The 71,743-nt window shown below is 47.3% G+C and overlaps 1 protein-coding gene across 4 annotated transcripts; it reads right to left on the bottom strand.

Moving 5' to 3' along the window:
• Positions 1 to 33,216: 33,216 nt before the first annotated feature.
• Positions 33,217 to 65,025, bottom strand: LOC137217480 (matrix-remodeling-associated protein 5-like). 4 transcript variants are annotated; one of them, XM_067724384.1, is made up of 7 exons: positions 64,876 to 65,025; positions 59,099 to 59,314; positions 53,665 to 53,794; positions 53,026 to 53,416; positions 44,200 to 49,191; positions 39,946 to 40,846; positions 33,217 to 36,259 (listed from the first exon to the last, which is right to left on the bottom strand). In XM_067724384.1, exons 2-7 carry the CDS (start codon positions 59,302 to 59,304, stop codon positions 34,351 to 34,353), a joined length of 8,529 nt encoding a protein of 2,842 aa, XP_067580485.1. In that variant the 5' UTR covers positions 59,305 to 59,314; positions 64,876 to 65,025; the 3' UTR covers positions 33,217 to 34,350. The 4 variants fall into 4 exon arrangements, with proteins under 4 accessions (XP_067580485.1, XP_067580482.1, XP_067580484.1 ...); XM_067724381.1 differs by lacking the exon at positions 64,876 to 65,025 and adding an exon at positions 61,750 to 61,889; XM_067724383.1 differs by lacking the exon at positions 64,876 to 65,025 and adding an exon at positions 61,542 to 61,656.
• Between the last annotated feature and the right edge of the window lie 6,718 nt (positions 65,026 to 71,743).

The raw sequence follows: 71,743 nt of genomic DNA, 5'->3' as shown, positions 1-71,743 counted from the left end.
GGTGAGATGAGGGCTTTGGGTCATTTCTCTGCTGTGGAGGCTGCAGCTGATATAGAGAAGAGACCTGACCTGGTGAGGATGTGGTCCCCTGTCCTGTTTGGTCTACGGGTCCAGGTTGAAAACTGCGCGTGCGCTACTCGAAAACATCGCCTTTGGTGGTCAGGAAACTTGCCGTTAGTTGACGCTCGGCTGGTTGCTCATGGACGTGGCCAGAAAACTCCTGTCTAGGTTTTGTTTGCACGTAAATCCCTGAAGGCTGCGCGGAGTCAGGCTCTTGCACGTGCCTCGAAAGAATGAAACATGATCGGAAGTGGACCATGGAATCCTTTCACCTCTTCCCGCCGAGTTCCGGAACCCATTAAAAAAGCAACAACTCAAGTTCTTTGCTTTGAAATATTTTGTTCCACGACCCATAACCGACGGTGAAAAGGATTCCGGCACCAAGAGCACTAGAATCTTCTATACCACGTGGCTGCCCTTGGGGGGATCCCCCTTTCACCGTTTTTCCCTTCCGTGGCATTCTACCAGCGCTCTGAGACCCTGGGCTGTGGGATTTTATCGTTTTGCTCAAGCCATGTGAGAGAGCCGGGTGGGAACCGCGGTTTCTCCCTCCCCGGAATCTCAGGGGAGAGCGAATTGCAAACTTCTCCAGAAAGGAAAGAGCAAGGCCCTGGGACACATCACAAAAATCTGGTTCCAAAGACAAACCGATGTTAATGGGGTCCTCACTGGGGAGGTTAATCCTCCACCCTCTGTCCCAGATAAAAATCAGTGAAGTTGGGCAAAAATCGTTCTTGGTCCTGTGCCTTCTTTTTTCCTATGAAATGTAGGGGAGCCAGAAACGTCTTAAATTAGCACAATATGTGTGCCTCTCTGCCTCGGTGGGGTTTCAGCAGCCTGCATTCCTACTGATGCAGTGATAAGGAACTCTCTCTCCAGGGTAAGAGCAAGCAGTGTGTTTGGTGAGGTCCCACAAACGAGGCCATACCAAGCATGCTTCAAGAACTGGAAATAAGTGTCTTTAGACATATGACTGTATTTATGTTTCTTAGTAATTTTAGGCTTTTAGCTTTTTTTTTTTTTTTTGTCCCGGGCTCCAGGCACTCCTTGACTTGTGGCCACAGAGGGATTCTAAATCTCTTCCTCCGTCTTCCCGGGGCTTCTCCTCTGTGTCTGTGTCTCTCCTCTTCTGTGTCTTACAAGGACCCTGTCACTGGATGTAGGGCCGCCTTCCTCCAGGAGGACCTCATCTCAGACCCTTCCCTTCATCACCTCTGCAGAGACTCTGGGTCCTAAAAAGGTCCCGTTCCCAGGTCCCTGGTGTCAGGGTGTTCATATGTCTCTCTGTGGCCACCATTCAACCCACTGTACTCTGGTTGCTCACTAAGGGAGGTGCATACCGGCTGCCCGGTGCTTTGACAGGTTGCGAGCTTTGGGGATACGAGGGCATCTTCCCATTCAAAGCTCCACCCGTTCTAAGGAACTTAGCTCTTACTGAACTCTCTCCTTTGATCTTCTCCCAAGGATGTGTTTAAATGACGTGAAGTCTTATTATTCCTGCTTTCTTTCCTTTTTCTCACACTGGGGCGTCTATACCATTGCTAATTCCCCGAGGAGTAGGTCACACATTGTCAGAGTCGATTATATCACCACCAGCACTGTTTTTTCACCAATGCCCTTGTACTGAAACCAAACAATAATAACAGCAGCACAAGCAACGATGACATGTCAGCTTGTCTTAAATCTAGATGACGTTCCCCACTTGCCAAAATCATCCACTTACGGTCACTGCAAGGTTAGAGTAGGAAATGGGTGTCTAAGAGTTTTTATAAAGATTTGCACCTTGGTAGCACTAGATATTTGCCCAGAGTATAAAGTAATTCAACTGAAGGACCATAGATCTAAATTTCAGAGCTGGGAAGGCCCAAATAATTGCCCAGTTCTTATAAGGAGTCCTAGCTCTTCCTAAGGTGGCGGAAGAGGGAGACGTTTTCGCCAATCTGGATGCTGTTCAGGAGAGGAATTTCCCCCAGAAAACACAGGAGCGTTACCACGTGCTCCTCCAGCAACACCTCTGCCTGTGGTGGGGCTGCGTAGGGCCGTGGCACGTTCCGCAAGCCCTTGTGTTTCTCCGTGCGTGGTCTCTGGGTGGTTGTCCAATTCTGTGCTTAGGAATGATTCTACCCTCTATAAGTTGGTGCAGCCAGTATGGAGAACAGTATGAGGTTCCTTAAAAAAATGAAAACTAGAACTACCATACGACCCAGCAATTCCACTCCTGGACATATACCCTGAGAAAACCATAATTCGAAAAGAGTCATGCACCCCTATGTTCACTGCAGCACCGTTTACAGTAGCCAGGACATGGAAGCAACCTAAGTGTCCATCGACAGATGAATGGATAAAGAAGATGTGGTGCATATATACAATGGAATATTACTCGGCCATAAAGAAGAATGAAACAATGCCATTTGTAGCAACATGGATGGACCTAGAGATGATCATACTGAGTGAAGTAAGTCAGACAGAGAAAGACAAATACCACATGCTAGCACTTGTATGTGGAATCTAAAATATGACACAAATGAACTTATCTACAAAACAGAAATAGAGCTACAGATGTAGAAAACAAACTTATTATTACCGGGGGAAGGGGTGTGGAGGGATAAATTGGGAGATTGGGACTGACACATACACACTACTATATATAAAATAGATAACTAATAAGGACCTACCATATAGCACAGGGAACTCTATTCAATGCTCTGTAATGACCTATATGGGAAAAGAATCTAAGAAAGAGTGGATCTGTGTGTATGTATAACTGACTCACTTTGCTGTACACCTGAAACTAACACAACATTGTAAGCCAATTCTACTCCAATAAAAGCTTTTAAAAAATAGTAAAAAATTAAAATAAAAAAAATGATTCTACCCTCCTCCATCCCCTGGGGGACAGAAGGTCAAGGAGTCCACGTACCTTGGATGGAGCACAGAGTTAAGACTTAGTTGATCTGGGCATGGAACTCTTTCGTGGTGTTTATCCATGTCTGTCTGAGCTGTCCAGCATGATGCTGGTGTATCTCACATACTCCAGGAGCTCCTATAAAATGAGTCAAACCAACAACGAATGAATGCACTTGGCATCACATAACCCAAACCCTTCAAGGCATTGCAGACAGTTCCAAACAGGGCGTTCAGCGTTCACACACGTCAACCCAGTGTGTAAACATGTTCCTTGCCAGAAACCAAACATGTGAAAGTGATCACCAGGCGCCCTCTCTAAATATATCGATAGTTCCCACCCCTGAGGACAAGTCCAGGTTTTACCTTATCCTTTCCAGACCCTTCTGGCTTGTCGTCTTCACTGTGTGTTAGCTGGGCTTCTACATTTATTGTCTTCGAGAAGAAGGGCGGGATTTATGCACGCCGTCTGTCTGCCACGATTCTGAAACGCCGATGGTAAGAGCTGGTCCGCATGTGTTTCTGGTACAGTTTCCACTGAATGCAGATTTCTACATTCCACCCCGTTCCTTTTCGCTCTAACTCACTGCCGTTGAATGAGTTTTTGTGGAATGAGTGCCGTTGTAACTAGATTCTGGGAACACACGAGGGTAGGAATTTGGTACGGTACTGCAATGGGATCCTCCCATGTTGCCTGCTGGAAGGGCTTGGGTTTATTTTCTTTTACTTCTCTGGGCATTTGTGTGGCTGTTCTCTCTACTCTTGGGTTGAATCATAAACGTCAACTGCACATACAAATTTCAAATCATCCTGTTGACACCAGCAACTCATACAATGTTTTATGTCAATTGTATCTCAGCTTTAAAACGAGAAATGTCATCTGCATAATGTTTTGTGTCAACGTATCTCAATTAAAAAAAACCAATACACGTTATGTGCTCCTTTCCTATAATTTTGTGTTTCTCTGCATAGGGGGTGTAGTGGGTTGAATGACGGTCCCTAAAAGGATGTTTCTCTCCTAATCCCCGGAACTGGTGAACGGGACTTTAGGACAAAACAGTCTTTGCAGGTGTAATTCAGCTAAAGCTCTTTAGACAAACAAATCATTGTGGATTGTCCAGGTGGCTCTAAATTCAATGACAAACGTCTTTATATGACAGGCACAGAGGACAAGACAGACGGGACAAGGCCATGTGGCCGTGAAGGCAGATGGTGGAGAGACACGGTCACAAGTCAAAAAACATGCCAGCAGGTCTCAGAAGCTGTAGGAGGCAAAGAAGAGTTTCTACTTCTGGGGTCCCCAGGGGCCGGTGCATTCCTACCCACAGCTTGATTGAAGACGTCTGGCCCCCAGAGCTGTGAGAGGATAAATTCCTGCTGTCTGACATCACCCTGTTTGTGGTCATTTGTTACCACAGCAGCAGGAAGCTAACACGGGAGGTGACTGCATTCTTTAGGTTGTGATGATGTCATGCATTCTTCCGTCGGAAACAGACGTTTGGTGAAAGTCAACAGGAATAACGTGACTGCTTCCCTCAAGCATCGTTTGTCATGATGTCGGTGCACAAAGGACCATTCTTTTCCTGTCATGGCTAGTTCACGTGATATTCAGCCATGATTTAGTACAGAAATTCCATGCATTTTGTTTCTCCGCATCCCGCTTCTTCAACAAATGCGACGCCTTTTGCATGCTAGTAAATGCTTCTCGTAAGACTGCATGTAGACCATTAATCTCACCGTGTCACCCAATATTTAACAAGTGCCTACAACGAGCCCAGCCTGGGCACCGGAATTGCAAGGATGTGCAGACTCCGCACGTCCCACGTTGGAGGTCACCGTTCAGGAGAAAGAAAAACTGGGATTTCAGTCAATTCTTGTTATTTGCAGTAGCTAAGTCCTAAAAAGCTACCACCGGTGTCCTTAAGGGAAATGCAAGATTAGGTTCCTACAGCCTCTGATTACATTTTCATCAATGGTCAATACCTAACTTTTTTTTTTTTTTTTTTTAATTTTGTCTGTGGTGTTGTGGGATCTCAGTTCCCCGACCAGGGACTGAACCCAGGCCACGGCAGTGAAAGTGCTGAGTCCTAACCACTGGACCGCCAGGGAACGCCCCAATAGCTAACCTTGTTTGACGTGTGTTTTTGTTTAAAGACAGCGTATTGAATAGATATTAGTGATTCATCCATGTTGCTTTCATGGTCAACAGTGCTAGATAATCACTCAAGCCCGAACCAAGCTTATGCAACGTGTGGATTTTCTCCACTGGGCACATGGCAGCCTTCTTTTTTTTGGGGGGGCTGCTCTCTGTGTGTCGGCCAAGGACAGCAAAAGCACCAGGGGTATTGATCTGGGGATTACAAATCCACTTTAACAAGTAGGTGAATTCACGAACATGGGATCTGTGAATAATAAGGATGCGTTGTGTTTAGAAAGCAACTAGAGAACAGCCATAAAGCTCAGGTCCGTCAACTTTTTTTTTTAATACACATCATTAACTGTTTGGGCCGTTAGTCAATTCTATGCCTTCGGAGTTTTGCTGTGTTGAGCTATTCTGTGAAAAGCGTGTTGTGGGAGAGCCATGGTGTTAAGCGTTTTACATGCCATTTTTTGTTTGTTTGCTTGTTTTTATTTACTCCACACAAACTCTGTGAAATAGTCGCTACTGTTTTTTTTTGGTTTTCAAAGATGACACCGGAAGGAATTAGGAAACTTGGCTAACCTTGAAAGCGGTTGCTCTGGGACTCGATCCCAGGTCAGACAAACACCCAGAAGTTACTATTAGGGATGAAAGGGTCCCCGACCTCCGTCTGTTTTTCTAGGTTTCCTGTTGGTTTTCCCCCAGTCTCACTTCTGCAAGCCCTCCTGGGGTCCATTTGCTTTGCCCATTCCCTGCCCCTTCTCTCGGACCACACCCTCTTCTCTCGAGGACCGACTCCTACAATTGGAAGTCCCAGCTTCCAAAAATCATTTTGGCCCTGAAACCTTACCAAGTTCCTCCACCCCAGATAAACTTGTCCTCTTTCCTTCTTCCACACGCTTCACTCACACGTTACACGGTCCTCCCCAGTCTCCCTTGTGTCAGTTACCTGTGTGCAGGTGACTCCATTGCAGAGGCAACGATTGTGTTGTGCATGCTTGGATAAGCTCTTCACATATCACAATATACGTGCAGTCCCGCATACTTGTTGCACCGATTGAAACCTAACATCGTAAAGACAGAAACACACAACATGGGCTTAAAACACTTAATTCCAGGTTTCACATATGTGAAGTCACCTAATCTACGAGCAAGAAGGGTATGATTATGCATCCTGGGAAAACGCCACCAAGGGACTGTTTTTCCACCTGGAGACGTGAAGGCCAGGATGTTGCTGGAGTTGTTACAGACCCCGGGATGGAACACGAGCTCCTTGCGTTGGAATTCTGACAGCACATTTTCTGACTGGGTGACTCGGGGCTACTTGGAACAGTCTCAGAACCAAAAAAGAGAGGTAGCGAGAACCCCTACCTCACCGTTGACCGTAAGACTTAAAGAGAACAGGTAAGCATCACACGCCTACACTGCCTTTTGTATTACGAGCACTCTGCCCATGTTGGCTGACGCAGCCGTGAGTATCATATTAACAGTGATCGTTTGCCTGGGGGGCACGTATTTTAAAGCTGTCTTATCTTATCGGAAAGGAGGTTCTGATTTCAACTGCTAGGCTAAAAGAAATGAATGTGGTTTTCAAAATTGGCTTTTCATTGGAGTCTCTCAAATGGAACATCTATGTGCTCAGGTAAGTGAGATCCAGGTGTCTCTGCTGGTTCTGACCCGTGACACACACCTGCGTTGATCACCGTCTCCTTGGCTCTGACAGAAGCACGGGATTGTTTTCTCTGTCTCTCACTGAACGAGAAAAGGGGGATTTAAAGCATTTGGTGGGCAACCTTCCAAGGGGCGTTGACAGCAAAATGCACACAGCAACATATATCTGCTATTATCTTGTGTGTGGGGGGGAGCCAGAGGGAGGACATTTTTAGTTTAGTTTAGTTTTGTTACAATGTGTCATGTTTTTTCAGGGTTGCCCATTTTTTAAATTGTGGTAAAACACACACAACGTACAAGGTACCCTCTGAACCATTTTTATATGTGCTGTTCAGTATTGTACTGTTAACGCCCAATCCATACATGTGTCCTCTTGCAAACATGAAACTCTATACCCACACATGCCATTTGCTTTCATTTTCACATTTTTTTTTCATTTTAATTTTTTTATTGAAGTATAGTTGATTTACAATGTTGTGTTAGTTTCAGCCTTACAGCAAAGTGAGTCAGATGTATACATCTGTATCTATATGTAGATATATTCTTTTTCAGATTCTTTTCAATTCTACGTTATTGCAAGATATTGAATGTAGTTGCCTGTGCTCTACAGTAGGTCCTTGTTGCTTATTTATTTTACATATAGTAGTGTGTATATGTTAATCTCAAGCTCCTAATCTATCCCTCCTCCCCCTTTGCAATTTACTTCTAAATGTATGCTTGCTCCTTAAAAAGTGAAAAGAATTATTTTTAATAACTTTTCAGAAAGAAGCGTTTGCTCCTTAGACACGCGGTATATACCGCTCAGAGTATAAATGTGGGCATTGCCGGTAGGGGCTGCGTACTCTAAAATGCCACACACGTCCACCAAATGCTGTGTTAAAATACTGGTCTACCTCACGTGTGACATTCCACAAAGATTCAAAAGCAGAAGATGGCATAGTTACCCCTGTCAAGGAGATGTGGGTGTGTATCTGTAGGCTACAAGGAAGACAAAGTTGCTTATTAAACTCTAATTCAAGAACGGGGTGATAGCTAGGACAAGGCAGGGAAGAGGAAGGGCGAAAAAGGGTTGGACCAAGGGATGAATCATATTCTCTGAGTCAGTCTAATTCTGTACACGCCAACGTGAAAACATTTATGGACATTCTCCTGACCTTCTAGCTGGAAACCTTGTATAACCTTTACCCTTAACCTAGCAGAAGTTACAAAAGCCAGCTTACCCACCAAAATTACCTCAAATAGACACCCCCTAAGCTCTGATGGAGAGAAAAATATTCAAATGCTTGTTCAAGCTCTCATCCCCCTTGGCATATAGCGAGGTCTCAGAGAAGTGGAAGATAGGACCAATATTCTTGATAATCTATAAAAAAATGCTGAGGTTTCCAAAATATCTAAGCATACAATAGATCAAGAGGGTTTTTAAAAAAATAGTACATAATTGTATAAAATAAGACTGCAGAAACACACCATATAAGTAAAGCACATTTCCAGAGTTCCAGAAAAACATTCTCAGATCACTCCAACATTTGATTATTGGGTCTGATTACAAAAAGAGTGTAAAAGTTTGTGTAAATTGTTGAAGATTGTGAAGGGCATGAAAACACACAGATATACATGTGTGCACACGTACATAACGTTGTTCATAACACATTGTTCGTAACACATAACACACATTCATAACAATGTTCATCCTTTAGAGGCCTATTAGGGGAAGGAAAACACTTACCCTACCTTCTTAGGTTCTATGTCTGGGACCCTGTAAATGAAACTGACAAAAGGAAGATTAGCAGGAGAAAAGGCATACCCATTTCATTTGATATTAATATTCTTAGGTGGCATGGAGACCTCTCTAGAAAGAAGTGAGAACCCCAGAGAAGCAGTTAGGCTTGAGAGATAATATACCATTTTGACAAAGAACCATACATTTGTAGAGAAGTCACAAGGCAACAGGAAAGAAGTTTAGAGTTTTAGGGACAGCAAGATGTGGGAAGGTAAGTATACGGGGGACATGAATAGGAGATAAGGGTTATCTTAGTAAGGTTTGTTATACAGATTCCTTTCGGTGCTGTCTCTGGGGGTGATGAAAGTCTATAATCTTCTCATTCTGCTCTAACACAAAGGGAAATTAATGCCTTCCTTTTTGGCATACAAGGGGAAGGCAGACAGTTGTTTTATTGGTTTTTTTTTGGTTTGGTTTGTTTTTGTTTGTCTGTCTTGCATCTGCTGTTTCTCAATTGTTTTCAGCTCAAAATAATCCTTAAACTAAACTGGCCTGTTTTGGGGTGGTGTATTCTGGTGGCTTAGCGGTTGGCCTAGGATATAAGATCCAAACACACGAAACGTCTTGTAATGTGAAAAATGGTCAACACGGATTACGAAGGCCGTGTGATTCACAAGGGAAGCAAAGTTACTGGAATTTGGGCCGCATCCGAAGATATTTCAAATACAGTTTCCTTAACATACCCACTGTCTTAGGTCCCAGATGGTGTACATTCGACGTGATGTGATACATTTGGTGACACAGTACTTTTTCCTGGTCTTACCTTACACTCCTACGTATAGCATTTTATATTTTCCCCAAAGACCTTGTCTTTGATTTTAGTAAAACAGGTGATGTGGTCCCATAATAGGACCATTGCTGGTACCACATTCTGGGGACTCTCTTGGGTCTTAGACCCTTGAAAGCAACCTTTGCGATGTGTGCTTCATAGCCGGTCCAAGAAGAGACGACAATAAATGTACCTAGAATGAGTGTGGCCATAAAATACCTAGAGGGAACTCTGCTAAGTGCTGGGAACACAACAGTGGGAGAACAGCAGGAACCCTTGACTCGTTCCACAGGTAAGAGGGACATCGTCAAGGGGAAACCGAGCAGGGTGGGTGTGATGCGAGCTTACGGAAGAGGCCCTGCTGCTACCAGACCTCAGAGGATGAACTGGAGCTTACGAGATGGAGCCATTGGGCGAGAAGGTCCGGGACAGAGGAACGGGTGAGATTTGCAGCTGGGAGTGACCCTGAGTTGTTCAGAACACAGGGCGAGCTGCAGTGTGCTTGGGGCAGTGGGCAGGCACGAGGCAGCTGGGAGGACGAGAAGAGATGAGCTGGGGGCCAGGGCATGCCAGCCCCAGGGGTGAGCGCTGGGAACTTATCCTTAGTCAGCAGGGGGCCACCCAAGATGTGACGGTTGTGTTATTGTTACAAAATCGGGAGACATGTCAGCGGGGAATGGCTGTGAAGATCACGATCACGGCGGGGCTTCAGAGCCGTTCATCTGTGTATGAAATGGTGTGTGCATATACATACATGTAAGAATATACATGAGCCTATATCATCAGCATATATATATGAGAATATGTATAAGAATATATGAGGAAATATATATGAGAATATATGCAAGAATATATGAGAAAATACATATGAGAATATGTATAAGAATATATGAGGAAATATATACGAGAATATGTATGAGAATATATGACAATATATACAAGAATATATGAGAAAATACATATGAGAATATGTATAAGAATATATGAGGAAATATATATGAGAATATGTATGAGAATATATGACAATATATACAAGAATATATGATAAAATACATATGAGAATATATAACAATATATTAGAAAAGCATATGAGCATATGTATAGGAATATGGATAAAATATATATGAGAGTATATACACGAGCATATATTTGACAAATATATATATAAGAATATGGGAGAAATGTATATGAGAATATGTATATGACAATATATATAACAATATATATAAAATATATATGAGAATATATAAAATATGTATGAGAATATATACATGAATACATATATGAGAAAGATATAAAAGAATATGTGAGAAAATATATGAGAACATGTATGACAACATATAATTTAAAACACATATATGAGAATATATATTACAACATATATGTGAGCATATATATGAGAATATAAATGAGAGAATATGTATATTTTTTCTCATTATTCACAGTAGTTATGTTCAGTGAGATCACTGCAAACTCTGAATTAGTGCATTCTAAACCATGGCTTCTGGGGAAATACAGAGTTAGGGTCTTGTGAGTCTCCAGTTACAATATTTTCATCAGCCGATCCGTAACACACCCTGGTTTTATGTGTTTTTCTTTTTAAAGACACTGTGTAGAGTACATATTTTCATTCATTCATATTGAACTCACAGCCAACAGCGCTGAAACGTATGCCTGAAGGAAGCTTTTCTAACACAAGCATTTTTTTCCCGAAGACACATCACGACCTTCTCATGCTTCATGACCACGGGGCAGGTATTTAGTGCTATGCTTGGGGCCCACTTTAAACAGCAAAACTCACCAAAAAAAGCACCAAAACATGGGAAAAACAATGCACTCCATAGGCTGCAACAGGGACACTTGTTTTCGGTAAGAGAGATGACACAAGAAGACAGTGTCACCATTTAACCTCAGCTTTGGCCACACAAGCTTTTCACTACGCAGCATGTGGCCACAAACAGCTGTGCAATCAATAGTATTGATCTGGGCATTACAAACGGATTTTAGAGAATAAGTGAACGCACAAATATTGATTTCTTTTTTACTGTAGAGCACAGAGAACAATATTCAATAGCTTGTAATAACCTATAATGGAAAATAATCTGAAAAAAATATATATATCCGAATCACTTTACTATACACTGGAAACTAACACAACCTTGTAAATCAACTATACTTCAATGAAAACAAAAGAAGGATAGCTAGGTCTAAATAGTCAATCAGGGAAATAACTGTATATTCTTTTAAATATAAACTTCTATATTTCTCTTCTTAAAATTTGCAAATGTTCCTGTGAACCTCTGTGGGAATAAATAAGGTAAGTATGTTTATTTCTTAAAAAAAAAAAAAGAGTCTACCCCAGGAATTCCCTGGCAGTCCAGTGGTTAGGATTCTGCACTCTCACTGCGGTAGACCTGGGTTCAGTCCCTGGTTGGGGAAGTAAGATCCCACAAGCTGCGTGGTGTGACCAAAAAAAAATAAGTCTCCCCCCTACAAAAAAAAAACAAATATGGAATCCATGAATAATGAGGATGGACTGTGTGTGTGTGTGTGTGCGTGTATGTGTGTGAGTTTTGGAGAGAACTAATAGTGAGTTTCAACTTGGACTCTCCCTCCCAAGGACTGTCTTGCCTAGTTTGGGAGTTTCCAGAAGATGATGCAGAAGAGACAGGTAAAAGTGAGGGAAGAAGGCTTGAGAACCTACTTGAATTACCTACTGATCTGTCAAGACCAAATTTAAATAGTCCTCCCAGTGTCCTGTGTTTCCCAAGAAGACTCACGTATAGACTGTTCTCTACACAGTGAAAAGAATCTTGACGTTGGCAGGTGTATTCATGGGATTGGTGAAGGGATTTCTGTGTCTGAGTACAGCCCCAGAGTCCTGCAAAGGGCAGGTAGACCAGTTCTACGGGAACAAAGACCTGTCTTCACTCAAAATATCAGATTAAAAGTTAAGCTTCAGACGAGGTTGGGAGGGTTTGGACTCATAGCTCCCCCTTTTCTGTTTGTCCAAGAGGGTGGGGTTCGGGCGTCTTCTGGGGAATAGTGGTCTTTGCAGCAGAGCACTTTTCAGGATGGAAATTCCTCCTTGGAGCTCATAGCCTCCTTCATCCAGGTGACCGAACCTATAGAAGAAGCATTGTCAGGATACCATATAATATAGTTAGGCTTAGGGTTGGGGTATCGTATGGTATCCCCACTCACTAAACTGAGTCTTTTGCCCGAAAGTGAATGGATTGATTGAATAATCAATTAAGGTGCCTTATTTCTAGGATACTAAACATCTGGATAAGGTAAAAACTTAAAATTTTGTTGTTATAATGTTACCGAAAGTCGGGTCTGGCTGGTTGCCACTCCAAAGCCAATAAAAGGCCAGGTTGGGGGAAAGGAAAGCTTGCTTTATTTTGGAGGCCGGCGATCGGGGCGGGGGGGCAGCGTGGACGCCAGTCCAGAGGCCGATTCCCCCTCTCCTCCCCGACAATCAGGGGGCAAGGGCTTTTATAGGCGGACGGACGGGGCCCCAGGCAGAAACAGCGCAGTCAGCTCTGACCGTCGTCTTGAAATTGGCCCTGCGGTGGTCTGCTCTGCGTCATCTTGACTGTTTTAAGCACAGTTAATCTTCAGTTCCAGGGTTGGTTTGTTTCCACTTCTTCGAGGCCAGTTCTCGGAATTGTGGCAGGTTATATCATGGCTACAGCCTGGTCATCATGCAGTTCACTCCTTCCACGTGGTGGGTGTTTCGGTGTCTACAAGACAGCTCACAGGACGTGGCTCAGAAGATGATCTATAGCCCTTGAGGAGGAACTAAAGGTCCTTGACTGACTAAACTGTTACTATTTTGTCCTGTTGGACTGTTTTCCTTTGTCCCTGCATTTTCTCGCTTCTCTGATTAAACCTTTTCTTTGGCTAAAATTTTTTCCACAGACAGAAGGCAGGCCAAGGACATGGGGGGCAAGGACCACAGGGTCCTGCTCTGTTTCAATAAGTATGACAGTTGCACCATCTTATTAGTAAGAAAGTACACATAAGCTGTCCCTTTCCAAACCGATCTCGGTCTGTGCAGTGTCAATACCATACAGCTGCAACTACCTCATTCTTTTTTATGTGCTTAACATATTTTATTGGTCTTCGCCTTCTTTTTTAACATCTTTATTGGAGTATAACTGCTTTACAATGGTGTGTTAGTTTCTTTTTTTTTTTTTAACATCTTTATTGGAGTATAATTGCTTTACAGTGGTGTGTTAGTTTCTTTTTTTTTTTTAACATCTTTATTGGAGTATAATTGCTTTACAATGGTGTGTTAGTTTCTTTTTTTTTAACATCTTTATTGGAGTATAATTGCTTTACAATGGTGTGTTAGTATCAGCTATACATATACATATATCCCCATATTCCCTCCTTCTTGCGCCTCCCTCCCTCCCACCCTCCCTATCCCACCCCTCCAGGTGGTCACAGAGCACCAAGCTGATCTCCCTGTGCTATTGGCTTTTGTTTTTGTTTTGATACACGCCCTGTCTGTTGTCTGTCTCCCCAAGTGGGTGTTGTTGTTCCCAGTTGAGTTTGAATGGGGTGACACCCTACCTTCTTGTATCAGGTCTCCTACTGAAAACAAGTGTCCTATTTGCAGCCTTTTTTGTGCCATGTTTTTCCCAGCGTGCGAACCCAGTGTCATCCTGTTTGTAATTAGAACTTTCCTGTTGAAACTAGACCGTTCGTAAGTTGGACGCTGTCACTTAGAACGTGCTCGAGTAACACAGTCAAACCCCGAGATGAATTATAGGTCCAGTCACAAGCCTGGTGTTCGTGCCCTGCCCTAGTGGGTGAAGATGGGAAGCTGACATTGTCAGCATCTTCCTACAGGCATCCCTGGACAGGTTTGCTTCTTTTTTTAATTAGTTTTTTTTATTGGCGTATCGTTGATTTACAATGTTGTGTTAGTTTCTGCTGTACAACAAAGTGAATCAGTTATATATACACATATATCTATTCTTTTTTTAGTTTCCGTTCCCATATAGGTCATTACAGAGTATTGAGTAGAGCTGCCTGTGCTATTCAGCAGGTCCTTCTTAGTGATCTATTTCATATATAGTAGTGTGTATATGTCAGTCCCCATCTCCCAGTTTATCCCTCCCCCACCCCCTTTCCCCTTTGGTAACGGTAAGTTTGTTTTCTCCACCTGCGACTCTATTTCTGTCTTGCAAATACGTTCATTTGTACCCTTTTTTTAGATTCCACGTAGAAGTGATATCCTATGATATTTGCCTTTGTCTGTCAGACTTACTTCACTCAGTGTGACCATCTCTAGGTCCATCCTTGTTGCTGCAAATGGCATTATTCCATTCTTTTTTATGGCTGAGTAATACTCCATTGTGTACATGTACCACGTCTTTCTCCATTCCTCTGTCGATGGATGCTGACGTTGCTTCCATGTCCTGGTTATTGTGAGTAGTGTTGCTGTGAACACCGGGGTGCACGCATCCTTTTGAATTATGGTTTTCTCCAGATACATGCTTCTTCTTGAGGCTTTCCCCAACATCTCTGGCAATGTCTTTAATTCACTGTCCCTTTGGTTTGCTAGAGAAGCCCCGACTTCTGCCCGTTAGCTGGTGTTAGAGCCATGCAAGAAGGATGCTTAACTGAATGTTGACACAGCCCTTCCCAGTGTGCCCTCATCCAGATAATCCCTGAAGGAACGTTCATTCTAAGGTGACCTTCTGTCTTCCCGTGTGTCTCTTCAGCGGCCCTGAATCACCGCACAATCAAACGTCCCCGCGGTAAAATCAGCCCCTGAACTGACAGCGCCCTGCATGTTGAAGCTTGTCATCCCTGCCATCTGGCTGAAGGGGTTTATATTTCGAGCAGAAGAAGAGGTTACGTGGGATGCAGCAAATAAAGACCACAGAGCAGCTGTGCCTGTGGGGATTTGTGTAGTCGGGGATTCATGGGAGCTCTCCTGGCTACTCAGTGAAAAGGCAACCCCGGGGAAGGTGAGCTGAAGCTGGACAGTTTATAAGAAATGCCTGTGTGGTTCTCTGGACAGCCGGTACATAGGTCAGTTCTACGTACATTTTCCATAGTGAATGACTGTATGTGCAGGCAAGAAGTGGAGCTGCAGTGAGAAGTTGGAATAATATTGTAGGACTGTAAATCCTTCCTAAAAATATACAGAGGGAGAGAAGGAGGGAGAGAGAGGGAAAGAGAGAGAGGGAATTAAGGAAAATTGCAGAATGTGGCCATTCTATTTCATCGGCAAGGGTTAGAAGCCTTCTCTATGCTTTAAGTCTTGGGAAACCCGGTAGGCATTGATGGTAGATGGCACTAAAATGCAGAGGTACGTACAGACCTTAACTCTCCCGTTTCCATTTCAGACCCTCTGCAGGGACATCACGGTACAGTGGACAGAGCAGAGTGTCTGCACTTGGTGTGACCTCATTTCTGATTCAAGATCTGCAGCTCACGGCTGTGCACGTTGCTCGACAATGGACCATGTCGCCGACGTGGGGAGTGGCAGAGCTTAGGTGTCCCAGCTCTGACTCCAGAGGTCCAGGTTTGACCGTTATGAGTATCACCTGGCCTCCGAAAGCCCCAGTCCCCACCTGGCAAACAGGGAAATAATATCTCTTGTACCAGGCGTTCCTGAGAATCTAGAGAAAGGGTGAGCCTGGGGTTGAGCCAGCCTTGGCCCCTCCGGACACCTGAGTTACCTTCCACTGTCTTAATCTGACGACCCTGTTTTCCTGTGAAGTATTGTAGTCGGTTTTTTTTTTTTTTTGCGGTACTAATTTTTTTTTTTTTTTGTAGTTGTTTTTTTAATGACCTCTGACCAAAAGCACTACATGGTGCGGCACGATCTTTTGTTGTCAATGCCCCTTATAAATTATACAATTTACAAATGAAGAAAAGCTTCACCCCTTTGTTGTCCAAAGAATATATTGATGATTTGTGGTAAAACGTTACAGCATTCACCTAGGTTTCAAACATTTTGTTAATGTCAGCCATGTCCACGGTCATTCAAGCCTCTCATTAGTCAGCTATGTACACGGCAATCTTAGCTTCATGAAGGTAACGATTTGCAGTATTTACAGGTATGATTCTGATGCAAGTTTTTGTCTGAATAATGCCGGTCTCTCCCCTAATCACAGCGTTCCCTTCTGTCGTTCGGAACGCACGTCTCCTTTCTCCTGGGTTACTGACGTCTCCCCGTGCTCTGTTGCACGACTTCTGTTTACATGTTTCTGTATCCCTGGTGTCTGTGGCTTCTGAAATTATGCATCGTTTTACTCTCGTAGTAAGATAAGAAAATTATAATGGAGGGTTTTCCAAAACGTATGGCAGTATTCGTTGTTCCGCCTGACCCTTCCTTTGTGATCCCATGGGGACAGTCCCCGAAAAATAAAATAAAAATCTGCCAGGCCCGCCACGGCCCACGCATGTAAGTCATCCTGTTTCCTGGTCTGCTGGCGCGTTTACTGCAGGTTTGGCTTCAGCCTGATTCATCCTATAGGCATGTGGACCGAGCTTTAATGAGCTCTTGGTAGAAGCCCAAGCTTTCCTAGGTACCACCCTTAGGACGAAAGCCATTCACCAAACCTGGACGGGCCCAGCCTGCTTTATTTATCCTGGCAAATTGGTTGGCAGTTGGCTATTTAGTTGGCACGGAGACCATATCAGGTCACTTCGGCGTTTAGCCTAATGAGAATTCCATTCATTGACCATGGATGGAATTCATGGTCCTTTGTGATTCTTAAACCTGTACCTACTGGGTCTTCTCGTTTTTGCTCGTGTCCCTGGCTGGGCAAAGGAAACTTGTGATCCGCCCCCCTCCCCGCGTGTTTTCTCGTGCTGGCTTCTGTGGCTGGGGGCAGTGGCGGCAGCAGTCAGCACATGGCTGCCATGTGCTGAGAGGGAAGTCCGAGCTCCAGAGCTGTCTTTGTGCGTCTGCGATTCCTTCTTGCTGACAGGAAAAGAAAGAATGGGGAGGGGGTCTGCGTCTGGGCCTCCTGGTGGAGAGCCGGTCCCACCCACCAGCCCCATATGCAACCAATCACCCTGGGTCCTCTACGTCCAGGCACACAGCCCTGCAGGCCAGCTGGGACTGTGCTCTGAGTGGATTTTACTGGGCTTTGCAGCAACTTTGCGTAGGTTTTCTGGGTTGGGTCTTTATTGCCCCCACTTGGGCCAAGTAACAAAGGCTTTATAGGAGGCTAAGAAACCTTTCACCAATCTCCGACCGGCACGCACTTGGGGGTATGACGATGCAGCTTTAAATCAAAATGAAAATCTCCAGTTTACCCCCTTGTATGCCTCGGGCCGACGCTCCGCATTCCTACCGTGCCAGCTAGGGTTGGATTTTTGCCCCAATACCTCTATGTTCCTTCTTTTGGTATAAATATATTTTTAATTGAATTATACTTGATTTACAATGCTATGTTAATTACCACTGTACAGCAAAGTGACTCACTTTTGCATATATATATATATATACACATACACACACACACACACACACACACATTCTTTTTTTTTATATTATTTTCCATTATGGTTTATCATAGGATACTGAATATAGTTCTCTGTGCTGTGCAGTAGGTCCTGTTGTTTATCCATTCTTCTTTTGGTATCTTTAGCTCAGATCCTATCAATGAGCGTCTAACAGTCAAAAACGTTAAACTTCGAAATAATGGGATACATTTTTAAAAATGTAATTATTTCTGAATCTGGTGATATTGAATAGAGTCTAGTTAATTTCTAATTATTGGCCAGATAACTTCAATTCACCATCTGGAAAAAGGCAGCTTCACCTTTGGACTTAGCCCTTCTTGCTGAAGGAGATACATTCCTGTTAGGCACTCATCCAACTATTTTTAGGTGAGGATATTTCCTCTTTGACATGCAAGCAATCACCACCTCTTAGAGAATCTTCCTGTCGTATTTCACAACCACCTTTTCTCCTTTCTCTTTTTGGTCGACCCCCTTCAATCAAGCCTTCATTAATTCTTGTCTGGATGGTGACAATCTCCTCCCAACGAATCTTACCAGGAGCCCCATTAATTTTTCCCAATGGGAATCATGCCAATTTACCATGTCCCCATTAACTTTCTTGAAGTTTCTCAGAAGTCAAAGAATCTATGGTATGTCGTCAAAAAACAAACAAAACCCCTAGAACTGTTCCATATCGACTGTGCCATTCATCTCATCACGGACAATTCATCACAACACAGCACAACGGGCATACTCAGCTTCCTCTTATACCCCACACTCCGTGAACCGCAGCCCTAAGCTAAACCGAGCCATTCACTGTTTCTCAGAGACCCAGGAATCCACATCCTTGTGTCTTCCTTAAGATCATTTTCTTCCAAGGATGTTTGTCGGCCATCTGTGCTTGATCAAATCATAACCCTCCTTGACTGACGCTTCTTCTAAGACCCTTTTCTCATCCAATTGTATACCCTCTTTAAAACTCTTTCAACAACCCCTGTTAATGAGCATTTAGTTGGTGGTCCATTCTGTCCTTGGGGTCATTGGGTTATCTCACTCGTTTTTCTCCACCGAATTGTGAATCGATGATCAATAGTAGGTCTTCCCTAAATATGAGAAGACGTAAAGCAATGTCACGGATACATACGTAAGGACATGGAATTATCATCTCTCTCTCAGAAGTCCATGTGAATCTGACTGCCCGTGGACCTCTACAGCTAAGAATAAAGGTTGGATCTCAAAAGGAAACTCAATTCGTAAACAAGTTGGCACACCGTTTTATCGGCTATTTTAATAGCAAACACAATACAAATGGCACTTCTGTCACATAAAGCTAACGTAAACAACACTCGATAGGGCGAAACCTATTGCCACCTTGTACTGCTTATAAACCCAAGACACAGAGTCAGGGGGGAAAGAAACGTTTCCAAGTTCCTAAACACAGACACATGCAGAATTTGGGCAGTAAGTGAGAGAATATGAAGTATTCCAAGTTATGCTTTTATTATTTTGCTTCTTTTCAAACCATGTGGAACTCATTAGATTTCTTTTCCATGCAGCACTCTGCTACACAGAGACAATAATGTAACTGGGAACCAAAAGGACCAAAATTGGTGGTAGGTTGATGTGTGAGAATTAGACCTGGGAAGCTTTGACCTGGAGAATCTTTCAGGAAACATGGTGGGTTCTGAGGAGCTCCTGTAGAGTCCACTATAAATGCTCTGTCCCGTCCTTTGATCTCAGATCTCTCCCATATGAGTGAGTCTTTATTATTCAATTCTGAGGCTTGGATTGCATACTGAGGCGGGTTCTGTTTATTGTGGTGAGCTGTTTTTTAAGAAAGTTGTCTCTCTGCGTTTGATGTAGGGAATTCCAGTCAGAAAAGAACTGTTTATATATTTATAAGGTCCAGAGTCCTGGTGAGTAACTCGGTCAAAGCCGAGGCGTCATGTCCTCGGGGAACACTTGGGAGCTCAGTTTTGGCGAGATACCTGCTTTCCAAACTCTGATCGCGTCCTGTTCTTCTTTATGAGATGTATCACGACTGTGTTTATCCATGGATTACTGTGTAGTTATTCATTAAATTTTCGCCTCCATTTTTGACGTTTTTATTATGCTCTTTTCACCTTGTTTGGCACATAGGATATGCTCAAAAATATGTATTTAATGAATGCATGAAGGAGATAAGCTATATAATAAGTGGTGTGTGACGTGGACTGTCTTTCAAACACATGCACTCAGATTTGTAGAGCTTGACAATTTCCATGGTGTAAATACTCCACTAGAGTTGAGGCCAAGCTATCCATGGTTGACCAGATGGCTCTCAGAATTCCTGGCTGTTTGATTTGGCTTCTTAGAGCCAAGGTGAGCCACTGCATAGGCAGTTCATCCACCGTGTGTGAGAAAGGTCTTTGGTGCATGGAAATACCCCTTCTCAACAAAAGAACATGGTTAGTAACTTAGGATCAGAAGGATTCTTCTCGATTTAATTTTTTTACTGAAGTATAGTAGATTTACAATGTTGTGTTAATTTCTGCTGTAGAGCAAGGTGATTCAGGTATACATATATAAGCATTCTTTTTAAAAATATTCTTTTCCATTATGGTTTATCACAGGATATTGAATATAGTTCCCTGTGCTCCACAGTAGGACCTTGCTGTTTATCCATCCTATAGATACTTTGCATCTGCTAACCCCAAACTCCCAATCCATCCCTCCCTTCCCCCTCCCCCTTGGCAACCACAAGTCTGTTCTCTATGTCTTTGAGTCTGTTTCTCTTTCGTAGATCAGTTCCTTTGTGTCATATTTTAGATTCCACGTACAAGTTATATCATATAATATTTATCTTTCTCTTTCTGACTTACTTCACTCAATACGATAATCTCTAGTTGCATCATGTTGCTGCAAATGACATGATTTCATTCATTTTTATGACTGAGTAATATTCCATTATATATATATATATCTCACATGTTCTTTATCCATTTATCTGTGGATGGACATTTAGGTGGCTTCCATGTCTTGGCTATTGTAAATAATGCTGCTATGAAAATAGGGGTGCATTTATCTTTTTGAATTAGTGTTTTGTCTGGATATATGCCCAGGAGTGGGAGTGCTGGATTATATGGTAGTTATATTTTTAGTTTTTTGAGGACCCTTTATACTGTTCTCCACCAGCTTACATTCCCACCAACAGTGCAGGAGGTTCCATTTTATCCACACCCTCTCCGGCATTTGTTATCTGTAGACTTTTTAAGGATGGCCATTCTGACCGGTGTGAGGTGACACCTCATTGTGGTTTTGACTTGCATTCCTCTAATAATTAGTGATGCTGAGCATCTTTTCATGTGCCTATTGGCCATTTGTATCTCTAGAAAGATTCTTCTTAAATAAATATTTGCTTTGTGTTGCCTGATGCAGATTTTCTCAGGTAGAAAAGCCCTTGTTTCTTTTTTAGGGCATCTGTCAGAACCAGAGTTTTGAGCTCTACCTAAGAAATGCTGCTCCAGACACACTGTCCTTCTGTTAACAATCAGAAATGTTGTCAACCGGTGGCTTTAGGACGTAGAGTCAATAGAACAGCACAAGAAACATAAATACGAGATCTAACAATTGGGGAAGAGAATAAGCTATATTTTTCACAGACAATGAGATCAATTAAGTAGCTCTGCTGAAAATGATGTATGTAAAAAAGACCTCCATGAGAAGATTTAGCAAAAGTATTCAAGGCTTCCACGAAAAAAGGATCACAGCGTTTCTGGCAGATATAAAATCAGCTTATTAATAGGAACAATTCATGTCCTTGTGTGGGAAGACTCAATCTCATAAAATACAAATATTGCAAAACTACTTCATATTTTCTAAACATTCCAACTGAAATATTGATGACTTTTTGTTATGAAATCTTGGAAAATAAAATTTATCTCAAGGCAAAATTGAGCCAGAATGCAGATGGCAATAAGGGAAATACTGGGCTTCCCTGGTGGCGCAGTGGTTGAGAGTCCGCCTGCCGATGCAGGGGACCCGGGTTCGTGCCCCGGTCCGGGAAGATCCCACAGGCCGCGGAGCGGCTGGGCCCGTGAGCCATGGCCGCTGAGCCTGCGCGTCCGGAGCCTGTGCTCCGCAACGGGAGAGGCCACAACAGTGAGAGGCCCACGTACCGGAAAAAAAAAAAAATATGGGAAATACTAAGAAACTTGCCCTGTCATGTTAAAATATGATATAAAATACCCTCCAATAAGCGAGAGAACCAAAACCCGCAGGGGTATTTAATGTGAGGGAAACTTCTTATTACTGGGAAAATAACACATCAATACGTGGCGTTAGAAAAACTGGCTTAATGAGTCAAAAAAGTTAGTTTTTTTCATCTCATACCGTAGAGCCAAGTGAGTTACAAATGTTTTGAGTTTTGATATTTAAAAATGAGAAATATTTTTAAAGTATGTAGGAGAATTGCCTAATCTCAGAATGAAGGACGACTTTCTAAACATACAAAAGGATTAAAAAAATAGAGGGAAAAAGAGAGACACAGCTACAAACAATTTCAAAAGGCCTGTACTTCCAATGACTGCAGTTCTCCAAACAACTGAAAAAAAAATGATGAGTGGAAAAAAAACGTGCTATATTTAGAACAAGTATTGATGCCTTGTGTATTTGCTGCACTTAGGGTGCGTTAAGGCCTTGTTAGGTAAATTATTCCATTGCTCAAGCAAGAAGGCATAAACAGCTCAAAAACTAATAACTAATTCCTCCATGAAATGGCCAACTTATGTATTTTGACCATTAATTCAAAAGTATGAAAGAAGGAAAACACAGAGCCACCTTTGAGTATAAAATTAGGAATTTTTTTTTTTTTTTTTAAACATCTTTATTGGAGCATAATTGCTTTACAATGGTATGTTAGTTTCAGCTTCACAACAAAATGAATCAGTTATATATATACATATGTTCCCATATCTCTTCCCGCTTGCGTCACCCTCCCTCCCACCCTCCCTATCCCACCCCTCCAGGCGGTCACACAGCACCGAGCTGATCTCCCTGTGCTATGCGGCTGCTTCCCACTAGCTATCTACCTTACGTTTGGTAGTGTATACATGTCCATGCCTCTTTATTGCTTTGTCACCGTTTACCCTTCCCCCTCCCCATAGCCTCAAGTCCATTCTCTAGTAAGTCTGTGTCTTTATTCCTGTTTCACCCCTAGGTTTTTCATGACATTTTTTTTTTTCTTAAATTCCATATATATGTGTTAGCATACGGGTCTCTTGTAGACAGCAAATATATGGGTCTTGTTTTTGTATCCATTCAGCCAATCTGTGTCTTTTGGTGGGAGCATTTAGTCCATTTACATTTAAGGTAATTATCGATATGTGTGTTCCCATTCCCATTTTCTTAATTGTTTTGGGTTTGTTATTGTAGGTCTTTTCCTTCTTTTGTGTTTCTTGCCTAGAGAAGTTCCTTTAGCAGTTGTTGTAGAGCTGGTTTGGTGGTGCTGAACTCTCTCAGCTTTTGCTTGTCTCTAAAGGTTTTAATTTCTCCATCAAATCTGAATGAGATCCTTGCTGGGTAGAGTAATCTTGGTTGCAGGTTTTTCTCCTTCAACACTTTCAATATGTCCTGCCACTCCCTTCTGGCTTGCAGAGTTTCTGCTGAAAGATCAGCTGTTAACCTTATGGGGATTCCCTTGTGTGTTATTTGTTGTTTTTCCCTTGCTGCTTTTAATATGTTTTCTTTGTATTTAATTTTTGACAGTTTGATTAATATGTGTCTTGGCGTATTTCTCCTTGGATTTATCCTGTATGGGACTCTCTGTGCTTCCTGGACTTGATTAACTATTTCCTTTCCCATATTAGGGAAGTTTTCAACTATAATCTCTTCAAATATTTTCTCAGTCCCTTTCTTTTTCTCTTCTTCTTCTGGAACCCCTATAATTCGAATGTTGGTACGTTTAATGTTGTCCCAGAGGTCTCTGAGACTGTCCTCAGTTCTTTTCATTCTTTTTTCTTTATTCTGCTCTGCAGTAGTTATTTCCACTATTTTATCTTCCAGGTCACTTATCCGTTCTTCTGCCTCAGTTATTCTGCTATTGATCCCATCTAGAGTACTTTTAATTTCATTTATTGTGTTGTTCATCGTTGCTTGTTTCATCTTTAGTTCTTCTAGGTCCTTGTTAACTGATTCTTGCATTTTGTCCATTCTATTGTCCATTCTATCTCCAAGATTTCGGATCAACCTTACTATCATTATTTTGAATTCTTTTTCAGGTAGACTGCCTATTTCCTCTTCATTTGTGAGGTCTGATGGGTTTTTATCTTGCTCCTTCATCTGCGGTGTGTTTTTCTGTCTTTTCATTTTGCTTATCTTAGTGTGTTTGGGGTCTCCTTTTTTGCAGGCTGAAGGTTCGTAGTTCCTGTTGTTTGTTGTGTCTGTCCCCAGTGGCTAAGGTTGGTTCAGTGGGTTGTGTAGGCTTCCTGGTGGAGGGTACTAGTGCCTGTGTTCTGGTGGATGAGGCTAGATCTTGTCTTTCTGGTGGGCAGGTCCACGTCTGGTGGTGTGTTTTGGGGTGTCTGTAGACTTATTATGATTTTGGGCCGCCTCTCTGCTAATGGGTGGGGTTGTGTTCCTGTCTTGCTAGTTGTTTGGCATAGGATGTCCAGCACTGTAGCTTGCTGGTCGTTGAGTGAAGCTGGGTGCTGGCGTTGAGATGGAGATCTCTCGGAAATTTTTGCTGTTTGATATTATGTGCAGCTGGGAGGTCTCTTGTGGATCAGTGTCCTGAAGTTGGCTCTCCCACCTCAGAGGCACAGCACTGACTCCTGGCTGCAGCACCAAGAGCCTTTCATCCACAGGGCTCCTTAATTTGGGATGATTGGTTGTCTTTTCAGGTATTCCACAGATGCAGGTATATCAAGTTGATTGTGGAGCTTTAATCCGCTGCTTCTGAGGCTGCTGGGAGAGATTTCCCTTTCTCTTCTTTGTTCTCACAGCTCCCAGGGGCTCAGCTTTGGATTTAGCCTCGCCTGTGCGTGTAGGTCGCCGGAGGGCGTCTGTTCTTTGCTCAGACAGGACGGGGTTAAAGGAGCCGCTGATTCGGAGGCTCTGGCTCACTCAGGCCCGGGGGTAGGGAGGGGCACGGAGTGTGGGGCGGGCCTGCGGCGGCAGAGGCCGGCGAGAAGTTGCAGCCTGAGGCGCGCCTGTGCGTTCTCCCGGGGGAGTTGTCCCTGGATCCCGGGACCCTGGCAGTGGCGGGCTGCACAGGCTCCCCGGAAGGGCGTGTGGCTAGTGACCTGTGTTCGCACACAGGCCTCCCGGTGGCGGCAGCAGCGGCCCTAGCGTCTCATGTCTGTCTCTGGGCTCCGCACTTTTAGCCGCGGCTCGCGCCCGTCCCTGGAGCTCTCTCAAGCAGCGTTCTTAATCCCCTCTCCTCGTGCACCAGGAAACAAAGAGGGACGTAAAAGTCTCTTGCCTCTTCGGCAGTTCCAGACTTCTCCCCGGACTCTCTCCCGGCCAGCCGCGGTGCACTAACGCCCTGCAGGCTGTGTTCACGCCGCCAACCTCAGTCCTCTCCCGGCGCTCCGACAAAAGCCGGATCCTCAGCTCCCAGTCCCGCCCGCCCCGGCGGGTGAGCAGACAAGCCTCTCGGCTGGCAAGTTCCGGTCGGCCCGATCCTCTGCGCTGGAATCTCTCCGCTTTGCCCTCCGCACCCCTGTTGCCGCGCTCTCCTCCGCGGCCCTGAAGCTCCCCCACTCCGCCACCCGCAGTCTCCACCCGCGAAGGGGCTTCCTAGTGTGTGGACACTTTTCCTCCTTCACAGCTCTCTCCCGCTGGTGCAGGACCCTTCCCTATCCTTTTGTCTCTGTTTAGTTTTTTCTTTTGCCCTACCCAGGTACGTGGGGGGTTTCTTGCCTTTTGGGAGGTCTGAGGTCTTCTGCCAGCGTTCAGTAGATGCTCTGTAGGAGTTGTTCCATGCATAGATGTATTTCTGGTGTATCTGTGGGGAGGAACGTGATCTCCGCGTCTTACTCTTCCGCCATCTTCCCGGAAGTCTAAAATTAGGAATTGTTAAAGCGAGAGCAGTTCTGAGGCATAAAGGGTGGAAAGGTAGCATCCTTACGTGCCAGTTCGGTGGCCGTGGGAAGGGGAAAGCCTTTTAAGGTTTTCGACAGCACTTCCAAAACGGTTTGCAAGGGCCTTAAAAATGTTCACACCCTTCACTGTTGCAATGATATGTCTCAGAATTCAGAGATTTATGGGACAGTCTTTGCAGAGACAGCCCAAAATGGAAAACAATGTAGATCTCCACCAAGATAGGATGAGATACTTAACGGCACATCCGCTGAATGGGGTATTAGCCTGACTAATGACATGGGGAGATGCAAATCATATTGTTACGTGGAAAATAAATGGACTTAAAACCATATAGTTAAGCTTATAAATAGAATATATATATGTATATATTTTCACAAAATCTGAACATGTTCAGAGAGTTTATCCTTGGGTAATGGGATTGTGAATTTTTGTGTATGAATCATTTCCATTTGTTCCTATATTTCTGTATTACTTTTAGTTATTTATAAAATGTATACTGTAAAATAAGGGTTTAAATCTCAGTAGAGTACAAGCTTGCTATGTGACAACATTAGAAACTTGGTCTTTTCCTCCCCAAAGGCCCCCAACTCCCAGATCCACCTTCCTTCCGGCCAATTCCTTCTGTCCCTTGAGCAACCTGGCCTCATGGTGGGTGGTCTTGTGTGCACTTTTCTGGTTTCTGCTGGAAAGATGTCAAGAAAGATGATTTTCCTCCATTTTGAAATGTACTCAATGTGGTATTTTCTGCAGGAAAAATCTCAGTGGTTATTTTTTTTTAATTATTAGCTTAAATCCCAGCTTTGACAAAATGTCTCACTTTCCAGAATCAACAATAAGAAAATGAAAAGGCAGTGGATACTAATCCAGTTCTCTGAAAACTGTGTTTTTAGTCTCTTCCTTTAACTATTGATTTAAAATAGACCTCCAGCTCCTGCCATCGTTCAGAAAGAAAATAGAAAGAGAGCTTTTATTCAGAATCTATTTTTATAATTACTCAGAGCCAAGGAAGTCCATAAACTCCAATTCTTCACCCAGACCCAGAAAATGTATCACTGAATTGTTTTGACATATTTCATAGATGCTATACAACACAAAATAGTAAAAAGAGACTGCAGGAACCTCCATGGTACACATGAGTTCTCTTAGATGTGCTTGTTGGTGTTTTTTTTTGTCATTGTTTTTCAGTGCACGTCGCCAGACATTAATGGAAAATAGTCTTGTTTTTTCCTTCCAAAAGCAGCACGTCCACACTTTTTTTTTAATAACAAAACGCTGAATTGGGTTTTTCACTAACAATGCATCATGACTCCCAATCTTTCTAGGACTTTGTAAGAATTAAAATATACTTTACTCATTCTGTCTCTTAAATGATAAAGGGGTCCTCAGAGTCCAGATGTCTTCACTGCAACATTGTACAAAATTTTAACGTATGCCACGTTTAATAATACAACTGAAATGTTGAGCTGGACTTCAGACAGTCTTTCTCTGCCGCTCGCAGACGGCAAGAATTGGGGCTGGCCACGGAATCCCATGAACTAGAATAAAGACATAATAGTGGAAGTTCCGTTGCTAAAGTCACAGTGTATATGAAAGATTTTGAAAATTGCCACTCTTGTGCCAATTTGAGTTCCACTATCAATCCATCAAGATGATAATAACAATAATACTAATGACTTTTTAAAAAACAATTTCCATGGCACGCTCTTGAGAAATGTCATCTTATTTAAACATCACAGCGTTTTTATGGCTTAACGTGTCACGTGGGACAATGCTATAGGTAAGATAAATAAATGGCTTAATGTTTCACGTGGGACGATGGTACGGCTGAGATAAACCCCAGGCTTGCAGACGCGTAACACAATAAGCACGGTTTTCCACTTTCAAGAGCAAGGATGGTCCTCGAGAGCCATGGTGGCCATAAGAGGAAAGGTGATGGAGACCAGAGCCCAACAGAACCCACAGGGCAGCCCATGCCAGGTGTTTGTGCCCATGGTGATTCAGGAACTCAGGTCCTTCCTATCTTGTGGCTCCTCCATTCCATGGTCCCTTGTAACCCCTTTACTCAGTTGGGGCATGGGAAAAGAGCCAGAAGGGCATCTCTGCATCTTCACCTTCTCAGCCTGGAAGGGACACACGTCATTGGTGAGAATTAGTCACGTGACCCCACCTCCAAGCAAGGGATCCTGGGAAATATAGACTCTGCCTGGGATGCTGTACTCCCACCAACATTCTGCCATCCGGCAGCTGGTGCTTGAGGCTTGGGGGACGGGTAACCAAGCACCTCTGCCTCAGGGAGCTTGCATTGCTCTTAACATTTTAGCAGTGAAGGAATTGAGATAATTAGGAGCCAGATTTAGACCCAGGCTACAATGTGGTAGGATTGCTTCTGAAAAATATGTCTTCTGGGCACTAAAATGTGAGTGGCATACCAAAAAAATTGGACCAAGATTTTTAAAATTCATTTTTTGGGGTTGAAAATGTCCCCTAAGTTATGTGTTCCCTCCTCTGTGTGACTTTTTGGGTTATCCGACTCTACAGCTGGAATCCCATCTGTTTACTTCTCCATGTGTCACTACAGACACTCCAAAGACAAAGAGAAAAGACATTTAAAATAAGAAATAACTTTTAAGGTGATGTTAGGACGTGAGAAAGGACCTGGATACCATGAAGGATTGTGACATTCTCTTCTATGGATGGAAGAGTTTTTGTAAACAGATGAGAAGCTGTAACTGGGACAAATGGATCCTGTATGATATTTTTATGGTGTGTGGACCAGGCCCAGGCGGGCAGTGGTGAGCAGAGTGTGAGATTTATGTAAATATTTTGTGTAGTAAACAATTCGGCCAGTCATTTAAAATTGATTGTATAGCATGCTTACATGTGAGTCCTTGAACTCCAATACATATTCACATATACAATTTTATATTAATTTGTATACATTTATATATTATATACTATACCTGTCTATCTATATCTATCTGTCACCTATCTATCAATGTATCTATCTGTGTCTATGTATGTACGTACGTATCTGTGTAACTCTCTCTATCTATGTATCTATCGTCTATTATCTATCCATCAATGTAACTATCATCTATCTATTTATCGTCTATCTCTCTCTATCTATTCTGATTTCCCGTTTGTGTCCTCACTACTTTGCCCTCTATCTCAACTTCCTTCTGACAGTTCAGCCATGGGAAACTTTTTACATAATCTAAAAGTGTCCTAGCGAGTTTTCTAAAACAAAAACATATCTTTCCGATGATTTATGCTACCCTACTTGGGGGGGGCACAACTGTTGGATTTTTAAAAATATGACTTTTGACCTTTGTTCCACCATCCATATGTTATCTCAGTGGTTTTCCCAGTAATCCTATAAAGTGAGTGGTATCAGTGCCATCGGACACATACAGAAACGGAAGTTGATGTAGATGACACCAAGGTTCCCACGGCTGTTAAGGGGCAGAACCTAAATTCCAGCCCACTTCTCAGCTACTCAAGCCTTCGTTGGTTCTGCCATAAACTTCTAATCAGCCTCATGGTTGAGCGGAGCCCAGCACAGTACGCAGGTTGGTTCTGATTCTGATTCTGGTTCTGCAACATGGCTTTGGATGGACAAGTCACAGCCAATGTCGCATGGTGTAGGATCGAACCATATCATCTCTATGCGCCCTTCCCCAGAAATCACCTCTTCCAAGAGCAGTGGGGAAGCTGCAGTGGAATACAGTGTGTGAACGTGTTCTGGAAACCATAGTTATATATTTTAAACCCTGGAGAAAAGTAGCAAGGATCATGGAAATAGCACCAGGAACTCACCAGGCTGCCCATCCTTAGTCTGGTCTTACACGATTAGAAGTGCCGCAAAGTCTCCTGCAGGGCTCGGCATCTTGCAGCGTGAATTCAGTAGCAGGTCACCCCTCACGAGGACTGAAGTCCTGTCCAGATTCTTCAGAATGAGAGCTGCGTCTGCAATTACACACCAAATCTTAAAGAGTGGGTTTGAAAGCCTGGTTTGGGTTTCGTTTTTCCGTGAGGACCTGGGAGCAGTCGAAGAGTGACCGTTGACTGCTAAGCGAGGATGTGTGCTTGGGCACACAGATTCACAAGCACATATACCAGATGTGAGACGTTTGGGAGGAAAAAAAACCTCCTATCTTTTAGTTAGTATATTATTTACAAATCACAACAGAACCGTATGTGATTGCAATGAATGATCTCAAACCACATACACCCCCATTCTGAGCAAACTATTTTAAAAGACTCAGGATGACGAAATCTCAAAGTACTCGAGTACCTGTCATTGTGACTGAATCCACCAGAAAATTTTTAAGATTTGTGTTTGTTTTCCACGGATGCTATAACCAATTATATCAAACGGGTTGTCTTAAAACAAAAGGGATTCATTCTCTCTCAGTCCTGGAGACCAAAAGTCTAAGATCAAGGAGTCATCAGGGTCGGTTCCTTCCGGAGGCTCCAGGGGAGGGTCCTTCCTGCCCCTTCCAGCTTCTGGGGGCTCCGGGCGTCTCTGGGCTTGTGGCCTCATCCCTCCCGTCTCTGCCTCTGTCTTCACAGGGCTTCTCCTCTGTGTATCTCTCCTCTTCTGTGTCTTATAAGGACCCTGTCACTGGATGTAGGGCCACCCTCATCCAGGAGGACCTCAGATCAGATCCTTCACTTCATCAGGTCTGCAGAGACCCTATTTCCATGTATGGTCCCTTTCTGACATTTCAGGTGGACATGGATTTTTGGAGAACATTATTCAACCAACTATGATATCATAGCATTTTCAACCAAAAAGTAAACACTTATTTAAACTCTAGCCCAAATATACCTATTACTTTTTATCTGTTGCTTGACCCGAGGTCACCTTGCTGGAGGCTAGAACTTTCTTAGAAATGTTTTTGCTGCAGGGAGAGCAGTGCTTCCCTCCTATGCATGTTATCCTGCCCAGACAGCCCTCTTTCTTAGCCCAGTAAAAATGGCTTCTCCACAAATAACTAGCCCTTAGACTTCCATATGACGTGGCCTTTGAGTCCCCTGGGACAGGAACACCCCCTAGAACCACCATTAATGCTTCTGAGTGTCTCAGCCTTGTAGCAACCTGACTTGTAGTCTTATGTCTTTTGAGAAGATGGAGCGTGTAGACCACCATATACCACCATATACCTCTTCATGTCATGCTACCTCACCTACATCAGGACAAGGCAAGCCCTTAAGAATGTATGTTGAAGGAAACCCCTGGCGGTCCAGTGGTTAGGACTTCGTGCTTCCACCGCAGGGGGCACAGGTTCCATCCCTGGTTGGGGAACTAAGATCTCGCCAGCCACACAGCGTGGCCAAAAAAAAAAAAAAAAAAAAAAGAATGTATGTTGAGTTCACCCACAGAAGTTTACCACCAGTTCTTAACCTTACATGAACCCAGAATGATGGGACAGTGAGACGCTTTACCATGTTTTTCTAGGTGACGTGTATGTAGCAGCCTATGTCTTGGTTTCTGTACCATCCTGGGTCTCCTTTTCTGAGGCAGTCAGTCCAAATGAGTCTGTTCCTAAAATGCCTTGCTGCATTTATTTCTCTAGCACAGTGGTTTCCAACCAGGAGTGATTCTGCAACTCAGAGGGCATCTGGCAACGTCTGGAGACATTTCTGGTTGTCCAGCTGGGGGAGAGGAGGGTGCAATGTGATATTGGCACGTAGTGGGTGGAAGCCACGTCCCACAGTGAAGGACGGTCCCCACCATGGAGGGTGACTCAGTCCCAGAAAGAGTGACGAGACTGCCTTCGCATGAGAGACTCAGTCTGTTGGTCTCTCTGTCTCTCTCTACGCGCCTGTCCATTCATCCATTTGTCATCTACCTTCCCTATCTATGTATCTATCATCTGTCTAATCTATCATCACCACCATCATCATCTAGCTATTATCTATCTACTATCTACTGATGTATCTATCAGTCACCTATCATCCATCTATGTATCATGTATGTCATGTATCTGTCTACAATCTATCTTCATCATCTAGCTAGCTATTATTATCTACTATATATTTACATATCAATCATCTCTATCCATCCATCCATCCACATATATATCATCTACTTATCTCTATCATCTATCTCATGTATCTTATCATCTATTGTCTACCTATCAATCATATCATCTATATTTATGTACATAGCTATCAATCATCTATCCATCCATCCACACACCTATTTATCTATCTATCATTCATCTGTCTTATCTATCATATCATCTACCTATTTTCTTACCTATCTATTTTCTTACCTATCTATCATATCATCTACCTATTTTCTTCCTATCTATTTTCTTACCTATCTATCATATCATCTACCTATTTTCTTCCTATCTATTTTCTTACCTATCTATCATATGATCTACCTATTTTCTTCCTATCTATTTTCTTACCTATCTATCATATCATCTACCTATTTTCTTCCTATCTATCTATCTATCAAATTGTATCTACATCTATGGTGGTGGTTCTCAACTAAGGGTGATGAGGGGACATTGAAAATATCCGGAGCCATTCTTTGATTGTCAGCCCTGGAGGGGAGGATGCTAGTGGCATCTCGTGGATACAGCCTACAGATGCCACTAAAAACGCTACCGTGCACAGGACAGCCCTCACCCCAGAAAATGATCCAGCCCCAAATGTCTGTAGTCCTACTGTTGAGAAACCCTGTCCTGGATGAAGGGTTTGTCTATGGAGGATGAACTCTTCAAGCAGGATGTGTTTCCTACACATGAGGGTACCCTGATGCCCATCCCGCTACCTGGCACACCCCAAGGGGCTGTGTAGTCACCCTTAAGCAAATAAACGGATTCATGAGTGAGACAGTGTCCGTGCTTCCCACAGTCTTGAAAACCCAAGCTCTCTTTCCCTTCAGTGACTGCCACTCTTTCCAGATTGGCAGCACGGACAAAAGTCACATGCTTGCCCAATATTTATCTTGCATTTGCTTTCTTCCTTCCTCTCGCGGGAAGCCAAAGAGTGCATATTTGAGGAATACTGCTATAGGCACCCGAGATGTCTCCTCCCTAAAGAAAACTGGCTGCAGGACTGCTGTGGCGCTCTTTCTTCAGCCTCCAGTAATCCTGATTCACACTGGAGCTGGTCCCACCTTACCTTCCTGTCAGAGACTCGGCTGGAGCTGGCACCTTGGACTTAGTTTCCTTGCTGGTGAAATACTCACAGAGAAGAGAATAATTCCAACGTGGTGGATAAAAGCAGTTTTTCAACCAATCTGATCTAAGCGCAGACTCACTTGAAGTGGCTTTTGCCCTTGAAAATATCACTGTCATGACTTCCTGGTTCTTTGGAAAATATTATTTTATTATCCAATGTACATTAGTTTGACTTTAAAAATACAGCAAAGCAGTCGTGGAAGTAACAGATCTATTTTTCGAGGACACAAATTGACAGGAGGAAAGATATTTCTGGGCTCCTCTGGAAGGCTCTGGGTTTATTCCGTGCGGTCACAACTTCGCTCTGTCCTCCCTCTCCTGTCGTCTCCCCGGTCCCGCACGGCTCTCTCCGGATAAATTTTATTATCAACAGGGAAATCCAATATCTCAGCATCCCCTACCGGAGGGTGGCTGGGAAAGGTAATATAACAGTGGTTTATGAATCTGAAGGAAGTCGGGAAGGAACCTGGTTTTAATTGCATTTCCGTGCCTGCTCTAATGTATACAAGCCTTGTAAACACCAATAATTTATTATTTTTAACGAGACAGAAAGGATGTCTTTCTCTTTCTACTCTCATCGTCTGATTAGAAAGAAAAAATATATATATATAAAACACTATATAAAAAGTGAGTTCCAGGGAGAAAGCGTCCTTTCCTATAAAATGGGAGCTGTACTGTAGGACACTTGTACGTGAGACACAAACAAACAAACAAGCTCTCTGGTTCTCAGCCCTTGTCGGGCACACTGGAGTTCTGAAGTGACAGAAGGAGTAACGGAAAGACGGATACTCATTCTAGAACGTTCTATCATGTTACAACGGCAGCGGGTTAACTAGGGAATGCATCTTCCGCGGGGGTAGCAAGGCACTGTGAACCTCTACAGCTTCTTTGCAGTGAAGGCTCCTTAGATATCCTACAGACGCCCGTTCAAGCATCAAGATGGTACCAGCAACGCAGAATTTGTAATTTGCGCCCAAGTCCTGTGAAATGGAAGGCAAGAGCATACAGCATCCTGTAAACATGAAAGGAAGTCCCCCAGAGAGGCCGACACCCGCTTCCCGTGTCTGCATTGCTTCCTTTCGTCAACGAGCACAGGTCAAGGTCGACAGTGGGCCTCGAACCCAAGCCGGAGGGGGCCACCGTGCCCCGGGACAAATCCTTTTAGAGCCCTGACTCTCCGGCCCCCGCTGTGAACCCAGAGGAGGCTTTGTTCTAACTTCGGAAGCAGCGGCCGTGGAGGCCAGGGTGTGCTCCCGGGGTTTCAGTAGACGTGGACGTAGGTTGTTTTTGAGTCCCGGCCCAGGAGGTTTTTGGCGGTGCACTTGTAGAAGCCCGCGTCCCTCTGGGTGGCTTGTTGGATGATTAACGACCCCTGTGGGTGAAGAAACCTGTTCCCGTAGAGACGGGGCTGCGTCCCCGCGGTCAGGTGCGATTTGTCCGGCAGCTCCCAGCTTATCTCGGCTTTGGGAATGCCCACGGCCAAGCAGTTCATCTTCACGGTGCTCCCGGGCCGGGTGTAGATGACAGGTGTGGGTTCACTGGTGATCCGGGGAGGATAGGCAATCACGATCACCGGGACGTTCACGACGGAGGGTCCATACTCCGTGTCCGCCTTGCACACGTAGGTGCCCCTGTCGAAGACGGACGCGTCACGCACGGTGAGGGTACCGTTTTCCCAAAGGGTGAAGCGTCCTCGGACCTGGGGACCCTCCAACACCATGCCGTTGGGCAGCGTCCAGGAGGAGTGGGTCTGCCGGGCCCCCGGGAGGATGCAGGGCAGCTGCAGGGTCTCCCCGTTGATGATGCTGACCAGGTTGTGGTACTGGTTGCTCGTTTCGGGTTTCAGCCCCACCTTCAGAGACACCAGCCTCTCCGTGTAGCCCGCCGAGTTCCTGGCCACGCAGCGGTACGCCCCGGCGTCCACGGAGGAAAGGCCGCTGATGTGGAGCATCCCGTCGCCCTTGTGGTAGAACCTCTGCAGCTGGTGGCCGCTCTGCAGCTCCGTCCCGTTGGGAAGGACCCACAGCAGGGTGGGCGTCGGGGTCCCGGCTGCGGAGCAGTTGAGACTGATGGTGTGGCCGGCCATGGCGGTGATCTTCTCGCTGACCGGGTCGTGGAAGATGGGCTTCTCCACGGGCTCCAAGACTGTAAGTTGCACGATGAGTCTGGCTTCCCCGCCCTCGTTACGCCCAATGCACGCCAGCTGAACAGAGTCGCTCTTCCTCAGACTCTTGATGTCCAGGGTACCATTGCGATGGATGGTGATGCGGTTGCCATAGTAAGGGGCCGGCAGGACCACGCCCTCGGGAAAGGCCCACAGCACTCTCGGCGTGGGGATGCCTTCCGCCTTGCAGTCGATGAGTTTGCGACTCCCTCCCGGGGCAATCTCCCGCACCGTGGTGATGGCATTGGGGTGCCCGTTGATCTTGGGCGACTGGACGTTGACGTGAATCCAGACCGTCTTCCTGTCCTCCCCGGCGCTGTTCCTGACCACGCAGGTGTAGTTGCCGCTGTCCGAGCGCTGGGCTTTCTGGATAAGGAGAGTGCCGTCCTGATATATCTGGTACTTGTCGGAGGAGGTGGGGATCTGCCTGCTGGTTGGAGAAAGCCAGGTCACCCTGGGCGTGGGTTCCCCTTTGGCCTCACAAGCCACGGTGACCACGTCCCCGTAGGGGACCTGGACCACGGAGTACGTCTTATTCCGGATGACGGCGGGCTCGGTCACCACCTTGACGCGCACCCTCATCTCATCCTTGCCAACCTGATTTTCGGCAAAGCAGGTATAGTCACCTTCCTCTCGCAACCCGACCTCGTTGAAGTAGAGGGTTCCGTTGTTGAAAACGACGTAGCGCTTGGTCCGTCCACCGCTGTCGTCGGACTGCATGAAAGAGTTGACCAGGCTGCCGTCCGGGAGGCCCCAGGAGATCTCGGGGTTGGGGAGCCCGGTGGCCATGCAGTCCACTTTGAGGTCGCCCCCATAGAAGACCCTGTGGTCGTTCTCCTCTTTGTGCTGGATCTTGGCTGCTTTCATGACCACGTTGACCTTAAGCATGACGAAGTCATCGCCCACCTTATTCCGGGCGACGCACAGGTAATCCCCCGCATCTTTGTCCGTGACGGATTTCACCACCAGGGTCCCGTTGGCAAACGCCTTGATCCTGGTGTCAAAGCTGACCGAGAGAAAGAAAACAGAATGAGATGTCAGTCTCCCGAACGCTGTCTCTCCCGGCTTGAGGTCACCGGAACGAAACAAAACGCGTGGATCTCAGAACTCTGGGCGCACAGGGCTGCCGCTCAAAAACTTTGGATGGATTTTGCAGCCCGGAGGGGACGGCCATCCAAACGTAGAAGTGATTTATTTACCAGTTAAGAACTCCCCGGTGGAGCCTGACCTTTGGCTGGCCTGGCCTCTGATTCGAAGATGTGAAACGCACTCTAAGACATCAGCCCGGTTTGTGTGGGCGTGTGTGGATCAAATATTTGCCTGTTGTCAGCGTGGAGCTTGTTGTAATGATAAAAGCAGATAAAATTCTAGCGTCCTGGACAGAATGAATGTGCATTAACCTTAGGAAGAGGTGACATTTTTCCTAAAAGTTTTAGAGACGATGTTTACTCTTGACCATTTTTATGATGTTGTATCCCATCATGAGGCAAACAGGCAGCAAAGCAGCTACAGTATGGATCGCGTAGTTGTGGTTATACCCAGAGTTTCGAGGCTACGATTGGATTCTTCAGAACTTGGTGCTACTGGTGTACAAGCTTCTTCCCTAGAATCTGTAACGAAAGCGTCATGACCCTCACCAGCTCGTACCCTCCTGCTGACTTTCCGTTTCTGCACGTGGCAGACCTAAACTCACACACTGCTGAGTCAGTATTCGAGAAAGAATTTTCAGTTTAAAAAGGCAACATGGAAAGAAAGACAGAAATATCTTCACTAGGGGTGTGACCTTTTTATAAATATACATCGATATGTCCTCCAGCAACGCAGAACTAATGTTTTGAATAACGGGGCGAAGAGATTTGGGAGGTTCCTACTTTAGACGTGTCCAGATTGAAAATCTCAATTACTTATAATTCTGGCATCTGCAGGGAGAGCTTGACTATTATCCCTAAATATTTCCTGCACACTGTGTCATTCTAATAGCACGTCTGGAACCGTGTCACTGATTTAAAAAAAGAGAAGTGTCTGCCTATGATGGAATTCAAGCCTGATTATCGTTCATCAAAGCACCTACCAACAAGGACCACGTAACGTGTTTTGTTGGCCACGAGCGAGAGTCCAGTCAACCTGAATCAGCAGGTCGTTCGATAGGCGTGGAGCAGACAGAGGTATTATAATGAGTCTTGGAGTTAGAATCCAAAAATGTATACAGTAGCACATGTCTGTAAACATGTAGAAACTTCTATAGCAGCAAATCCTAACCTTGGTCATTATCTGAATCAGCAGAGCGACTCTGAAAAAGATGCATGGCTACACACTACAGGAGACGTAGCTTCGAGACAGGAAAGTCCAGTAGCCCTGTTTTACAGCAGTCCCGGTGTGTAGGCAGGGCAAACAGCCCGTTCTTTTAAAAAACTCACATGGGCTGTTTCATTACACTTTTCTGAGAATGTCATTAGCCAGAAGCTAGGAATAATGAAGCTACAGAGACTGTGGCTTCTGGTTTATAGCGAGATGCCAGTAGCATGGCCCCAATGCACACCGGAACTACATTCTTTCCCTTCAGTGTTCAGTCAGCACTGCCTCAGCCTCGCCAGTGTCGATGGAAAACAACCCTCTGCGTGGCAGGACACCGGCTCAGCTGGAAGATACTGCGGGGAAAATCGGGCATGTGGTATTCCGGATCGACGGTGCAGGGCTCACTAGGCACCACCCAGCCATCTGAAGTTAAAATACGGCGACTTGGCCCTTCTCCTGCGCTGGAAGGAGACTGGGCAGACCAGACACAGCTGCGCAGAGCCTTGGGCGCTGCTTTGGGTCACGTCCCAGGGAGGAACCCGCGCCGAGGTGGGTTCCTGTCTGAGCTGCCAGGCTGTGTGGGCTGGAGACGCACCACAAGCCAGGGGGTTTCCAACATGACGCCACGGATGTGTCTTTGCTTCCTGTTGCCAATCACTGTCTCTTTCCTCTGCATCTTGAAACACTTATTAAAGAGACAGTGGCTTTTGGGGTCTACCTCAGGGTTTCTCAGCCTCGGCACTACTGATAGCAGGGGCTGGATGACTCTCCGTGGTGAGGCGTCCTGTGCATGGTGGGGTTTCGAGCAGCCTCCTGGGTCTCCACTAATCAAAGAGGATCAACCCTTCCCCACGAGCTGTGACTACTGAAAATGTGTCCAGACATGGATGAGTGCAGGCCTGGTAGACAGAACCGTCTAGTTGAGAACAATTTCCATAGACAGACAGGCGACAGAGGGTTAGAGATAGAGAAAGATCACAGAAGAGATAAATGACAGATGATATACGGAGAATACATGATAGAGACACATGGAAAGATACTATAGAGATAAATAATACATATCACATAGGTGATGACAGATAGATAAAAATAAATGATAGACAGATAGACACAGATGATAGAGAGAGAGGTAAGATGGATGGCTAGGTAGGTAGATAGAGCTAGAGACAGATGAAGATAGATGATAAGATAAATGACAGATGATATATATAGATACATAGAATAGATGACAGGCAGATGCAAAGATACTAGATAAACGATAGATATCAGATAGGTGATGCTAGATATATAAAAACAGATGATTGGTAAATAGGTAAAGGGTTTGAGCTAGATATGGAAAGGTGAGGGATGCCAGACAGATACATAGAATAGAGGATAGATAGGCAGATGGAAAGGTACTAGATAGATAAACGATAGATATCAGATAGGTGATGACAGATAAAAATAAACGATAGATAGATAAATAGATAGATGATAGTTTTCCTTGCTAAGACAGCATTTCTCAGCGTCAGCACTACTGATATTTGGGGCTAGACGACTCTCTGACGTGGGGCTGTGCTGTGCACTGTGGGGTGTTCAGCAGCATCTCTGGTCTGTACACACCACGTGCCAGTAGCATCCCCTCCTTGCTCCCCAAGTCTCATCAACCAAAAATGTCTCCAAACATGGCTCAATGTCCCTGGGGGACAAAATCCCGCATGGTTGAGACCCACTGCTCTAGAGTCATACATCTGCGAATTGAAGACGGGGCAGGGCAAGGTGCTTTTTTTCCTAGCCAAGATGAACTCTTAGAATTGCAGATGTGCTACCTTTGTGCTGCCATTTGCCTTTAATTTCTTTGTTTTATCTCCTTTCCTTCTATTGCTAACACATTTTGAGATACGATCTGAAGCTCCTATGTGTTTTGTTGAGATTAGAATAAGACAAGAAATTGTTTTATCTAATTATTTAAATACAGTTAAAACTACGAGCATGAAAACAAAAGCTATTGCTTTATCTTTCTTTGGAGGCGGGGAGTAGAAAAGCAGGGCTAAGGGCTAGGTGTTTGCTCTGCATCTCAACTGATAAAGACAAGATTGGGACTTCCCTGGCGGTCCAGTGGTCAACACTCTGCGTTCCCAGTGCCGGGGGCAAGGGTTCGATCCCCGGGCGGGGAAGGAAGATCCCACATGCCGCCCCGGGTGGGGTGGGAAACAAAGAAAAAAGACAAGATTGCATCGTGTGAGAAAGAAATGCCCCCCACCCGGCCCACACAGGAAGCAACATCTGCGCGTCAGCACTGCCGACAAGGAGTCATTCCTTTTTCCGCCCGACCCCATGAGGAGGTTTCCCCAGCCCCCAGAGGGGAGACAGGCTCAGGAGCCCCGGGACTGCTGGCGAGGCAGGAGCACCACGTACCTGAAGAGCGCGTCTATCATCCTCTTGGACGGCAGCCTCCAGAGGATGCGCGGCCAGGGCTCTCCGGAGGCGCTGCAGTCCAGCCGGAGGGTCCCCCCGTAGCGGACGTCGGTCCTCTGCGGGGAGGTGCCCGTGATGCGCGCGTTGGCGGCGGCGCGCTGCACGGTGAGCTGCACGGTCCTGCGCGCCGAGCCCACCAGGTTGGCGGCCACGCACTCGTAGCGTCCGCTGTCCTTGGGCGCCAGGTTGCGGATGTAGAGGGTCCCGTTGGGGAAGACGAAGAGGTTGTCGTGGATGAACTGCGAAGGGCGGATCTGCGTCCCGTCCCCCAGCGCCCAGCGCACGCTGGGCAGGGGCGCGGCCTTGGCGGTGCAGTGGATGTGAATGCTGAGGCCAGGGGGCAGCGAGATGTTCTCCAGCTCCTCCTGGTGGATGACGGGTGGGAGGGCCGCCACGTGCAGGCGGATGGCGAGGCTGTCCGCGCCGGCGGCGTTGCTGGCCACGCACTTGTACACGCCCCTGTCTGAGAAGGACGCCTCCTTGATGGACAGGGTCCGGTTTTCGTGCAGCGTGATCCTGCCCTCGACGGGGGAGACGGTCTGCCACACCCTCCTGTCGGGGAAGATCCAGGAGATCTGGGGAGCCGGGGTCCCCTTGGCCAGGCACTCCATGGCGATGGTGTCGCCCAGGTAGACGGTGACATCCTTGTAGTGGGCGGCTAGGATCTGAGGCTGTTGCACCGTGACTGACAGCAGGACCAGCATCCTGTCTGCTCCGTGCAGGTTTGTGGCTGTGCACAGGTACTGGCCGCGGTCCTGCACCTGTACGTTTCGGATGACGAACGTGCCGTTCTTCAGGACTTCAAACCGCTGCACTCTGGTGTTGGGGGTCATGAGAGCCCCTGGAAACCAAACACAGGCACCGTCAGGTTCAGTGCAAACACGGTCTTGCCAAAGGGGCGAAACAAGGATTATGAGTTAATCTGATTCTCCTCTTTATGTCCAGACAGTGAAAGCAAAAAAAGACCCACCCCCCAGTGCCTCTGATATTCGTCTTGGATGTTACACTGATCCCCAGATCAGGGCATATGCCACCTTCAGGCCAAGGCAGCAGGCGTGGTTTTCAGAGAGGGTTCTGGAAGCCGCCAGAACCCGTCATGAAGCCCAGGGTCTCCCAGGGTGGCCTCTTCATTTACTTTAGGTACTGGAGAGGCAGCCCCACTTCGCTCAGCCTCTGCCTCGCCGCGTGGAGGCTGTCCTCCTGAGGTCCCAGGTCGGCTGCAGGGATGCCCCAGGTTCTCAGTCACCGCCCGCCTCTGTCCGGCCAGGGTCCTGAGCGCGACATGGGGCTGGTCGTGCTGTGCCCCGCCTGGTTGAGTTGCAGGCTGACGCAGGCTTCCTGCCGGTGCCCGACAGCCCCACCTCTACAGACAGAGGGCACACACCCGTCCTCCTCCCCACTGCCTACACTCCCTGTATTTCATAGCCCATCCCTCAGGACTCTGCCACGGTCGGGGTCTGTAATAATCAAGAGTTTCTGATGTTTTGACGTGTTGGGGCCTTGCTGACCTTCCAGGGACGGCCAATTCCTAGAGATATAGCAGAGGACCCCCCTTCCAAATGCAAACTCACCCATCCAGAGCCTGCCCCCCACTCCCTGCTCTGAGAGGCTCCCATACTCTGGCCACCATCCACCTGCCCTCATCCCCCCAGGACAGGTACCAGACAACTAGGGCAGCCCGTGCACCCAGGACCTGCTGGAATTATTCACACCAGGCCGTCCTAAACCCGCTCGCCCTGCCTCACCTGTTCCTTCCTGCGAAAATCACAGTAAAGGCTCTCGTCTGGTTTCCCCCTTTCCCTCTGCCTCCTGACCGACCCTGGTGCTTCCCCGTGTAACCCTGCTTGGTGTGCTGTGCCCCTTCCTCTTGGCAACCGTGAGCGACCAAGTGTCTCTTCAGTGGCAGTCACCTCCTGACCTGTTAGCCTCGCTATACCTGAATAATAACAAATCCTATATTGAAAGACTGGGAAAAGCCCCAGCAAACCCTGAGTTTCAATCCTCCCACCCTATCCCACGCTGCTCGGTTCCCGGGTCCATGCGCCCGTCAGTGGGCTATTCATTTTAGTTTTGACAAACTCCTCTGCTTCTTTTCCTCGTCATTTTCTCTAAGCTGGGAGTCCTGCCTTTGCATGGAACCCTGGAACCCTGGACGCTATTCCCAGCCCTAGTGCTGCGGATTCATGTCCTCGACCTCCTAAGTTACCTGAAACTTCCCACGACAAGGCTTTCCGCCGTGCACGGGGTATGGCAGGTGAGTCTTCCCAGCCCACCTGCTCATAGGGAAACAGGTGTTGGTTGACGACAGTATAACCTCCCTGCCTTCGAGGAGATGCAGGTCCTTCTGGTCTGGGTCCAAGCCCTCCTGGATGACAGGTGACTATGGGCGTGGAAGGCCTCCTGCTGCCCCTCAACCACTTCCCCATTGAGGGATTTTATGATGCAGAGACCCCAAAGCGCTTGTCTATTTCACTGGGTTTCAGGTGGGAGAGAAGGCCCACTAAAATCGCCTGCAGATCACGATGGACAGGTAGAAGGTGGCCTCCTGTTAGCACTCGATGAGATGATTTGGTTTACTGGGTAGAAAAGGTTCAATACAATAAGAGACATCGTGCAGCTCCAGAAAACAACGCTGGCTGGATGGGAGACTGTCTGGTTTGGGCATGAAATGAGGAAGAACTTTCTGAAAACTGGAGCTAGCTAACAAAGGAGAAGCCAGCAGCAGAAACAGATTCCTGGTCAGGTAGAGGAAGGTGCGTGACTGTCTAGGGAGGGGGCGTGGTCCAGGGATGCCCTAAATGGCACAGGGTATGGTAGACCCTAAGGATGAATGCAAATGGGATCTCCCAGGGGAGGAACACGCCTTCCTTCGAAGGCACAGTCCTTCTAGAATGAAAACCCCGTGGTGTTCCCCATTTGCTATTTCAAGCAGGTTCCTTATTAGATCATTACGAAAGCGTTTGCTGTCAAATGCGGAGCTGATCAAGATGCTGGTAAGTTCCCCGTGCTCAGTGCTCTCTGCTCACCACTGGGGCACAGCCAACGTGTGTGAGATAAGCAGGGAATGTACAGTTCTCTCTAGTGATAGCAGCACTTGTCACTTCCTGGATTATCTAAATGGCAACCGAAGAAAACCCAACCCTCTGAACAGGATGCGAGCCTGACGGACTCAGCCATGTTGAGAGAGAAGGGAAGAGAAAGGGGAAAAGGGAGGTCCGTTCGTGGAGGCTGTAGGCCCTCCGCTATTACTTTCTTCCGTCTCCTAGAATCTCTTTCGCCATCGGGAAAGCCGACGGTCATTTTATGAAGCACAGTGGTCTTTGGGCGTCCCAGCCTGCTAAGTAGAGACCACTGTATAGAGCCTTGTTACGGACTGAACTGCGTTCCCACCACAATTCATATGTGAACGCCCTGACCCCCCAGGACCTCAGAATGTGGCTGTATTTGGAGTTGGGGGTCTTTAAAGAGGGGATGGAGGTACAATGAAGTCATTAGGGTGGGTCCTGATCCCACAGGACTGGTGTCCTTGTAAGAAGAGGGGATTAGGACACAGACGCACACAGAGGGGCGACCCTATGAGGACACAGGGAGGAGATGGCTGTCTACACACCAAGGAGAGAGGCCTCGGGAGGGACCAGCCTTAGTGACACCTTGATCTTGGATTTCAACCTCCCCACACTGAAAGGAAATACATGTGCTGTTCCAGCCGCATCAGCTGTTCCGGCGCTTCGCGACGGCAGCCCGAGCGGACTCATATGATCCTATCTCTAGGTTCAAGTCAAAGCAATGCCTGATGAGCTCACACCAAGCTTCACTGACCTTTCAGGCCAGCGCGAGGACAAAAGGGGTTGGCACAGTTCCCCTCACGCCCCTCTGCACCCCGACATGGCTCTGTGCTGGACCTCACTGGGAGGAGGCAAGAGTGGCACGGCCCTGAGCCTCGGTTAGGAATGCCCTACCCAGAGAAGCTCGCACGTGTTTCCATGACTCCATTAAAACCCGACACCCATTTTCATTCCTCACTTCCCGTGCCCGTAAAGGAATACACCTGTCGGCGGATTCTCAGATGTCCCTTGCCATCCCATCTGCCTGTCCCTCTGCCCGGAATCTCTGGTTCTACCTGCACTCACGGACTCCAGTAAGCCCCTCCCCTACACAAGCCCTGGTTAAAATGCAGGTGTTTAAACGCCCTACCTGTGGGCGGCTTTGTCCAAGTCACGAAAGGCTTGGGTTTCCCCACAGCCTCACACGGGAACGTGACATCTGTCCCGGCAGCGACGGACACGGTCTGGGGGGATTTGGTGACAATCTGGGGCTTTTCCCCGAGCGCCCAGAATTTGGATGCAGGTGGTCCTCTGGAAGAGAAGAGCTTTGAGCTGCTCGGATGGAAGCTTCTGGAAGGCTGGGCAGAAGATGTTAGGAAAGGGATGGAGCTCCGGGTGGAGTAGACCAGAGGGATGTTTCTTAAGTTTGTTGAGGGTGGTGTCACGGTCCGGGGAAGGTGCAGTACAGGAGGTGCTGGGGGACCAAAGTCCGCATGGGTGACGCTCTGTGAATGTATCCTGTTGTAGGGACCTGGGTTGACTTTTCTCCCTCTCGTCCCTGGGGCAGGAGAGATGGGGACCTGAGGCTTCGGAGTAACTGTCAACTGTGGAAAAGAGAGGGTCCTGTTGAAAAAGAAAGGGACTCTTCCATCGGGGTAATAAGGGACTCTCGAATCTGGAAGCTTGCCAGCTGGGTCTCTTGAGTCAGGGATGCTGCTGTCTCCAAACAATGTGGGGCTGCCGTTGAATGGGTCAGTTCCCCGGTCAGTCGACTTACTAGGAATGCTAGGATTGGACCTCGGCAACGGAACCACAGGAGTTGTTGAACTTGGTAATACTGGAGCCGTAAAGTGCCTATTCTCCGGCGGATCCCTGGACGGATATGCAGTGATTTCCGGTCTGCTGGTCAGGTGGGGCTGGCGAGTGACCACGTATCTGAAGGAGCTTTCTGTGGCCGTGTGTGGCCGCCTCACGGTTCCTCTCTGGGGGACCGCTGTGGCAGCGACTCTGGCTGGTTGGTGGAAACCTTGGACCCTCCCAGCCTCGTGGTGAGTATCTGGACGCCCTGGAAGGCCGTTTTTGGTCGTACCGTCCAAGGCTTCCTTTCGCAACTCCTGCTTTGGAGCGAAGGTAAATTTGTCCTGGTGGGAAGAGGGAGTGGATAATTCGTTTGGCTTCGATCCATGCTGAGTTCCTTCGTTATTTATTGAAGGTGTTCCGGTGGCTGGGGTCCCCCCGGCATAATGGAAGAAAATGTTTTGTTTGGAAGCGTCTGACGTTGGCAGTGTTTCTGACGTAAGAGGTGTGGGCTTTGCGGTGGTTTCAGCCAGAGACACACGAGTCGTGGGTGGGAGTGGGGTTGCTGGTTCCCCCACCAGGGCACGTGTGGAGACTTCATTCCGGTGTCTGATTTCAGAGCGGAGAGTGGCTGGAGTGGTTTCACGATGACTCTGACCACTGATGGTGGTTTCCACCTGACTTGAAGATGCCTCTACTTTTAGGATGGCGAGAGTAGTTGAAGGGACCGCTTCTTCCCGTTGCGAGAGCATTGAGACGGCGGCAGAAGGTGAAAACTCAGAAGGAAAACCTAGGTCCTCCGACTCTTTTAAGAAGGGTGAGTCTGTAAGAGCTTCTGAAGAGCTGGTAACAGGTGGGTCTGTCTGTAGCCGCCCAGGCTGGGCTGCCCTTGGAGGAGTCCACCTTGCACTTCCTGGAAAGCCAGAAGGAGGGGATGCCTCCTTAAATACTCCCACACTGGAGACCTCGGCCCCAGAAGGTGAGGCCACATGAGTGACTGACTCGCCAGGGACCAGACCGTCGGTTTTAGAGTCCTTGATGTTTGTGACATCGTAATTCTTAATTTCCTTTCCGTCCGATACAGGCTCGTCTGTGACTGGAATTGTCTCTTGGAATTTATCACGAGATAAATGTGTTTCGGTGGCGGCTGTCCTGTAATCTTCCACTCTGGTTATCTCACGTGGGTCTCCAGTTGTGAGAGAAACGGTGGTGGGTGAAAGTACAACTTCCGAACTGGAGGTAACAGTGTTTGTATATTTATTTTCTGGGGAAGGGTTGGGCTTGGACTCAGACGCTATAGAGCTCAGGGTAGAGGTGAGGTATCGCTGTTTCTTTGGCCTCTTCCCATGTTTCCTGCGTGGGGTGCCCCTGGATACCGGTTCTGCATGCTTCTCCACGTCCATCAGTTTTGGGGTACCAACGGTGCTGTCAACCCAAGATGTAGGAACCAGCAAGCTTTCCGCTTGGCTTGAAGTCTTCACTTCAGGTGCCTGAGTCAGTGGTGCCAAGAACGTGGCCGCTGGGGCGAACGTCGTGGGCGGGGTTTGTTTATGCCGGTGCCGGAATCGGTGGGGGCGTAATCGCCTCCTCCCACTGGGTCTCCTTCGGGAAGGATGAGTGGTCAGCGCTGACGGGGACGTGGCCTTTGGGGTTGGCCTCATCATGGCTACCGTGCTGGTGTCCCTGTCGAGCAGAACGCCAAGCGTGGTTCCCTTGGGGTGCTTCACGGCAGTGATGCTCGTCACGGCTTCCAGGGCTGAGTCCAGCAGAGTGGTGGATTCGATGCCTTGCCTCTTACTCTCAGGAATTCTGGAGAGTTTGGGGTCTCTCTCTCGCAGACCTCCTTCCTGCAGTGTCTGAGAATTCTCCTCTGTGCCCTTGGGAATCCGTGGGTGGCCCTGAGTGCTTAAACCACTTTCCACAAGCTCGGGGCTCTCTGTTTGCTCTTGCAGAGCTGTGTGTGCTGGGACTTCGGGGTCCCCTAAAATGGGATCTTCAAATGGCTCAGAGGTCCTGGTGTCAGCAACCCATGAGGCAGGCACTGGAGTAACGTGTGCGGAGGTGTGTCCTTTCGTCGTACTTTCACCTGGTTGTGAATTTGTCTCCAGATCTTGGTAAAAGTATGGCAGGGTCTCGGACTCTGCCAGGGAGATGGCATCCAGTGGCGACTCATACTCACTGGACGGAGACCCTGGCATGGACCCAGCGTCTAGTGTAGACCAGCCCTCTGTGGCCATGTTTCTGTCAGTGGGCTCTTCACGGACCATATCCAGGGTCTGTAGAGTAGAAGATTCGTAAGGCACAGGTAGCGGTGTCGTGGCTGTAGCCCAATTCGAGTCAACTGCAGTGGGAGCTGCAGGCTTGGTCTTCTCAGAAAACTCTTCATCAATCAATTCTTCCAGGTGTGCGCTTGTCACTTCGGGGTCAGCAAGAATCACTCCGTCGTGGCCAGACTGGACCAGAGCCATCCTGGTGGAAGAAACAGTGCCGGAAACCTGCTCTTCCTTGCCAAATAAAGAGACATCTCCTGAGGACTCTTCTGCACTGGTTGTGGTCTGCACAGGTGATACTGAGCGGGGAGCAGCTGCAGGCAAAAGGGGTGTCACTTCTAGACTCTCCGATGGAGGAGTGCTGGTTCTAACGACCTGGGGTACTTCTGTTCCCTTAGGGAGATTTCTCCCACGCACTCTGGCGAGAATATCTGCCCACTGCTCTGGACTGATCTGTTTGTTTGCCACGTTTATCCTTCGTCTGGACTCAAACACTCTGCGACCTTCTGCGATGTTTGTGTCTGGTTCCTTTTCGGAAGTCTTCCAGTGTTTCAGTTTTCTGCGCCCTTTCTTGGTTTTCTGACCTCCAGCGATGGCATCGTCCTTTGCTTTGATGAACATCTCTTGGTCCTTTGGATGGAGAACTCTCCTCATGGTGTTACCCTCATCTCCTAGGCCAGATCCCCCTTCATCCTCCACGACATCTCCTCTTCCTCTGGAAAGGGTCTTCCCACCTGGGCGTCTGCCTCTTTTCGATGACCTGGCAGATCCCTTCTTACTCACCGTGATCCCCACCGTAAAATGATCTGCCCCTTGCTGGTTGACAGCCACGCATCTGTAGTAACCACTGTCGCTTCCTTGGACCTTTGGGATGTAAAGAGTTCCATCGGCCAACATGTATGCGTGTGACGTGTTAGCCATAGCGTTAATTATCCTTCTGTTTGGAAGGATCCAGCTGATCTCGGCTTCAGGTATGGCCAGAGCATTGCAAGGCAGCGTCACCGGCTCCCCTGGGCTCTTCTGAATGGTCACGGTATGTCCGTCAGGGGGCTGAGTGACAGGTGGTTGCACAAGGACCCTATAGACCATTCGATCCATTTCATCCCTCACCTGCGCGATGCACTGGTACAAACCAGCGTCTGACTGCTCCGTGGATTTGATCTTCAGCCAGCCGCTGGTGAGGATGGAGAATCTCCCGTCCTCGTCTTCCATGGGTGCCTTCAGGACAGAGCCATCTGGGAGCACCCAGGAGATGGACGGGCTCTCAGAAGCCTTCACGTTGCAGCTCAGCTGGCATGGACTCCCTTCCAAGACGGTCTGGGCTCTCTGCACCGCTCTGCTAGGCTCAATCATTACCCAGCTTCTGCTCCGAGACGGTCTCGCGTCTTTGGCGGACACGGTGACAGCATGTTGAGAGGAATAGGACAGCAGCACTGTTTGGGCCGTGCTCTGACGCCGGTTGAGCTGGAGGTGTATGGACGGCTGCGTAACCCACTCCGGCTCTGCCAGGATGTGGGCTCTGACGCCCGTGTAGTAGAGGGTCTCGTCGTCGGCGTCTTGCCTGTACTGGTAGCCGAGTCTGGGGTCTCTGCTGAGCGTGAGCTCCCGGTGTAGCGTCACAGGGACCTCGCTGTAATAGGCAATCAGCTTCCAGAGTTTCTCATAGTTTTCTCGCGTCATCGGACACTCAAAATCCAAGGCGACCGTGGCGTTTATCTCTATCTCTTGAGGGTCTGTCTGGTTCAAGTGTAGCTGGTACACGTCCACGGGCTTCTTGATGTCACAGACCAAGTTCACTGTGTTCCCGTGTTCGTCGCTCATATTCAGAGAGACGTTCCACGCAGGATACTGGAAGCCCTGCAGGGAGGACGGGCTGTCGCCGTCCTGCTCTTGACTCTGATTTTCCTCACTACTCCCGCTCCCGTTCTGTCTCAGAGGGGACTCGATAGAAGGCTTCTCACAGGCGATGTCCTGCAGCCTCTGAAGCTCTTGTTTGTGCAGCTTCCTGGGACTGAAGCACGTGGAGCACAGCTGACCCCCTTCGTAGGTTTTGTCCTTCTTGCACTTCAGAATCCCTGAAACACGCAATCACACACAAACATGCTGTAAGTCAGTGACGCAAAGAACGGCCAGAGGGTTAACGCCTCTGCATCTTTATCACCCGGATGCACTTCCACCACGACTTAGGACCTCACCCACCTCGCTCTGTGACGTCACCTCTGACTTGAAGTCAGCTTAGCACAGTGCGTGGTACCTCACCGGGGTTTTGGAACTTCTGGACGGTGAGTGATGAGTACTTTTCTAAAAGGTATTTTTAAGTTAAAAAAGAATGGCTATTCATACGTATTATACAAGTAACCTTTTATGAGGGCCCAGGAGAATCTACGTGAAGTCACTGCAACCCGTGAATATATTTCCAGGTTATAGGATCGACCGTTGGCATGGATCGTATCGTGTCTACCTTTTATAATTATGTTTTCTCTTGCTAGAATTATTCATTTCAGGCAGTGTTTACTTTTTGGATTCACATTCTACTCTTGGCTTCCCAGACATTAAGTCCTCCAGAATTTTCTCCTTCTCTGGTCAACACTGACTCTTTCACTGTTTCCTCCTTCTCTGCCCAACTCGTTACGGATGATGTGTTCCTTGAGTCGGTCTCGGCCCTTTCCCTTCTTGTGCCGAGGTCTCAGATGGCCTCGCCCACGTGCATGGTTTCAGTTACCGTTCACTCGCCAGTGATGAGTTCCAGCTGTGCTTCTCCAGCCCAGACTCATTCTTATGAGTCCCACACCCAACGCCCTACTTGACACGTCTATTAAAGAGCACAAGGGTTCCTCGAACTGACACCTATAGGACCACATTATGTTTTCTCCCTGCTAGACGTCTCGGGGCTTTTCTGTAGTCGTAACTGGGGAGACTAGAAAACTAGGATGCTTTCTGACAGTCTTCGTGGCACGTGTCCACTGCTTTCCGTCCACGCTGGGAATAAAACAGCCAAACTGCCGTCACCCGGAGCATTACAAACCTTCCAACCAATGTCACTATGTCTACTTTTGCTTCTCTGAATGCAGTTTTCTATTTGAGTTTCAAAATAAACATCTCGAGATGCAAAGAGGATGGTTTCACATACCCCCCCCCCAACACACATACACACAGATACAAGACATACCACACAGACACACATATGGACACACTCTAACATATGCAGACATAATGCACACACATGGGCACGCAAAGGCACAGGCGGCATCTCCAGAATGGCTGCGGCTCTCTACCCCCCAGAAGCTTCATGATTCCACCACCAGCGTGTAGTGTTCCTGCTGGGAAATGACGGTTTTCAGCCTGTCCTGGACCCAGTGGGGTCTGCGCACTGAAATACGAACAGAGGTGACGTGTGTCTTTTCTGATTAAGAAAATTAAGAGGTCAGTATACCTGTCCTTCCTCATCCTCTGCCTGATTTAGCAAATCTGGTATCAAACATGAAGTGGAACCATCCATGAAAGAACCTGAATCTCAGCATCTCCAGGTGGAGGAAAGACACCTGGCCACTGCACGCGCCTAAAGGAAACTGCGGCCCATGAAACCAAAACGACAGGGAGGCACCAACTCACACCAGTCAGAACGGCCATCGTTAGAAAGCCTACCAACAATAAACGCTGGAGAGGGTGTGCAGAAAAGGGAACCCTCCTGCCTTGCTGGTGGGAATGTAAATTGATACAGCCACTGTGGAGAACAGGATGGAGGTTCCTCAAAAACTAAAAAGAGAGCTACCATATGACCCAGCAATGCCGCTTCTGGGCATATATCTGGAGAAAACCATAATTCAAAAAGACACATGCACCCCAGTGTTCACTGCAGCACTATTTACAACAGCCAAGACATGGAAACAACCCAAAGGCCCATCAACAGATGAATGGATAAAGAAGATGTGACACATATATACAATGGAATATTACTCGGCCATGAAAAAGAATGGAACAATGCCATTTGCAGCAACATGGAGGGATCTAGAGATGATCATACTGAGTGAAGTAAGTCAGACAGAGAAAGACAGATACCGTATGATATCGCTTGTATATGGAGTCTAAAAAAATGATACAAAAGAACTTATTTATAAAACAGAAACAGACTCACAGACATAGAGAACAAACTTACGGTTACCAAAGGGGAAAGGGGGGAGAGGGTACATTAGGAGTTTGGGATTAACACATGCACAGGACCATATATAAAATAGATAAACAGCAAGGACCTACTGTATAGCACAGGGAACTCTACTCAGTAAATAACCTACAACGGAAAAGAATCTGAAAAAGAATATATATACATACATGTTATATATATATATATATATATATATATATATATATGTGAAAACAAAATTGTGACATGTATAAATGAAAACAAAATTGTGACCTAAGGTGTGTGGGCTGGAAGTTCCTCGATGGCCACAGGCTGAGAGGCTAAGCTGAAATTAAGGGTAGCAAGACCTCTCAGAGGAGGAGAGCTTTCAGTGAAAATCTGAACGCTGAAAAGAAGCCAGACCCTTGAACATCTAACAGAAGAGTTTTCTTGGTAGATGATGACCAGGTCCAATGATGCTGAGCTACAAATCGGTTCAGACGGTGCCTGGAACAGAAAGCAGCGCAGTGTGGCTAGAGCAGAGTGAGTACAGGGAACAGTGGGACCAGCCCATCGCAGGAGGGCAGGCACTGCACTAGCCTGCACTCTAGAGCCCACGCGCCACAACTACTGAGCCCGCGAGCCACAACTACTGAGCCTGCGCTCTAGAGCCCACGTGCCACAACTACTGAGCCCGCGAGCCACAACTACTGAGCCTGCGCTCTAGAGCCCACGCGCCACAACTACTGAGCCCGCGAGCCACAACTACTGAGCCTGCGCTCTAGAGCCCACGCGCCACAACTACTGAGCCCGCGAGCCACAACTACTGAGCCTGCGCTCTAGAGCCCACGCGCCACAACTACTGAGCCCGCGAGCCACAACTACTGAGCCTGCGCTCTAGAGCCCACGCGCCACAACTACTGAAGCCTGCACGGCTAGGGTCCGTGCTCCGCAACAAGAGAAGCCACCGCAATGAGAAGCCCGTGCACCGCAACAAAGAGTAGCCCCCACTCATCACAACTAGAGAAAAGCCCACGCGCAGCAACAAAGACCCAACACAGCCCAACATAAATAAAATAATAAAGTAAGAAATGTTTTTAAAAAAAGAAAAGAAAAAGACCTACTCAGAGCACTCCATTTGCCTCCTTAGAGACAGGAGAAAGGAGTTAGACCCAGGCTGGTGGCTGTGAGGTTGGAGATGAGCCACGAGACTCAGGTAGGATAAGCTCAACGGGCTCTGAGGATAGGTTCCAACGTGGGGCTTGGGGAAGGGGGTGTAAAAGAAAAAGGAAAAAAAATCTTTCTTATTTTGATGCAAAATCTACTTTCTTGCAACTTCTACCTATCAATCCTGGTTTTTTTCCCCCCTCTGGTTCAGTACAGAACGCCTGTATCCCCCATCACAGAAGAATAATCACATAGCCAGCCCAGTGTTCTCTTTTCCGAGCATCCCTGAACACTTCCTGTAGGACGAGGACGCACGGAAAATCCAACCTTTAGCTGTAACCCAAGGTCGAAAAGAATCCTCCAAACGTGCTTGCTATGCCAACCAGAGTCACCTGTCGATCACTCATTAAATGATAATCGCTCTACATTTCGATAAAGGATCCATGCGTTTGAATTATGCCACGGAGCTGTCTTGACATTTCAGTTATATCATCTCCTGCCTCACTGGTTTGAGGACGTGATTTCACCCGACCTAAGATGAAGCAATGGCGCAGAACGTAATTTGTCCAGAGAGGTGAAGGTTGGACAGCTAAGGGTCACGCAGCCGCTCTCCTGTCCTTACCTCTCGATTTTGCATCCCATTCCAGAAACCACTTCATGTCACAACCACAGGACCACGGATTCCCGTGCAGGTAAAGGTTCTCCAGAAGCGGCATGCTCTGAAGCACGCCGGGGGGAAGGGTTGTAATCATGTTCTCGGCTAAGTAGAGGTGTCTCACGGTGGAGAGTCTGAAATAATCCAGAAACGTGAACGTGGAGAACGTGGCGGGGTGCAGCTGGTGAAGCATGTTTCCCTCTAAGTGGAGTAGCCTTAGGGACGTTAAGCCGCTGAACGCTTGTGGGTGGATAAACTCGATCTTGTTGTGGTCCATGTGTAGCCTTATTAGGTTCCAGAGCCCCCGCAGGGTCTCTCCTGTGATCACTCGAAGCTTATTGTAGCTGAACTTGAAAACCTACAAAGACAGGGAGGACGGGAAATCCTGTCTAAGATTAAATAAAAAAAACTGAAAACCAACCAACCCACAACCAGGAAGAGAAACCAGAACAAAGGGCAGGAAAGTAATGACATTAAGCTCGTCTCTTATGTTAAAAAAAAAAAAAGGCCATTTAAATCATTGTTAGGGAACATGCTACAGCTTCCCCTCTTCACGACGGGTCCTAGAGGCTGCTAGTCGCGCTGTTCATAAATGCGTGGGTTTACCTGGAGAGAAATGAGGTCTCTCAAAGCCCCGTCGGGGATGCTGGGAATGTCATTGCCGTGAATCATAAGCAGCTCCAACTTGGTCAGTCCCGCAAACGAGGTTTCCGACAAAGCCTGGATGCTATTGAACCTGGAAAATAAGTAGCTGGAATGAGGAGCAGTGAAGTTAAATCCCAGCTGGGGAGGATTTCCCAGCCCACCCAGGGGCGACTAAGCAAAATGTTGATTCTAAGGTTGTACTGGTGCCACGCGCAAAGCATAATCCTCTCTCTCCGTGTCCTTGTCTATTTCTAAGGTTGCAAAGAAACCCACACATTTTTATTAGCCTTCGTTCAGTGAAGGCATGATCGCTGGGAATTCTGACTGGGAGTACACTTACGTGGTCACAGGCTATTTGGGGAGATACATAAGACTTAGACCTTTAAACACAGCTGGTCGAAAGGGCCCCTCATTGGAAATCATAACAAAGACACGTGGCCAGCACGCATGGAAACCAGAAAACCAAAACACAGCTTTGGAAGTGGCTTTGCATATAGTAAGACAAGGACGTTCTCTGAAATAAAGGACCAAATGAAACAGACACCCTTATTTCGCGAAGACAAGCTCCCATTTCTGATGGGTGATGGAAGTTATCTGTAAACGTTCTGGTGCGTTTGGGGTGTTGTTTTTGCAGAGAGATTGGTAAAGACGCTTCCTCGACCGGTCTGGAAATCCCTCACTGCTCCATGGTTAGTGACACCAGGGAATCCCCAAAGTGAATCCCTGGAGAACCAATTATAAGATGAACAGAGAATCCTGTACCTTGCTGTGTCGTAGGGCAGGAACCTGGGGTCAGGGCTTCTGTGGAAATCCAACACATCTATCCTGACATGATTTCTGTACTTCCCCTTATCGCCTCAACAAAAGGAAATGCGTCTGTAGAGGAGGCCGGTAACAGCTCAGAGCTAACTCGGCAGGTGATGGCCAGGTCCAGTTTCCTCCTGAGACACATACGTGCCCCACACCTCGGTGATCACAGCCTCTAGGGAGGTGAGGTCCACCCCAGAGCTCAACATCCTGCAATGCACTGGCCAGCCCCCATGACAAGGAACCGTGGTGTCCCAAACGGTAAGTGGGCCCCAAACGTCATGTGCTGAAGTGGAGAGTCCCTGCCTTAACCCAGGTTGGGACAGGATGGGGGGTTGGCGTGCTGCCTCATTTGTTCATCATTATTTGGACGCTACCAAGAAACCTGCCCGAGAGGGTGAACACCCAAGAGGGGATGAGTATCAGCCCGTAAACCTTTTTCCATTCCTTGTTGCCTGACGCTCGTCTGGAAACAGTTTGTGGGAGAATATTCTCAGGGGAAGTCGGTGAGGCTGGCAGGGACCAGGTAATCTCAGAATTGGGAGGATGTAGAGAGGAAAGAGCTTCCTTTGTTCCAAGTCCACCGGGAAGTCACTAGAGGGTTTTCAGGAAGGCTGTGGCATGAAGAAAGTCACGTGGTAAAACAGCAAAACTCCAATCTGTGCAGAATGGGTCAGAGACAGACAAGAGGGGAACGAGGAGACCACGTGAATCCCGGGGAGGGACGCCGGTGTCCGCGGGCAGGGTGGCCGCCGTGGAGATCAACGTACGTGGGAAGTTTCCAGACGTGCTTAGAGCAAGAGGCCACAGGCATGGCTGAGGGGTGGAACTGCAGATAAGGAAAGGCTTGCAGGGGAAACACTTGCAAGTTCTATTTGCCATGGGATGTTGAAGAGGCTTGGCAGACGCCACGGTGAGGGTGGGACCCAGCAGGCACGTCAAGACCTGAGATGTGCACATGCAGGAAGCATTCCCGAACGGACGCATGCACTAAGGGCTTGGGGGGAGGTGACACCACCTGCGAAGACCCCAGAGGTAAAGAAGAGTAGAGAGGCCAGAGGGAAGAGGCAGGTCTGGACTCGGAGGCAGCGGGGGTGCAAGTCAAAGGCTCCATCTCTCAGGTGGGTCAGAAAGAGTCTGATGTTCCGCAGCACATTTTCGTTCAAGGCTGTGCTATTCCTCTCCTGGAATTTTTTTGTCTCCCCAGAGCCTCACTTCCAACTTGACGTCCAGCTACAACGGTGGATGCCGCGGTGGGCGGAAGATAAAGGGGAGGAAGATGTTTGGGTGCAGAAGGTCACCTTGTTTGGATTCCCTCCCCACCTGAGTAAATCCCCTCAAAGTCCTGGATGGGGGGCATGTCAGCTCAGGAATCCTCCTTCCTGCATCACCTTCCTGGTGCTTCCTTTTAAGAGAGTGACAGATGCAGGAGCTGCTGGTGTCAAGGTTACGAATGCGGGGTGGGGGGGAGCGGGGGGGGACATTTCCAGGACAGACAAAAGACAAGGGAATCACGTGAATGGCAAATGCAGGAAGCATTGTATTCTCTCTGCACACCCAAGGGGTGTGGGTGAATTCTCTCCGCATCTGTCTAAAAGCCGGCAGAGAGACGGGGAAACTCACGTGGCAGTCAGGAAAACAATTTGACCGGCAGACTGAAAGGACCTGGTGTACAGTCCCATCCTTTAACTGGTCAGCTACCCATCCTTCTCTCCAAAGCGTCTTCCTCATCTGTTGACAGGCAATAACTGACTACATAACCAGCTAACTGGAATGATTTTTATATCAGAAACACAGAACCGTTTTGCAATATATACACATATCAAATCATCATGTTCTACACCCGAAACTCATATAAGGGTGTCAATGATGTCGCCAATAAAAAAACAAATATATGTAAAATTGCTTCACGGATACCCGTTAGGATCCCAAGCAAAATTTTAAATGAAAAAGAGCTAATGGGCATGGGAGAAATTTCAGCAAGATGTCATCAAAACTCATCTTTCAATCAAAGGGGGGAAAATCTTTAAAGGTCTATAAATCAGACATTTAACTTCATGATATGTTCTTACTCAGAAATCTTTGGAAAGTGATTTCTGAAAAAGCTTTGGGGCTGTCCAAACAGGAAACAGCAGATCTTTCTTTCAGTGCTGAGTGAGAACCCTAAAAACATCTGTGTGGGAATGAAAATTTTTCATTACTGCTCTGCCAATAATCCCTCATTCCTTGAGAGTTTTAAACCCTTTCCAGACCGCGAACAGACAACTCAGACCCTGAGTTCTATCTGTATTAGACGTTGCTATTGTTTTTTTGTTTTTTGTTTTTTGTTTTTCCCCCAACAAAAGGCACAATGCCAGCCTCCTTATCTGCTTTGAGACTGGTTTCCAGAAATAGTGCTGTGATATTATAAGAGTGATTTTTAAAATGTGGCACATTGAATAATGTTACAAATTAAGCCAGATGGAAGTAATATATGTGGGTGCAGTGAAGCTATTCCTTTTTTTTTTTCCTTTATCTTTAATATCACACAAAACCATCTCAAGATCTTATTGGAGATGGTAGGAAAAAGAATAATTTTGATATCTGTCTTTCATTCGAGTGGCAAAGTCTTTAGGACACTGTAATTCACTATCTTCAGCATTAATTGTTTAAAATGAAACCACCAAGAACTATGTTCTCATTGAGACGTGACGTAGGTTCCACGCTTACAAAACACGTCATTTTAAAGATGGGCGGAAGAGAACCCTCCTGGAAACTGTGAATGAGATGCAAACAGCTCCACAAAAAAACAGTTTATAGGTCTTGCAAGTCTCAAGCTATCACACAGCTAACTTTTGGGAGAGGATGCATGCGGTGTCTTCCCCAACCCCCCAGCCAACCTGACAGCCCAGACCCTCAACACACAACAGGTGAGGCATTCGGGGCTCCTACACAGGAAACACAGCAGAAGACAGTCCCCCTGCACCTTCAATCTCACACTGTCTAGGGGGCTCCCCTAAGGCCTAACAGTAGCCCCGATTCTGTGCCCTGACAAGGGGTCAGCCTTGAGGGATTAGGTGGTTAACCCGCAAGAGGGACACTATGCTGAAAATGCCTCATGAAAGGGGCGACCCCTATAGACAGAGCTCTTTTGCACCCCAGGAGGTGTAAGAAAGAAGAGAAATCATAGATAAGCTCTATTTTCCTTTCCACAAACTAGCACAGCCCATCCTGGCCTGACTCAAAGCAGCCCCAGTTCCCCTTCTGAATGAATTATAAGATTGTGAAAAGGAAACTGGTTTTAAAATTGTAAAATGATTTAAAGATGGCAACAAGAAAACTGTTACTGTTCTCTCTGCTGGCAAAGCCAAATTGTTTTCCCCATGGAACCATCATCACTGTGTTAGATTTTTCAGAGTGTCAAATCGTAAAGTTTGCCAAACTTTTTTGGAGAAGGCTATTTAATGGTCTACTGCTACGGATTCAGTGTTTTTTCTTATTGTCTTAACTTCCCGTTCTTTTATTCTACTACTGGACTTTATAATCGATAAATGCAAGAACGGTTGAAGCTCTGTACTCAGAGATGTCTAGGCAGGTTTACAATTTTTTGTTTCATCTTATGAAAATGTCCCCACAGTGGCTATTCATCAAACCCTAAATAATTTTGTTGTTTTATGGGTGGTAGAAAGTAGCGAATAGGTTTTGTTGAAGCAGTCCAAATGATTGTTTACTATTGAAGTTGTACATTGTTTAATATGAAATTGCACATGAGTACCTGTAATTCATAGCAACGTACACTAATGTACAGAAAGCATATATGGGTACAAAAGGAAACTAAAAATACAAAAATTCTACCCTGAAATGCTGCATTAAAATATCTGTTTAAAAGATACTAATATTGGGCTTCCCTAGTGGCGCAGTGGTTGAGAGTCTGCCTGCCGATGCAGGGGACACGGGTTCATGCCCCGGTCCGGGAAGGTCCCACATGCCGCGCAGCGGCTGGGCCCGTGAGCCATGGTCGCTGAGCCTGCGCGTCCGGAGCCTGTGCTCCGCAATGGGAGAGGCCACAACAGTAAGAGGCCCGCGTACCGAAAAAAAAAAAAAAAAAGATACTAATATTTTAAATAGGCAAAATCTGAAAGAACTCTTATTTCCTCAATGTCACAACTGCGTCATGCAGATAACCTACAAAGTGTCACAGATGCCTCACTTATTCCTCTTATTATTATGTAATAGTTCCTGAAGTCCATTTAGAATACTATTAGTATATTTATGTGTGTGTCATATGCTTTCATATCTGCATTAAAGAACTGTTATCAACGGAGACTTAGCAAGGAACTGAAGCTGTCCGAGACGGTTCGTTATTCAGCCTTGTGATAGAAGCTTCCGGTGACGGATCAATTCAGGTAACAGCCCCCAAAGGACCACATTTAGTATAGTTACAAATGCCCCCTCGATTCAGCCCATATAGGAGCACATAACGCAAGACACAGTGACACATAAAGGAGCATGTATTCGCAGTTACGTAAACGCACACACACATAACGAAAAACCAAATCAACACGCACGCGAGGAGGCTGCGATGGCTCAGAAAGAACGTGGTACAAACCCCAGATTGATTCTTTCCACATGTTTAGAAATCCCAGCGGGCACGGAAGCCAAAGAGCGGAACGTGCAGTGGACCTCGCTGGGGACATAGCAGGCGCAAGGATACGGACAGGCCAGCGCGGCGCGCGGATGTCCCCACAGCAGAATCAGCACCACGGAGAGTGCTCGCCACTGCGCCCGCGTTGGCATCTTGTCGGGGTGGGTCATCCCAGGGCACCTGTCGTGGAACCACAAAACCAGATGTCAGGTAGCGCTTCCGTATTTCCAGCGGATCTTACTTGAAGGTGCACCATGGGGGTAAGCTTCGCAAGACATCACACAGTATATGTCAGTGACACAAAACATGTGCATCAAGAAACAGAAAATTTATTTTTTAAAATCTTCCGCCATTCACTTTAATCGCTGCTATAGAATATAACCTTCCCTCCTGACTTTGGGATGACTTGGAGATCTCCCTATGCTGTGTAGGAGGGTACGGAATACACATGCCCACATACACGCCCATAAATGTACTTACATACATATCTGCGTGTATAAAGGTATACATACACAGACATATATATTTGTATAAATGTGTATATATGTGTGTGCTTATAGATACAGAGAGAGGAGAGATACATTCATGTTTCTATAATAAAATGAATAATAAAAGTAAATGTTATGCGTCCGCCTCCAACGTTATTGCCGAGCCGTTGCTTATTGTATATATCGGCATAAAAAGCTTCTCAGGAAGGCCGTTATTATCAGAAGGGTTTCCTTCTTTTAATGCCATTCCTTAAAGTTTTAATTATATCTTCTTCAAGTGCTTACAGAGGCATTCACTAAAGCGAAATATGTTCCATTATATGTGGTTTTGTTTATGACCCTTAATTGTTTTTTCCTTGGAAGAGCCCAAATGTTGAGATGGTGCAGCACCATAGTTACCGGAGAGGAAATTTGGGGCAAACCTCTGAAAAATCTGCCACTAGAGAAAGAGGAAAGGAATTATTTCCTGATGAAGAATCTTGAGGCAAACAAAAAAGATCAGTAAGACAAAAGAAAAAAAAAAAGGAAGAAGGAGAAAGAGAGAAGGAAGGAAGGAAGCAAGGAAGGGAGGGAAGGAAAGAAACGGTCAGATAAATGTTAGGTTGTGGGCTTCCCTGGTGGCACAGTGGTTGAGAGTACGCCTGCCGATGCAGGGGACGTGGGTTCGTGCCCCGGTCCGGGAAGATCCCACATGCCGCGGAGCGGCTGGGCCCGTGAGCCATGGCTGCGGAGCCTGTGCTCCGCCACGGGAGAGGCCACAACAGTGAGAGGCCCGCGTACCGGAAAAAAAAAAAAAAAATTAGGTTGCATCAGCTACCTCATTTAGAACGTCCGTGATTATTTTTTCATGCATCGGTCATGCCTTCCTTCATCGACTCATATTTCTGTCAACTCTTGCATGAAGTTTATTTGCAGATAAGTAACACACATGGAGAGTAAAGGGCACGGAAGAGAAACGCGCCTGTCGGTTCGTCCCTGCTCTGGGCAAGCCCTCACTTCTGATCATAAACTCTCCCTCCGCTGACAACGCGGTAGGGACACCCCGAGGCCGCAGCCCTTCCATCCGTTACAGGGCCTCCAAAGAGATGCTCTCTAAAATCCGGACGCGTCTCGCCTTTCAGCTGCCCCTCCAGAGCTGTCGGTGCAGGCGGCCGCGCAACAGGCAAGCGCAGCTTCCTCCGCTGCCGCTTTGCGGAGAGCAGCCGGCTGGCTCTGCTGAGCCCAGGCCTCCCCCGCTCCCGCCTGCGCGCTTGACCTCCGCCCTGGTTTTCTGCCGACGGCCTCCCGATGCCCCCTCCCCAGCCGCGCTCCGCATCCTGCCTTCCACCCGGCTCCCCCCGGAAGACCGCAGGAACGCTCCCCCGGGAACCCTGGTCCCGAGGTCTCGAGGGAAAGCGCCCTGAGCCTGCAGGACCTCCCGGCACGCCCGGAGAACCCCGGGAGGCTGGCCACGGGACACCAGGCGATAGACAACCTGGAGGGGCCGGGCGCGCGGCCCTGCGCCCCTGGCCGGCTTCCAGCGCCCGCGCTCACGCGGCGGGCAGGCGGCGCGGTGAACGCCGAGCCTTCCCCGAGCGCGGCTCGGGTGGCCCCGCGGGTCTCTGAGGCCTGGCACCCGGGCAGCGAAGGACGTCTCTCCCAGACGGTGACTTCCCCAGCTCCCGCGCGGCTCAGCCCCCGGCTGAGGGGGGCTTCGCGTCTCCCCCTTTCCAGGGGAAGACGAAGGGGGAGAAGGACGAGAGTCTCAGCCCCCGGAGCGAGGCAGCCCTGCAGCGGCGGTGTCCCCCGCCAACGCAACAGCGCAATCGCTTACGCTGGGGGATCCCCTTGGTGACGCCCTGGAAACCAGGGAGGGATGAATGAGAGGTCGCGAGGGGGAGGGAGGAGAGAAGAAAGGCTCGGGGGTTCCTTAGACCTACTCAGCGCATCTTCCCGGAGGATTCCGTCAGCCTCTCGCCTGGACGGAAGCCGGCCCCTCGGCCCCTCCACTGTAGTGCCAGGAAACAGTTCAACACGTCTGCTTGCCCTCGCCCCCCGCGGCACAGGTCCGTCCCGCACTCTCGTCACCCGCCCCTGGCAGACAGAGCCGGCTCCCCGCCGCGCGCCCCGGCCGCCCTCGGTCCTCACCTGTCCTTCGGAAGCCGCGGCACACGGGAGCGCTGCGCCCAGAGCATCCGCGGGGCCGGCGCGCGCGCGTCACCGCCGGGGGTCCGCCGGGGCCATGCCCTTCCCGGGGCCGGGGGCGAGGCGGCGCGGCTTCCCAGCGCGGCGCGGCGAGCCGGCGCCCTTTTATGCGCGTCGCCCAGAGACTTCCCCGAGTGCACGCCTCGGCCCACCCCCGCCCTGCCCCACCCCGGGGAGACGGGGCGCGGGCCCCGGCGCAGGGACCCTGGCCGCGCCGCTCTGCGCTCAGCCCTCCTCTCGGCTCTTCATGGCGCCGCGTCCCGAGTGGGCACGCCTCGTCCACGCCGCCGGGAGGACCGGCAGGGGCCAAGCGCACACGGCTTTGGGAAGGAGGGCTGCGAGTCCAAGACGAACTCTTGGGACCCGCGGGAGGGACAGAGGCCCGGAGCGCGGTGCGAACTGCTGCTCGAAGTCCGCACCCGGAGCGCCCTTCCCAGCAGAGTTGGATAGGGTCTCCTTCTTTCCGCAGAGGAGAGAGGGAACAGGGTTTGCACTCTTCCGGGCGGGTCGGAGTGTTCTCTGGCCGCGCCTCCGAACCCCGGGGTTGGCAAGAGCCGGCTGCGCCCGCCGGCATCCCACCGCCCCCACGACCCGGAGGGGCAGGCGCGGCTGCCACGTGAGCCCCGCGGCCACGCCCTCCCGCCTCTGCTGTGGCTCCTGGCCGCCAGCCTCCCTCCCCCTGTCAGGATCTTCCTGCCAAAAAGGTGGAATGCTCTCGTCCCGTTTGGAGAGCCCGAGGGGGGCTGGGCCGCTGCCGGCATTCTGGGGAGCCCGGTGGTACTTGCTGGGGCAAGTGAGAACCGCTTGTGGACAGGGCGAAATAACAGAGGTTGGCGAGGACCCTGCGTCCCCAACGCAGAAGGGAAAGGGAGAGAAGGAGGTATCCTGGTTCCCAGGAGGAATCAGATCTGGGCAAGGGGACCAAGGGGTCAGGTGAGGACTTTCATCAGCAGAGCCCCCCTGGGCAGAGCTAGGAAGAGCACCCACTGTGAAGAGAAAGAAACAGGGGTGTCCCAGGGCCGGCATCCAGGAGGGGAACATGCCAGGTGTCCTGAGTGAGCCTGCGGCATGCCTGGTACCTGTCCAAGAGCTGCTAGGAGGTGTCCAGAAATGAACCTTCAGATGAGCTGCTTCTGATGCACCCAGTATGGACTGGCCTGGTTTCTCCTGAAAAGTGTGTAGGAGGGACTTCCCTGGTGGCACCGTGGATAAGACTCTGTGGTCCCAGGGCAAGGGGCCTGGGTTAGATTCCACACGCATGCCGCAACTAAGACCCACTGCAACCAGAAACAACAACAAAAAAGTGTCTAGGAATTCCTCACTGCCCCTTGCCCAAGGCGGCGGGCATCCACCAGGTAGATCAGGGGCCAGGTCATAAGTGGGTCCATTCACTGCGTCCATTAGCAATAATGTGCGTTGACATATTTCCAGGGACTGGTTTTAGGGATCCTCTTTCTTGACATGCCCCAAACCCTTTAATTACATTTATTAAAAACCTGTCCCCAGAACATCTCCTTAGCTTTCTTGCGTGGCTTTGCCATCCACCTACTCAGCTAAACTGGAAACCGAAGTCCCCATGTGCCTCTCCTCTAGGACCTTGAAGCCAACTGGTGGCCAAGTCTAGTGGATTGCGACTCCTGAGAATTGCTGAGCCCAACGGCCTTGCCCGCTCGGTACGGTAGTCTGGTGCTCAAGTCTTAGCTTCTGCCTGCCTCTTCCTTCATCCATTGTTTCTTTGTCCCACACCAACCTGGAGGGCTGCCCCATCCTCAAAACAAGTTCTGAAGTTGTCCACGGTGACACATGACATGGCAGGGTCTTGCCAGCCTGTCCAGGGACCTTGTATCTGCTGATGTTCTGGCTTTGAAGAAATGGTAGCAGACCCCTCCCTTCTTCTCTTCCTCCTTCTTGTGACGTCCATGCACGTTCTCATCTTGAGGTACGTATTTCAGTCCATCGTGTGTCCCTTCCCTGCCGCTGTTTGATGATCTCTTCTTCAGCCTCCATCTCATAGCACTTTCCAACATTCCTGCCCATCCATGTCGCCCTTTGCTTGTCTTATGGCCAGTTACTTGCCCTTGTCTAATTATACGGTTACGTTTCGAAACCCGGAAACTAGCACAGAGCTTAGCACACACTAGGAGCTCAGTCAAATGCATGAATAAGTGAGTGAGGGAATGAATGAGGTTCAATTCTACTAAGAAATGTGTAAATATAAAAAGTCACAGTGCATAACGGATATGACAACTCCATGAATATAGCCTTACGGCTTTTCCATGATTCCATAATTTTAAAAAAAAATAGCTTGGTGTATTTATTCCTTTTGTTTTGACATTTATTCTGCTCCCTCGGTGGTTAGCTCCAGAAACCATGTTTGATTTACTGTTGGATCCCCAGAAGTGCCAACAAAATTCCTTGAATACGGAGGGTTTTAAATACATATCGGTTGGATTAAATGTATCTGTTTCCCCACAATTCCACAAGGTGGAGGCTGCGGAGGGTAGAGGGGACAAGGGCCAGGTCGGTAAGTTAGGACAGCGCGGAACGTGCTTTCTGAGGCAAGGAGTGATTTGACCTCCAAAGCGACAAGAGGTTGGAGTCCATCAGAGTCACCAAACGCCATGTGATTTGGGGGATGGCAGCTCCTTGCACGGTGCGCCCCACGATTTTATCAGCAATTCCTTCTCCATCTTTCTCATTCTAGCGGCATCTGTCTTCTTGAAGGATTCTGTCTGCATCACCGTAAGAGCCCTCCCATCCACTCTTCTCATTGGACCCCCTTAACAGCAGAGCCACTGGTAAAGAGTACAGACAGCTGGGCTTACGCCCCCCTTTCCTCCTTCCCACTCTTCCTTGGCTGGGCAGAAACCTTCCCTAAAATCAGCTTCCCCAAATGTAGCATAAAAACAATGATGCCCATCTTTCAGGGCTGCTGTGACCACAGGATGCAATCCTGTAAACAAAGACCCGAACACAGTACCTGTGTCGTACCCGTGGTTAATACACAGGATCTGTGGAACCCACACTCCTTTATTTTTTACTCCTTTCTCACATCTTTCATCCTCTTACCTGATTTCTCCCCAAGACAGGGTCTCTGGGGATACAGTGGCTGTTTCTTGCTAGAGCAGGCGCTCTGAATCTTGAATGGGAGAGTTTCATGTTCCAGGGGGGGCTGTGCATGACCACGGGATTATATGGTTTTTTGCTTAACAGGGATTGTAAAAGTAAATCCTGCGTCAGCGGCGGCTACCCAGCCTCCATAATCAGATGAAGGACTGACCCTACATATTTTAGGATGACTGGAGAGAAAGGAAAAAAAAAAGTCTGCACAGGAAACATCTCCTTGCATAACTGGGAAATCCCAGGGGTAGACTAATAGCTAGTGGGGATGTATCTTTATCTGAGCAGAAAGAGGCTTTCAGGAATGTTGCATGTGAAACTTGCCCCCGGTCTGTCTAGGGTAAGCCTTAAATGAGAATACAAGCTACTGGCAACCTCTCTGAAAATGAGGGGGTATTTTTGTTTCACCTCGTTCCTTCATACCACAGTCAGTGGAAGTCTCCCATTCTGCTGCATTTACTAAAATGCTTCCAGATTTTTCTCAACAGCGAATTTTTAGAACAAAAAAATAAGAAGTACACCTCAGAGGAACTCCCCAGATCTCCCAAGCACAGTTGAATTATATCTGCAAAATGGGCTGGAGCAAATTCTGCTCAGCGGGGAGGGTAGAAATCTACAGAAAAAGCATCAGATACAGACGTGACCTCAGTCCGACCCACCATGGGGGACGCGCTGAAGGGGACTGCTCGGCAAACTGGAAGCTATTTCTCCATCCCTCCCCCTTATCTGAGCCGGAAGCATCTAGAACAAGTCACAGACACAGGCTCTTCCACTCTGGGTCTCCAGATTCTGCTTGGTAGGAAACCAAGTGCAGGGGGATAAGATAATGGAATTTCAGCTCTCTCCTCCATACCACGGGATCCCATGCAGACTGGGGTCAGCAGCCCACGCCACGGCACCCGTTCAAAGACCTCAGCTCTGGATGGCAACGCGGCAGAAACCAAGATCGGGCTTCCGTTTCGAAATAAAAGTTACCAGGGGTCTCTACCTCAAGGTGAAACTATTCATGCTGGAGAGATGTCCTGTGATGGCGACTATTCAACCTTCTACGCAGTGTCAAGACTTGTGGTTTTCGGTGGTTTTTTTTTTTTTTTTTGACAAAGCATTTTGACCTGCATTTACGCTGATTTTACATCCTGACTCTGGGAATACAAATCAAGTAGCTTCTCTGGGATTTCATACGGCAGGTGCACGAAAGGCTGGAATGAAAGGTCACTAAAAACTACTTCTGGGACTTCCCTGGAGGTCCAGTGGTTAAGACTCCGCGCTTCCACTGCAGGGGGCGAGGGTTGGATCCCTGGCCCTTCCGTGGGTCTCATAAGGCTAGATCCCAGGGTATTTCTCTCACCTGTGGATGCATTCAAGACACCAGGTAAGGTCCCTTCTGCTTTGGGAACATGCCTCTTTCATGAACTAGGACGGGCAGCCTCACTTACGGACAACAGATGAGTTATGCAGAGAATTTAAGTCATTCTGAAAACAGACAAGCAGGAAGACATTCTTGTGTCTGGTGACCGTCAGTCCTCCCTGCACATCGCGGAAGAGAAACACGGATTTGCCGAATTGTCAGTGGCGTGGGCACGGACAACACACAGGCACGCGTTGTAAGCAGAAGAGCTTAGACAGGCGCCCAAACCCAAACTGAGTTCAAAGAAGTTACAACAGGCTTTGGGACATGGTCTTTAAAGATGCAAAGAGAATTTACTTAGGAATAAAGTGGAAGGAACACATGACTCAAAACGATTAGAAAGTGTGAAGCAGAAAATCATGTTCTGTTCATGGTTTTCCAAAGAAGAACACGGCAAAGAAAATACTTAGAAACAGAAACTGCGTGGTATCGTTAGGACTCCTAATTAGCCTTCAAACTTGGATCGTACCTATATGAGTTTTCAGTGGCTGCTGTAATGAACTACCATAAAATTTGTGGTTTAAAACAACAGAAATCTGACTGTGCTCCGCTCTGAAGACCAGACGTCTGAGGTCAAGGTGTCCCAGGACCGCGCTCCCTCCAGAGGCTCCAGGGGAGGGTCCTTCCCGTCCCTTCCAGCTCCTGGGGGCTCCAGGCATCCCTGGGCTTGTGGCCGCGTCCCTCCCGTCTCTGCCTCTGTCTTCCCAGGGCTTTTCCTCTGTGTCTGGGTCCCTCCTCTTCTGTGTCTTAGAAGGACCCTGCCATTGGATGTAGGGCCACCCTCCTCCAGGAGGACCTCATCTCAGACCCTTCCCTGCACCACATCTGCAGAGCGAGACCCTCTTTCCAAATAAGGTCCCGTTCTGAGGTCACAGTTGGACATGAATTTTGAGGGGATACTGTTTGCCTTGCAGCACTACCTGTTTGCCCTGTAAGAGGGTAAAATGTGTCACATTGACATCGACCACGGAAGCAGTAAATCAGCCCCTAACAACCTTAAAATGTCATGTTTTTAAAGTAATGATAGAAATATCGCGATAGAGGAACTAGAACCCTATCATAGTGCCAACCTGAAAATGTAGGTCCCTGGTGTGGGGCACATTGATATAAGATGGATTTTTTTTTTCTTGTTCCAGCATCTAGAACCTCCAGACCCAGCAGAAACACAGTCCTTCCTGGCATTGCTCTTCTCTGAGTCCTAAACTGGGTTCAAGTGGGATTGGCCAGGTTCACGTCATCCTACAATGCTGGGCCATGATTGGCTGGCACCACGGTGAGCAATCGCTGATGGACCTTCTGCACCAATCAAAATGCCTGGCTCCCGGATACAAACGATTGGTGCACAGGTGAGCACATGACCCAGGCCAGGCCAGTCACGATCCACGCCCAGAATTTCTCAAACAGAGAGGGAGATGCAGTTCCTGGTGATGCCCAGTGGGCACGTGTGAAGACCCATGGCCGCCATATTTCTTGTCCCGGTGAGGAAGGCTGTTTAAGAAAGTGAGGTCAACATTTTGGAGAACCAGAAAGGGGAGATGCAGCAGAGAGCACTTGCCTTTTTTTTTTCTTTTCTTTTCTTTCTTTTTTGGCCTTGCTGTGCAGCTTGGGGGGGGGGGGGTCTAACTTTCCCGACCAGGGACTGAACCCGCAGCCTCGGCAGTGAGAACGCAGAGTACTCATCACTGGACCACTAGGGAATTCCCACCTTTGCTTCCTTCTCAAGGTTCATGTGGGTTCCAGTAACCTCCCTGTCTTGCCTGAGTTGGTTCAGCTGAGTTGATAGCTTTTCCTGTTATGGATCAAAGCAGAAATGCCCAATGGGTGGTGTTCCACTCCAAGCCCCATAAAGACAGATGTTCTGCCCTCAGATGCGTTGGTTTTTTGTGGGGAACTACAGATTAACTATCACAAAAGACGCTGCCTCAGGACCTTTGCACTGACTGTGTCTGCTCCCTGGAGTGCTCATTCCCCAGATTCCCCCATGCCTTCCTCTGGACCTTCTCCTGGTCTTTGCTCAGGGGGGTCCCTTTCAGCAAGTCCTCCTCTGACCACTCCCCCTATACTTTTCACTCGTCTTTCCAGCTTTATTCTTCCACAGGTTGGAGCTGAGAAGAGACAGGTGGACCTGAGGAGAGGCAGATAGAAGTGGGTGGCAGCTTTGAGTTTCAAGGTCATTGTGATCTCCACGGACTGCATAGTTTCCCTTTGATTCAGGCAACTTTCCATCACCTTTCAGCACACACTTAGCCAACAGGCACCTTTATTGCTTTCCTAACTTGAGTTGGGTTTTTGTTACTTGCAGTGAAAAAAGTTCTCAGTGATATAACGATCACCGTTGAAATGTTAACCCAGTTTTGTTTTTTTTTAAATTGCACCACTTAGAACAAATGATAATGTAAGATTCATCACTTTCTGAATCAACAAAACCTGTATGGTTGAAAGAAAAATGTATGTTTGCTTTGTTTTCATTATGATGCTATGTTTTATTATTATTAGAACACATAGTCATTTATCCATGAGTTTCATTTTTTTCCTGAAAAGGGTTTTCAGGATTTCCTGAAAATAATTCCTAAGGTAACAGTTTACAACTGGTCCTTCCCCATTTGTTTCTCAGGCGTAATCGTTATGAATATAAGCGTATGCATTAATGTTTATCTTTCATGTTTTACAGTGTTTTTAATGGCATACACCCATATATACGTGCTTGACTGTATATAAAAATTCTGAAGAAGTTAAAAGAAATCGTTAATTGTTACTTCTGACATTTAAGACCGAAAAACAAGGGGGGTAGACAAAAAACGTTTAGGGTTTGTATTCTTTATTTTTTTGCAATATGAGTTTTTAGTTTTATACCAAAAGGGGCCTTTGTTTGGTTTAGAAATGTCTCCTGATTTTTATAACAATACAGTGGAATGTTTTATTGTCTTGGAATTTAAATGTAAAGCTATTAAGGACTATGATGTGAGCCCAGTCAAAGATGCGAGCCCAGTCAAAGCCCAGTCCATTAAAAGATCCAGGACATATAATGCTTTTAATTTGGGGGATTCCTTTTTCTTTTAACTTAGAATAATCTTTTAAGAAGGACTATTTCTTGCTCAAATGAAACGTGTCCAACGTTTAGTCATTCTTTGACTTCCACTTTTATTTTATCAAGGTAAAAGTCACACCAAACAAAATGTACCATTTAAACCACTTTAAAGGGCACAGTTCAGTGGCTTTAGAGCGTCCACCATCTTGTGCAACTGTCACCACTACCTGCTTCCAAAACATTTAGGTCATCCCCAGAGGAGACCCATTAAGGGGTCACTCTTCATTTTTCACACCTCCTCCCACCCCCAGCCCCTGGCAACCGCTCATCTGCTTTCTGTCTCCCTAGATTTACCTAGTTGGGACATTTCATATAAGTGGGATCATAGGGTATGTGGTCTTTTTTTGTGTGGCTTCTTTCACTCAGCAAAATGTCCTCAAGGTTCATCTATGTTATAGCCTGTATTCATACTTCATTCATTTTTAGGGTTGAATACCTTTCCACTGTATGGCTGGACCACGTTTTGTTTATCCACTCATGCACGGGTGGATAGGTAGAATTCAGTGAAATGCTTTTTAGAAAAGAGCCAAAGATGTAGGACTCTGCTTTAGACCTAGTGAAACAGGCATGGTTCTGCAGGTCAGCAAATGACCACGGGTGACTGTGACACGCAGAGACTCCGATTCACACCTTGCACCCACAGTTCTTGTATTTTTTGCAGGGAAAGGCAAGCTTTGCTCCTAATGTCTCTCCTCTCCACAGGGATGGAATGCATGAGAAATCTCTCTGGATCCCACGTGCAGCATCATTCCGTAGAATTACTGGCGACAAAATCATTTTTAAGATTCTCATAGTCGTGCTGGATTTTGCTGACTTGTACTTAGCCGCTGACTTGACTCAATTACAGCCGTTTGACTCCGAATTTCCTGCCTAGGGGCAAGGGTTATGTCAACTTACAATTTGCATAGATAAAACGATATTTAGGAAGAACTGGCAAAGTGTGTCTGGCATGAAGACTTTTCTCTATAGCTTAGGTGGAATTCTGCCCATTTTAGGAGTTTCTAAATCAGAGAACAGAGAATGAGAGCACACAGATATCCCTTTGCTTGCTAGTAGTTTAAGTTAGATGTAACTTGTTCAAGGAAAAGTATACTTTATGGCTGTGGATGCCTTGACCACCAAGGTTCACACCGATGAGCCATGGTCAGGACTTTAAGGTCTCAGTAGAATAAAGATAGAATCCGTCCTGAGGTGGATACGTACTCACATAACCCCGATGCTACTCAGAGCTCTGAGGCGGAGGGATAAACTGGGAGATTGGGATTGACATATACACACCACTGTACATAAAATAGATAGCTAATAAGGACCTACTGTAGAGCACAGGGAATTCTACTCAATACTCTGTAATGACCTATATGGGAAAAGAACCTAAAAAAGAGTGGATATATGTATATGTATAACTGATTCACTTTGCTGTACACCTGAAACTAATACAACACTGTAAATCAACTACACTCCAATAAAAAATTTTTTTAAATAAAATAAAATACATCAAAATGATAAAGCAACAAACAAACAAAAAAGCTCAGAGCTCTGAGACCTGATTCTGGACCCAAAGGGATGCCACGCTGCGCTGCCGTACGCGTTGGCAAGAGGAGAAAAGGATCCCAGACGTATCTTGTCATTGAACGAGTCCAAACACCAGACTCTGAAATCCCAGGTACTCGGTGAAGTCTCGGCCCCACGAGGATGACATAGGAATACACAGGAAGCTTCTCCTTCCAGCCTCTATCAGAAGACCTTCGAGGGCAGGAGCCCGTCAAGCAGAGGTCGTGGACGAGCAGATGACTCTGTATTTTGCGGTTTCCTAACATGTGAAATACGCATTCCTGGAAAGGACTCAGAGAAGCTCTCCAATGAAGCACCCATTTAGAGTCATCACCCGGTTGGCTGTTCTCCCAACGTCACTGGTCTACCCCCAGAATCAAGTACTCAAGTTATAACGAAAGCCTCGTAGAAACAATGTTACCCCAGCAAGTGTGGGTTTTGTCAGACTTTGTCTATTACTACTTCTCAATGTAGTCTATTTTTTTTCTGAATGGAGTAAGATAATCGATTCATCATTTCTGTCTATCTCTCATCTACCTACCTGCCTATACCTATTACACCTAAGATAAACGAATGCAACGAATTTCCATTCATTTGACCAAAAAAATAAGCCTTATCCAAAGGTTTGCTCGAAATTTTTGAGTCTGATGATTTCTTCTTAAATAAAATAATAATAAACTGCATTCCACATTAAAAAAAAAAATGAGATCCTGCTTTCAGTTCTTTTGACTATACACCCAGAAGTGGAATTGTTGGCTCATATGGTGGTT

The sequence above is a fragment of the Pseudorca crassidens genome, chromosome X (assembly GCF_039906515.1).
Source record: "Pseudorca crassidens isolate mPseCra1 chromosome X, mPseCra1.hap1, whole genome shotgun sequence".
NCBI lineage: Eukaryota > Metazoa > Chordata > Mammalia > Artiodactyla > Delphinidae > Pseudorca > Pseudorca crassidens.
The sequence above is the reverse complement of the archived record's forward strand: the minus strand, read 5'-3'. Positions and strand labels throughout refer to the sequence as shown.

What these genes read in the sequence shown, in the direction of transcription:
- LOC137217480 (XM_067724381.1), bottom strand. Translation starts at nt 61,796, where the DNA reads ATGCTCTGGGCGCAGCGCTCCCGTGTGCCGCGGCTTCCGAAGGACAG. An exon ending in GAGACCTCATTTCTCTCCAG is followed by an intron (nt 53,417 to 53,664) that starts GTAAACCCACGC and finishes CTGTCTTTGTAG; the next exon opens with GTTTTCAAGTTCAGCTACAA. An exon ending in ATGGGATGCAAAATCGAGAG is followed by an intron (nt 49,192 to 53,025) that starts GTAAGGACAGGA and finishes TGCGTGTTTCAG; the next exon opens with GGATTCTGAAGTGCAAGAAG.